Here is a 60948-nt window from a genome sequence, read left to right as displayed (position 1 = left end):
TAAGGCAAAGACATAATATAGGCTTGAGATTGGGTTGGATATAGGTTAAGTGAAGTTTGAAGTTGTAACATAATGCGGTTGCGGTTTGGTTCGGTTTGTAAAATACAAACCGTAAATCGAACCGCGCAATTTGTTAAAAAATGACTCATACACATCCGAACCAAATACAGTTTTTTGCGGTATCAATTAAATTTAATTTTGCGACTTTCTATTGGGCCGATTTGGTTTTGAACACCCCATATCCTAAGTGGTAGGCCCAATCTATTCTCCCCAATCTATTCCACATGCCCAATCTATTCTCCCCTCTAATCATAAAAAGCTCATTCAATAAATCTTATGATGCAGAAACATTCATAATATTCTCAATATCAAAGAGAAAATTAAGCCAAACTAAACTATGTAAAAACTTAAAATAGGTTATGACAAACTATCTAAATAATCTAAACATAAAAAACATGTTGAAAGCTTACCATCTATGTACACCTTAAATCATTTGAGGGAGTTCTAGTGCAAAAGTTCATCTACATTATGAGATAAGAAAAGAACAAGTACCTTTTATTTGAAAACAAATGTGAGAGTAAGAAAAAAAAATAGAACCCATCTTACATTAAAAGAGTCAAAAAAATTATGAAACTTGGAAAAGAAAAAAAAACAAGTAGCAACCTTATTCTATATTGCTTCATAAATTAAAATAAACCTAAAACAAATAGTTTCATCTAACATTGCTCTCAAAACAGTTTCTTTCTCTACTCATTCTTTCTGTAAACCAATTCTCCACAGAAAGAATCATGCATGTTTTCTAACTGTTGCTTTCTTAATTGTTGCGAGGAGTTGAGGCTTCGGATGGACTATTTGACGAGTCACCTGTGAGGGAACCGTTGCCACCATCGTTCTCAGAGACCACTGGTATCTTGACAGCGGCTGCTCTTTCCATCTCTTTCTCGAGCTCTTCCTCTTTACGCAACGCGGTGAACTGTGTATCCAATGACTTGGCTGCTCCCAACCAGGCAAGAACAATCACTAGAAGGACACCTCCGAGGTATGGAGTTGAATTGGCGAGTGATCCGAAAGTTAGGATCATGAATTGTTGGATTAGGGCGCCTCCGGATTTTCCCAATGGGTTGCAAACAACATCAATGGCTGCTTTGCCTTTGACCTGCACCAAAGGAATGCAAAGTATGTTTCAATAAACTCTGAAGGATAGCTTATACATAAGCACTTATATGGTGGTAAGTGTGTTTTGTTTTGCTATGTTCTTACTTCTTCTACCAAACACTATCTAAGCATGTTTTTGTTGAAGTTCCAAAATATAACTTTTGCTAAAATCATATTGGCACATCATGATTAGGACCATTAAAAAGAATTGCCAAACCAAACCGCTGAAGTTAAAATAACCGAACCGTTATGTTTGATTAGTGAACCGAACCGTTATATTTGATTAGTGAACCGAACCGTGTTGCACAAATAGTCTTAGAACCGAACCAAATGAAAAAGAAAAAAAAAACTAATCAAAATTAAAAATGAAAAATGCTAAAAACAAGTTTAAAATGTTTTATTAAGAAAAATTCGAAAAAAAGTATGATGGTTCGGTTTAAAAAAAAACTGTATTCTAATGGTTTGGTACAGTTCAGGATTCTGAAGGAGTATACCAAACAAATAATTTTGGTTCAACTCAGTTCAGGGTAAATTGAAACTGTTCAGTTCTGTTCGGGTGACTATGAGTCGGTTCAGTCGATTTTCTGACTGAAGTGTACCATGAACAGCCCTAATTCTGCTTCTGATAAACTGTGTCAGCTCAAATATGCAATAAGTATGACATGGTAAAAAAATGCAAACCTTGGTATCCTCATCCAAGGGAATGTAAGCCATTTCTTTGCAGGGATCGAACAAGCTGTACTTAGCACTCTTGCTAAAGATGTTTTGCAAGGCACCGACATAAACAGCTGCTAGCAATGGGGTCATTCCAAGCGATGCAAGACCGGGTGCAATTGGACCTCCAAACAATATGAGAGAGAAGAAACCAACTCCGGTCAGAAGCAAGACAGTAGGTGTGATCTTGGCAGCAACTCCCCAACCATATTTGTCAAATATATATTGACTTAGAAGCATCATTATGAATGTGGCAATTCCAGTTGCAGTCGAGAAGTCACCCATGAAAGAAGAGTACTCGTTGGGGCTAGGAAACTGCAGTTTGCGAGGACTCGTGAGAAGAAAAAAAAAAAACGGCGCAGAATGACATAGCGAGTATTAAGACCAAAATTATGACAAGATTAACTTTTTTGGTACATTACCTGAGCTTTGAGCTTAGACTTCCATGTAACCTCAACAAGATTAATACTGATTCCATAAGCAACCACTAAAGTGGCGAGATCTCTGATGTATCGTGAAGACACCAAGAATTTCAAGCTCTCCATAGTTCCCATTTTGGGCTTCTTCTGTAAAAACGAATAGCGATGTAAAATGTTAGTTAATAGGTTTCGGAATGGTTATTTTATATAAGATTGCAGAAAATAGCTGGTACCTTCTTCTTGACGCTACGTTCTGGAAGAGGAACGAAATTATTCGTCCACCAGTACAGGCCACAGATTGCAAATCCCATAATCACGACTATGCTCATCATTCCCTTTAGAGAGATGGCCCACCCATCAACACCGGGACCTAAATTCTTCCTCATGTTAGAAAAGTACTTCACGGTACGACCAGAGAATATAAGAGCTACATTGGCACCAAGTCCAAAAAGTGGGTAGAAACGTTTTGCTTCATCAATAGTAGTTATCTACACAAAATAACAAGGGTTAGAATCATTTTCTTATACTATTGAAAGGAAATTGAAAATTGGAAAATATAAAATGGATGCCACAATCACATAGTAAAACGACCTTGGAGTTGACACCAATGCGTATAACGACTAAAAAGCAATGAAGCACTGGCAAAAACACCGACATTGGAGTTGACACCAATGCGTATAACGACTCAAAAGCAATGAAGCACTGGCAAATACGCCGATACTGAACTTGACACCAACGCGTATAATGACTCAAAGCTATGAAGCACTAGCAAAGACACATACATTGGACTTGACACAAACGTGTATAATGATTCAAAGCTATGAAGCAATGGCACAGACACATACATTAGACTTGACACCTACGTGTCGGCCACAATAATAATTTGAGAAAATGAAGGTGATTGAATATAATCACACATGCAAGTGTCATACGAGTATAGGACACCTAAATACATCTTCAACCTGAAGTGTCAGTGCTACATAGCTACAAAGTTTTATATGTTGTACACAAATCAATCATTCGAGTGAAATCATCAAACATGTAAATTATACTAGTATCATAAACTCCTGAAAAAATTGTGTTCATAATGAAATCATCAGACAAATGCTTCCCATTGCACTAACAAGCCAAACATGCGAGACAGATAAATCATTCTATTTATCAACATATCAAATCTAATAGAATAAATCACTATATATTTCATATGAAACAGCAAACAGTTACATGAATGCAATATACCAAAACCACATAATCAAATAAAAAGTACCTGATTAGCAAAACCCCAGAAGAGCACAGAAACAACCACACTCCCCCACAATTCAGCCATAACATAGAACAAACAGAAACTCCAAATTCTGATAATTGCAAGAGGACCAAGAAACCTAGGACCAAGAACACTAAGAAGCTTGTCTGCAAAAGCCTCAGGATGAATATAATTGCTAAGAGGATACAAAACAAACCCAAAAGCCCCAAAGAAAGCAATAAAAGGGAGAATCACAGTGTAAAAAAGTGCCTGTTTTGACAAAACATTAGACAACTTTGTATACAACAACATAAACCCAATAGCCATAGGAAGATTCACCCATGTTTTCAAAAACGGTATAATCTCAGCACTACTCCCTTTAGCAGTAACAACCAAAACATCCTTAGTATCCCTCAAAATCGTATAATTAAAAAGGATGCAAAAGAACATCAACCCTAAAGGTAGAATTTTTTTCATGGTATCAACCTCAATCCCCAAAATTTTAGGTTTTTTCTCAACCTCAACCTCCCCAAAACCTTGTCCTTGTCCCTGTCCATCAGAAGCAGCAGCAGCCGCCTCTGCTTTACAGATGAACAAATTCCTCTCGTTTTGGCCAAAGCCATTAACTTTTGGTGAAAAGGAATTGAATTTCGAAAACCCATTTGAATTCAAAGAAGACCCAACAAGGGTTTTGGGTTTAAGAGATAAAAATCTATGCTTTAAGCCATTGGGTTGAGCTTGAGCCAAAACCCTTTTAGGGTTTGCAGGGAGAGAGAGAAGCCCTCTGGTTTGAAGAACAGCCACCATGACTCTCCCCTCTTAGAATTCCTTCAAGAAAAATCAAATTTTGAATGGAAAATTTTTCAAGAAGAGAACATGAAAGAGAGGAAGAATTTGAGATAGGAAGATAAGGTGGTGGCTCAAGAATGAAGCTTTGAAATATCTCTTGCTTTTATATTTTTTTTGGAGGAGGAATCAAAATCTTCAAGGGTTTATTGAAGAACACAAAAAATAATTAAAATAATAAAAAAAATTCTTTTTTTGAGAAAATTATATTATTATGTGAACATTAGAAACAATGAATTTGAATGTGCATTCAACTATAAGAAAAGGTTAAAGCAATGTATTTGATGTAAATAAAAGGGAGCAATGTATTTGATGTAAATAAAAGGGAGCAATGTATTTAGCATATGTTTTTATTAGTTATTTATTGGAAAGTCAAATTAGTAACTAAATTAAAAAATTATCATTTATGGAAAAAATTTAAAATATAATAATAAATTGTAATTTTTTAATTAATATTTTGTAATAAAAAATATCACGCAAATTAGCAACAAATTATATCGCTATTTTTTTTTGAATGACAAAATCAATTTTCTTAAAAATTACATGCATAATTCTAAAAAAACACAATATTTACCACTCTTTTCAAGATAAAATTTAGTCTTTTAAAAAGTTATTGTGCATTATTTGAAATTATTAAATGAAATATTAAATATTTTAAAATTTATAAAATAAAGTTTATTTATTATTTTTAGTTTGAATAATAATATTATGAAAGCCATTGTTTATAAAAAAAATTAAAAAATTATCTCAAAATTTCGGATAAACTCGTATAACGTGTATAAGACGTGTTATTTGATAAATTCAAAATATCTTTTTGGTAATTACGTTATTGTCATAAACTAGTATTTTCTAACTTTGTCGACAACCTTTTTTATCCGAGAATTCAACGACAGTTTCTAATAAAGTCTTACCTTTCAACGATAAATTTCTAAAAAATTTAAATTCATTAGTTGAAATTGCTGAAAATTAGTTGTAATGATTTTTTTGATAAATTTTATTATAAAATATTTTTAAATAATTAATTTGATATTATATTTATACTCACTTAAATATATTGAGGAGATAAATTGAAAACTATCTGAAATTTTTCATAAATAAAATCAAATATATGATTTTTATTTAAAGACTATGAGTCCATATCATTTAGGTTACCAACCCATTGTTGGTTGGTGGATTCAAAATATAAGAAAATATTAAATAGCTCTAAAATGGTCATTATTATTATTGTTATTCTAGAATACTATCATTCAATTAATGTTATTATGAAACAACTTTTCAAGTAAAATTAATGAAAATATGAAGAATAAACTTTTTATTATATTAAAAAATTAAATAAATTATTTAATTAAAATATCATATATATATATATATATATATATATATATATATATATATATATATATATATATATATATATATATATATATATATATATATATATATATATATATATATAATATATGATGAAATATGAAAGTGAGGACGGTGAGTGAAATGGGTAGGTATGAATGAAAAAGTGCATAGAAAAAGAACCAATAGTAATAATAATAATTTTTGGAATGATTTGATAAAATAATAAAATATTCTTCTTCTTTTCCAACATAATGACGAATATACCCTTGAGATATTTGTCTTTGTTTCTACGTTCACGCATGACCAAGCAAATTGATAGATACACGAGCGATTCAAAACATTGGAACGTGAACTGCTTTGGTTAAAAATTACAAGTAACCAACCATTTGGCAATTTGCCTCCTCATTGCCACTGCTTTGCAAGTTGGCACTAACAAAAACAACAACTTCACCATTATCACCATGCATCATGCATGCAACCTCTTTTCGTTTTGTTAGTAATTGTAACTTAATTAGTTGTTTTAAATAACTTAATTACTGTTATTATTATTAAGTCATGAATATTGGAGTTGTTTTTTTAATGTCAATGAATGGTCATTTCAAAAGACTTAGAGCTAGGGAGGGTTAAGATTGTATTTAAAGCCAAAACTAATTCTAAATTCTCTTTTATAAGTCTAGATTTTTTGTTGAAAATTTAAGTTCATAACTATATCTTGTTATTGGTTATCCTCAAATTCTACTTGTTTTTATGATAATTTATGGGTAAAGGGTTGAAAAGATTATACCATATTGAAATTTGATTTTGTGCATTATAACATTCTTTTTTTTTCAAAATATTTTTATTCTTTTATGAAGAAATTCTTAGTTGAGCATAACCCCGACAAATAATTATTTAGCTCACACATATGAAATTATATATATTTATAAAATATATATTATTTAGTTATTTTTAATTTTTATGGGTGTGTTTAAATATTGTATTCACATATTGTGTCCATTAGGGGAGTACATGAGTTGGGTTGGACTGTAGTGGCTAATCCGTTATCCAATCCGTTCAAACTTAAATGGATTGGGTTCGTCTTCCAACCCGCAATTTCATTATTAAAATTAATCTGAACCGACCCGTTCATTTATGGGTTGGGTTGAATTCGTGGGTTGTGTTTCAAATTAAAAAATAATAATTTTTTTCAATTTAAAAATATTGTAACAAAATTCAATACATGACATAATACTAGATAATAATATAAAATTCCACAACACATTATTTTTTGTAAATTACGTAAGTTGGAAATGATACAAAAGAAAATAAGAAACAACATTTAATCTTAGAATTACGTAAACTCATTGATCTAGTAGTATTATTGGTGGAGAATAAAGTTTTTTTGGAAAAATTATGGTTAGTAATGAAATGATAATTTTATATTTCTATTTAAAATAATAATAAAATAAGAAATTACAAATGTCACATTAATGGGTTGAGTCAATAGGTTTAGGTCGGTGAACCCTACAATTAAGAGAATGCACATTCATGATATCAATGATTGTTCGATCAAAATCAGAGGGTTCAAAATCAAACTTGATATATTAAATATAATATTAAAAAATATTTTGTTGGACGTTAGATGTCGAATTATTGGTGATATCTCAGATGTGTGATGCCTCCGACTTTAAAGAATTAATTGTGTACTTGCTAAAAGTATAATATTTGATAACCTCTAATGATTGAGAGTTGTCGGAAGCTTTAGGGTTGTTGGGGGGTTGAGAGTTAACTCACGTAAGGGTGTGAGAAGCTTTGTGTATGTAGTTTTTATATGACTATCAAATTGCCCCCTTTCAACCTCGAGGATGAGATATTTATAATCGTGTTGGGCATGGGTCCTACGTCCCTTGGAAATATAAACCATCATCGAGAGAATATGGGAATGGATAGTCAATCCCAAGTTATTCATGAGAGCGTGGTTAACTTCCGTATGACTTATTTCAAATTGTCGTGGATATGGACATGACACCTTCCCCATTTTTCCATGAGTGAATATTTATCCCAAAAATAGGCAATGTATTGAATAAATGGGCGGCATATCCAATAAATAGGCATTCAGTCTAGTAAACAGCAATCAAAAGGGCTTTACGTGCGAGGCGATGTAATACTCGTGTCCCATGTTGCCTCTCAAGGGCCACTGACTATTATACTAATACACAACCATTTAAGCACAGGAGTTTAAAAAGGGTGAAGTGATTTCGCCATAATATTTTCTTATTATTTGGATGAGTCCCTTGAATGAGGCGAGTCCCTCGTGCATAAGGCAATCCCCTCGTGTGTAAGGTGAGTACATCCTACATAAGGCGAGTCTCGATATTTAGGCGACTCTAGGGTACGTCTCTTGGTGTCATTGATGTGATCCATAAGTCAGTTGAGTGAAATCCCCAAACGTCACTTGAAAGAACAAAGTGTGTAATGTATTTAATGCTATCGACGCCGACTTAACTTTGGCATGCCGAATTGGATTTAATCTATCGCACGTGTCAGAAACGTGGAAAGCCCTTCATGTTTGATGGGAAACCTAGGAAACCCTTGATAACCCTAATTCATGCCTCTATTAAAGGGTTTCACCCCTAATTTTTCACCTTTTCGCACCCTTTTTTGCCGAAGCTTTTGAAAGTCTCGTATGTCTTCTCCAATAACTCTTATACATTCTCATGATCAAACCATTCCCTTTTACAGGTACAAGTTAGATATTCCTTTTTTCTCATTTCCCTTTATGGTGATAATTAGGGATTTAGACGAGAATGATAACCTGATAGAGCCCTTTACTTGCGATGAAAGCATAGCCTTATGGCACAATTGTTATAGAAATGATAGGTGTCCCGAAGGGGAGATTGATTGCAAATTAGTGCATCAAGGCATGTTTGGTAGTTGCTAGAGTTCCATTAATTACAATACTGATAGTAGTGATGGTAGTAATATTGATTCCTTTTTCCCTTCTATTTTCTCAAGAAACAAAAAGATAATGGCCACCTCCGACATTAAGCCCAAGAACGTCAGAGAAATGGAATTCACTACACCACTGAGGACCAAATAGCTTCCTTTTGGCTGGAGGTTAACTTTTCCTCTTAAGGTGACAATGAAGCGGTCACCATGGAGGTGTGTTCCTTGGCGGCTAGGGCCAAGATGGTTGCTTTTAATGACTCTCACACTCCATTCTTTTACTTCTACCTCCCAATCGTTTGCGACATTAGGGTTATTTTCCCCATCCCCCTTCAAGATGAAGGTTATAAACATTTTTAATGTTGTCTTATCCATGATCATGCTTAATGGATGGAGTTTAATATGGTTGTTCAGAATCATGTGATAGAGACTGGGGGTTTATCCTACCATAGGTATGTTATTCTCGTTCTACATCGCTAAGGTGGTTGTTCATAGAGGTCGGGTGATCTGAACGCCTTTCTTGTGATATCTTTGTTCAAACTATATTCTAACCAATTCAAGGGTTAGAAAGACAAGTTTGTGAGATTGACAGAGTGAGATGTGTAACACTCCAATTTAGAATTGTTTTGCTTATGTGTTCATTTATGAATATTTTAGTGATTTATTGTGTTGATGAGATTATTGGTGAGGGTGTAATACCTTGGGTTAGAAAATATATTAGAATAATTAAATAATGGTTTATGGTGTTAGTAATAAAAAATAATAAGGAAAATAAAATAAATGAGGAGGTGCAGAGATTTTAAGGGCATTTAGGTAATTGTATGAAAATAGTGAGGGCATATGAGAAAAGTATTGTAAGGGTCTAGTGATACTAGAAAAGGGTAAAATAGGGAAAAAAGATATCATTATGTTGGTACGTGAAAAGTTAAGAGAAAGGAGAAAGAGGCTATGGTGCAGAGGAATCAAGGGAGCATCCATCCATAGTGAAAGGATAAGTAATTCCTAAAGGTAATCTAAGCTAAGAGTGGATAATGGTTCTCAATTATGATTGATATGAGCGAAGAGTATATGTAGGGTTTTAGTTTTTTTTATTGATATTAGTTTATGATGAACATTGAAGAACATATGAAACCCTTGACCTTGATGTTGTGTGCATATGTGGTCATTGTGAAATCTTTGGTGATGTTGTTGTTGTAAATTAATTGTTGATTTATGTGTTTCATGAACCATAATTGAATTTGACATGAATGGATGAATTGGTGAATAAAGATGATGAATTGGTGTTGTAGTTATAAAGTATTGTTAATCTATGATTCTATGACATGATGAATGAAATTAGGATGTTAAAACAGTAGAGTTATTGTGATATGGTTTCGTGGGACAAGTTATTTCTATGTAAATTGGTGTTTAAATGGTTGAAAATTGAGTTTTATGTCAAAAACAGCAGTATGTGTCTGTCATACCCAAAAATTTGCCCATCATATTTCAAAATAATTTGGCTTAATCACTGAGATCTCCAATTGTTCAAAGTAGTGCAAGAAACAAACATGTCTACTCTCTCTCTCTCTCTCTCTCTCTCTCTCTCTTAAATAATAAGGCTTCCATTAGGGGAAATGGATGTATCAAGGCCTCCAGTGGACTTCATGGCATCTCATATGATTTAAAGTATCCTCATACCCAGTTTCAATCCTTGAATCACAAGATTGCTCAATCAATTGCTCAGATGATCAACAGTCAACTAGTTTGACCTAAAAGTCAACTATGATCAACTCACAGTCAAAACTCCTGATTTTTTGTCAACATCAAGCATATGAGGTCACATTTATCATTTGATCAAGGGTTGATCATGATTCATCAAGGAAAGTTCAGAAATCAACAAAACTCAAAGTTTTTAAATTAGGATTTTTGAAATAAAAGTCAACTGAACTTTGACCAGACATAACTTTCATATGGTTCATTAGAAATTTTCCAACCAAAGCTCAATTTGAAGGAAATTTAATTCTCTATAACTTTGTCTCTCATAGAGCAAGGCCAAAAATGCTTCATTTGGAGATATGAGCTAAAACATTATAGGTCTTTTTAGAAGTCCACCGAAAGCTGTTTTTTTCTCAAAGCCAATATCATAGATAAAATCTCCAAATGCAAAAAATGTTCCAAAGTGGCTTGTAGTTTGGGCTTTCCAAAACGTACTAGAACACTTTCATATGATAAATATTGAAGGAGTTATACATTGATGAAGTTGGCCAATTTCTGAAGGAGCGCATGAAGCAAATATGGTCCAAAATTGATTTTCTTGCAAATGGGCCTATTCATTTATGATCCAAACTTGCTTCTAAGGTTATCAATAGTGTACAAGCCCAATCCCACGATTATTTGATTTTTATTCTATTTTTATTGAATTTTTATTCATTTAAAATGCAATTTAAATCAAATAATTGAAGAAAATATAAAAGGTTTGATTTGGCTTTGGTTTCCAATCAGAATTAATCATCAAATGCCATATATTTGATACAAATTTCGTGATAAACAAGATTGGCATGATTGGAAGAAGATTGAAGCAAATTAGAAAGATTGCATATGATTGAAAATCAAATATCAATCTCACCAATTATCAATGTTTGATTTCATATTTCTGACCTAAATTCTTCCACTATATATGCACAACAAACTATGAGCATAAGGGGACGGAAAATTTGAGGAGAGAGCAAGGGTTTCAAGGTGCAAAAGTATCAAGAAATGTGCAAATTCGTATCACAAGGTGCAACCACTTTTAAGGCCTTACATTTATCCCACTCGACTTCTAAGATAATATAGAGTAGGTATGTATGGTCTCTAAGATTCCATATAAAGAACAAATAAGGATGAAAAACCTATAAAGAGAATGAAAATTATCACCCATGTCCATTGTATTACCATAGTAATACCCCAAACAAAATATATGTTTTATTCTTGAGTCAATGCTATTAAACAAAATTAAATTGGCCCCGACGATAAAAAAAAAAAAGGAGTTGTAATTAAAAATAAAATCCTAGCTTGAAATAATTTGCATGTTTAATCTTAACCCGATAGAATCAACGTTTTTTTATCATTTACTATTAATTTGACGTATATACTTCCACACATTATTTTAATCAATACTGGCGGATCCTGAGAAATTGTTTTGGGGTGTAAAAAGTAAATTATATATTGAAAGAATTGTTTTGAAAAATTAACATATATTATTAGATGATGTAATGGTTAGCAATTATATTTTTTGAAAATAAATACGAGTTGAACTCATAATGTATAAAATTGATGGAATTAAGAGTCGAAGCCATAATATTATAAATTATGAATTCGACTCTTGATTCCATAAAATTTGTATTTATTTTCAAAAAATATGATAGATTTAAACTGTCTCTTCTCGTTCAAGCATAAAAGTTTGTATAGATTTAAATTCTTGGTACAGCTATGTTGTCATAGAAATTAGGAAAAAAAATTGTTCAACAAATTTGGTTTTCCAAAACTTGGTTGATTTTTTCTTAAAGGGCTCTTTTCCCTCTTTTATTTCCCTTTTCATGAAGTTTTATTCCGTTTAAAAAAAATATATGGACACTAAAAAAAAAAACTCATAATATTATAATCTCATGAAAAATAAAATTAATTTTACCACTTAAGGGATGCCATAACTCCTCCATCCTACCACGATATAAATCCGCCATTGCTAATCAATAATGTAGTGTGCTTTCTTCCTATTTGAAGAGTGTCTAAATCATAAAGAATCCGGGTCGAAGAAAAAACCAAAGGCCAACAAATACAAATAATACTAATTTGAAATGGATGTAGCAATTTCTTTTAAGTGATACAAATACAAATAATTCTAATTTAAAATGGATGTAGCAATTTCTTTTAACTTAAAAATACTAGTGGCAAATAGGAAACAATAATCAACAAAGCACATTTTTTTATACCCTTTAATATTCGCATTATTATTAACATATCACGTGTTTATCGAGGAAGATGATAGGGTCCTACCGTGACTGTTTATAATGATGATGAACCACGAGGTTTCAAAAACAAACAAAACCATGCATGAAGCATGATCCAATATATATTTTTTCATTATTATTAATCAATTGGTTATAACCCACTCACAAAAGCAAGACATAAATTCTTAGTGAGGTTATGTTATGCAATCTAAGTGTACCACAATTAATAACGTATTTGTAAATAAGTAGTATTATTTTCTATTTTATCATGATTATTATTTTTAAATTATATTTTTACTAATTAATATTATACGCCTTATTTGTCACCTATAATGCACATCTTCATTGAATCATCACTACTTTGACCAAAGCAATTAAAATTACAACTTTCTTTCAAACTTTCATAGAAATATCGGTTTGTAAGCAGCAACAAATGAAATACAATTGCGTCATATAGTAATAAAATGAGACCTTTACATACTATTTCATATAAAGTTATTTTTCATCATTATTAGAATATAAGTAATAAAATTATTTGTCCTCGTAATTACTTTTAAGTAAAAGTAAATCAATTGGGTGCAACAATTGTCATATAAAACCACATTTCAAATTATATTAGACCAATTAGTATTGATTAAACTCAGTACAATAGTTTACAATTTTTCTCTCTCAAATTCTCTATCTTATTAATCACCAAAACACAAATTCCCTAATGAGATTAAACCTTCTCATAAAAAATATTCATTACTTCGAGTTAAGTTCCTCGCAATGAAAGAAATAAAAAAAAAACTTATGAGGATTTAACCCCTCGCTAAAACAAAAAATTAACAGAGCAAGTAATGAAGCTAGAAAAATTATAAAGTCTAAACAAAAATTTAAAAATCACAAATTCATTATATATAATATATAAATAGTCATCAATCAAAATAAAAGAGACTCATTATTTTATCAACAAAAACATAGTTTAAAATAAAATAGATGAAACACAACCTTATAATAGCGTGCTAAATAAAATCATGAGCCAAATGTCCTTTCTGAGACTTTTTTGCGGTGAATGTCTGAATATTATCAATATCCTCAAGTGACTTGAATATCTCCCGCTCAGTGTAACATACCATCAAGTTATTGAACCACACATTGTTGATCTTATTGCGCAATTTAGATTTGATAATCTTCATTGCAAAAAAAAAAAACTCTTTCAACAGAATATCAAAGCTAACTCAATAAGTTTGTAAACCAATGCAAATGCCCAATGTTTCTCAGTTTGAACTATCTTCGTAGCCAAACATTGAACATCTTCATAAGTGGAAAATGAAACATTTATTTTCACTTGAAGAACATAAGTCTCAAGTCGATCCCTTATTGTTCCACGGTCATCATCAGAAAGGTCTGCATGATAAATATCAGCAAGACGAGCAAGCTTATTAATATCAAACTTGGAGAAAGAGTTCTTGAAGTCAAGACATGAGAAGAAATCAAGGATAATGTTACTTCCTTCACTAAAGCAGTGATCCCTTTCCATACATAATTTGTCAATAGCAACATAACAAAGCTCTGAACAGTAATGATGAAGATTAGTGATAGTCCACCCTTCTACCCTTGAACGACCCCGAGCTGGTATTTCGTCATTCATATTTGACACCGGAATACCTTTAGCAACACAAAATTCTTGGACATCGACAAATAAATTATCCCAACCACTCTTTTATCGTGGCCAACCGAACTTTGACAACATTAACTACCATGACATTTACAATATTAAGATCATTTTTTAGCAAGACATTTGAAAGCTCGTTTGTGATACCAAACAACTTTAACATTAACTTCAAAATAAAAGAAAATTCACAGCTCTCCATTTTTCTATCAAACTCGCTGCTTGAGATAGTCCACGTCCATCTTCATCAACCATACTAAGCACATCTAACACGAATGACCATATTCGATCCAAACGAAACAATGTAGTATGACGTGAATCCCGTCTAGTATCCCCGGGTCTAGTGACACTAGATGATTGGTGCAAGCCCATCATCTAACATATCTCACCCCTCTTAAGTTTATTTAAAATATCTTGGTGTTGTGCCTCCGTCAAAGCATCCCTCCTCTAACATGATGCACTTGTTGTGGTCACAATCAAGGAGATGTATTGAAAGAAATCATGAATAGATGAGCAACTGCTAGCAACAGACACAACAACTAATTGCAAATAGAGAGCATAACAATGGACAGAGAAAGCATAAGAGTTTTCATCTAGAATCTTTCTTTGCAAACCATTAAATTCACCTCTCATATTGAAAGCTTCATCATATCCTTGCCCTTGTATCCTTGAAATAGATAACATGTACTTATCAAAAATACCATAAAGAGCATCATTTAATGACTGAGATGTAGTATCTTTGACATGATGTAGAGCAATAAATCGTTCTTCAACACTCCCTGTCGTTCAAAAACCTAAAACAAATTCAACAAGTAATAAAAATTGAAAAATTCAATTAATAACCTCAACATCACCGTCATTTGCTCTTTAACGGATATATCACGTGACTCATCAATAAGCACGGAGAATTTTCTATCACCAAGCTCTTCCATAATCACCTTAGTAAATTCATGTGCACAACACGTTGCAAACTCCTTTTGAATGTTACCGAAAGTCATTGTGCAATTATTTCCACCATAGTCAAAAGCATCGCTCACTTGTTCATTCTTAGCTTTTACCTTATATACCATTTCGCTAAAATTTCCCTTATTTAGATGAATAGGGGATTCATCATGGCCACGGGAAGTCATGCCATGTGCAATGATATATCTTGAACAATCTACAGAACAAGTCAAACAAATCTTATATAATTTTTTTGATTCCTCGATTGCATTGCACCCTTCAATATATATGATATCCTCACTTGGTCTTAAATATCCGGAGCATACTCATTAGTTTGTTTTCTACTACTTGGATCATGCACAATCTCATTTGGGTTAAACTCATTAACCACATTAGGCGGTGAGTGTTGAGCGATGTTATTTCATTTCTTTCTATTTTTCGTTTTTTTAATTTTTTTTATAGATTTTTTTAATACTCAGACCCAAAAAAAGGATCCCCAAAACATGGGCACGTGTCCATCCTGACCGGGCCGAAGAAACGCCGTCGGTAACCCATAGATAATTAATTTAAAGTGAAGTGAGCAACTTTTTTCACAGCACAATTTTAAAAATTCCAACAGTTGTGGAATCATACTTGGACACCATTTTTTTAATAGTCTAATTCTATAAAATACAAAAATTATATCCCTCTCCGTCCTAAAATAAATATCAAATTTGTTCTAAAATAAGTGTCGCTTTTAATTTTCAATGCAATTTTAACTTTTATCCTCCAATTGTACCCTTTAGTTATTACTCATAATTTACATTTTTTTTGGGGAATAGTTAATAAAACTATTTTATGTCTCCTTTTTTCTCTGGTCAAAATCATAGTTCTTACATCTTAAAAAGCTCCTAACTTATTACAAACTAGTAAATTATTTATATCACCAATGCATTACTTGCTTAAAAATGCATAGTTAACCAAAATAATAATTTAAGATCATATGAGTTATTTCTCAATTTGGAGTGTTTTCAACGATAAACAATACATAAACTGGACTTATTCATAAAGACTATATTCATAACCATTGGAAAATAAATTGATTGTTAATTAATTTTGACTTACGACCATTTAACTTCAAATATTTAATTTCATTAATTTCAAAGATGGGGATATTTTTGATTGAATCATAACCAAAACCATCACCTAACGTGGCTAATGAGTTTAACCCAAATGAGATTGTACGTGATCTAGGTAGTAGGAAACAAATTAATGAGTATGCTCTGGATATTCAAGACCAAGTGAGGATGACATATATATTGAAGGGCCCAATGCAACTGAATTTGCCAAGCTTTCTTCGTACTCCATTTGGAAGTGTTAAAAGAGCATTTAGTAAATCATGGTATAAGAATTATACATGGTTAGAATACAACGAGATCAGGGATGCAACCTTTTACTTTTATTGCTTTTTCTTTCAGAAACCCGATAAGGCCGAGCACAAGGCATGGATTTCTGTGGCCGTGATGAATCTTCTATTTCTCTAAATAAGGGAAATTTTAAAGAGATGGTAGATTGGGTAAAACTAAGAATGAACAAGTGAGCTATGCTTTTGACCATGGTGGAAAAAATTACAATGATTTCCAGTGACATTCAAGAGGAGCTTAAAATGTGTTGTGCACATGAAGTTACCAAAGTGATTATAGAAGAGCTTGGTGATAGACAATTCTCCGTGCTTATTGATGAGCCGCATGATATATCTTTCAAAGAGAAAATGACGGTGATGTTGATGTTAGTAGTTGCATTTTCCAATTTCCAATTTTCATTACCTATTATTCTCTATGCCGCCTAGTAAACTTGTTGAATTTGTTTTAGGTTTTTGAACGACAAAAGGGATGTTGTGGAACGATTTATTGCTCTACTTTATATCAAAGATACTACATCTAAGTCATTAAAGGAATATCTTTATGGTATTCTTGATAAGTACATGTTATCTATTTCAAAGATACGAGGGCAAGGATATGATGGAGCTTCAAATATGAGAGGTGAATTTAATGGTTTGCAAAGAAAGATTCTAGATGAAAACCCTTATGCTTTATATGTCTATTGTTATGCTCACTGTTTGCAATTGGTTGCTCTTTTTGTTGCTAGTAGTTGCTCATCTATTCATGATTTCTTTGAGTACATCTACTTGATTATGACCACAACATGTGCATCTTGTAAGAGGAAGGATGCTTTGAAGGAGGCACAACACCAAGATATTTTAAATAAACTTGAGAGGGGTGAGATATCTAGAGGAAGGGGCTTGCACCAATCATCTAATCTCACTAGACACGGGAATACTAGACGGGGTTCACATCATACTACATTGCTTCATTTGGATCAAAATGTGGTCATCCATGTTAAAGGTGCTTAGTATGGTTGATGAAGATGGACGCGGACCATCTCAAGCAGCGGATTTGATAAAAAAAATTGGAGATCTTTAAATTTTCTTTTATTTTGAAGTTAAAGTTGTTTTGTATCTCAAACGAGCTTTCAAATGTCTTACAAAGAAAAGATCTTAATATTATAAATGTCATGAAATTAGTTGATTTTGTCAAAGCTCTATTAGCCACAATAAGAGAGTGGTTGGGATAATTTATTTTCCGATGTCCAAGAATTTTGTGTTGCTAAAGGTATTCTGGTGCCAAATATGAATGATGAAATACCGGTTCGGGGTCGTTCAAGGGTAAAAGGGATGACTATCACTAATCTTCATCATTACCGTGCATAGATTTTTTATGTTGCTATTGACAAAATATGTATGGAGATGGATCACCGCTTTAGTGAAGAAAGTAACATCATCCTTGATTGCTTCTCATGTCTTTACTCCAAGAACTCTTTCTCCAAGTTTGATGTTGACAAGCTTGCCCGTCTTGCTGATATTTATCATGCAGACTTTTTTTGATGATGACCGTGGAACAATAAGGGGATCAACTTGACACTTATGTTTTTCAAGTGAAAATAAATGCTTCATTTTCCACTTGTGAAAATGTTCAAAGTTTGGCTATGAAGATGGTTCAAACTGAGAAACATTTGGTATTTTCACTGGTTTACAAACTTATTGAGTTAACTTTGATATTTTCGGTGTCGACAGTTCGGTTAAAGAGCTTTTTCAGCAATGAAGATTATCAAGTCTAAATTGCGCAATAAGATCAACGATGTGTGGTTCAATTTCTTGATGGTATATTACACTGAGCGGGAGATATTCAAGTCACTTGATCTCTATGAAGCACAAACACCTTTAAGAGTAGGCGTGTCGCGGTGCCCAACACGCATCGGTGTCTGACAAACACGTGTCAGAAAAGTCCTACAAGTGTCACCTAAAAAAACTAGATTTTTCATTGTTTCAACACTCTTTGATTTAGTGTCAGACACTCGTATTAACACTCATACAACACTTGTAGAACAATTTAGACAATTTTTTTTAAAAAAAGATAGTTTTCAACATACCTTACTCATCTTTTGGACATGTATAAAAACAATATTATCAATGAAAAATTAAAAACATTAATTTTCATTAGAATATTTTTAACTTTTTTAATAATAGATAGATAAATGAAGCTTAAATACTATGATATATGTAGCGATGTTGGTGTCCTATGTTTTTGATATTATCGGTGTCAGAGTGTCTGTTTCGTGTCGTGTCGGAGTGTCCGTGTCAGAGTATGTGCTTCATAGCTTGATCATATTGATATTATTTGAACATTCACTGCAAGGAAATCTCATAAAGGTTATTTGCCTCCTGATTTTATTTTGCACGCTATTGTAAGGTTATATTTTATCTCTTTTATTTTAAATTACTTTTGTTGACAAAATGACGAGTCTCTTTTATTTTGATTAATGATTATTTATATATTACATACAATGAATTTACGGTCTTTAAACTTTTACTCAGACTTTATAATTTTTCTGACTTCGCCACCATGAATTATAGTGGATGGATTGCAACTTTTCAATAAGCAATTTATTCCTCCCCGGTAGGGGTGGGAATAGGTTAGGCTGACTAACAGGGGCCTACGGCCTAACCTACATAGGCCCAGGTCAGACCATTTTTTTTTCAAATAGAAAAGGCCTAGGCTTTTTTAAAAGCCTATTTAGCTAAAAAAAGGCTAGGTCACATGCCATACAAAAAGCCTCTTAACCCTAATAGGCTGGCCTATTTAAATATATATATATATATATATATATATATATATATATATATATATATATATATATATATATGAATAATTTAATTATAATTATAATATTGTATTCATACTTTGAATTAAAATATAAAAATCAAGCTTAGTCATTTTGATGAATGAATGAAAATTAACTGTAAAAACTTTATGAACAATGTCATAAGTTGTTTTCTCAAGTTCTCTTAAACAAATATTACCAAAAAAATTATGTTAATATGTAAACTTGAATAAATCAACACAAATAAGCATTTAGTTTTTTTGATCTTTTAATTTGTTAGTTTATTTAAACATTTGTTAAGTTTCTTATTTAGAAATGCTCAAATAAAATAGGCTTTTATGTAGGCTCTTAGGCCAAACAAGCCTTCGAAAAGGCCAAACTTAGGCCTAAAAATAAGCTTTTGATAGGCCACAAGCCAGGCTTAAGCTTTGAAATTTTTGACAGGTCAGACTTAGGCTTGACAAAGTCTATCTCGGTCCAGTCTATTCCCATCCCTACTCCCCGGTTTGTTTATGATTAAAAGTCATTATAATTTATAAGTCTTAAATATAAGGAAAAGTTATTAAATTCAATTCTATTTAAAATTAGTTACAAAAATACTCTATTAATTCTTCTATTTTTCAAAGGTGAGTTTAAGGTTGATGAGATAATTATTAAAATAATTGATTTGTCAGTAAAATATATGTCCGAAACAAGAAACTTTTAAATAAGGTCAAAGAGATCACAGTTTTACCTCCTAATGCTACTTGCTGCAATTAATTCCTCACCTATCAAAAATAAAGGCAAGCATGTAATGACTAATACTCAATAATCAGTTAACTTTTTTCAATAAGGATCATGTATATATGCCTTACCGGTCAAAAAATTGAAGGATGGACCAAAGCATGTCGCCAAAAAAACCTTTAACAGCACTTTTTATAAGCTTTTGACAGCTATTATAAGCGTTATATATTCAAGCTTTGTTGTAGGCACAAAACAAATAAGTTGTAAGCAAAACATACTACTATTTAGTGAAACTCAAGAAAGGTGAAAATTTAACTAACATGTATATCTTCTTTAGTGAAACACAAAAAATGTGTAATTCAAAGGACATTTCTCCAATGTTCCCAGCAACCTTAGTTCTGCTTTAACAACAACTGATTAGCAACATGGAAAAAAATATAATATGGCTAGAACCAGAACATCTTCTAGACGGATCAAAACTTTCCTTTTCATTCAGTCCATCAGAAGTGGCGTTTCGTCTAGGTTAGTTTCGCAATCACTAGCATGCTCCACTTCCAGGATCATTCACTTCTTCTCGCATTAGAAAATACTATAAAAGAAAATCAATAAGTCAATAAGTTTGTTAAAAAAAAACACATAGATTTTGCCAAAACAAATTTGTATTAGAAAATTACCTTTTTCATTTTCCGCCACTATCTTCTTTGCCATCATGTGCTTCCTTAACATCAACAGTGAAATCATACTCTTGATCACAACCCATGTATGAGTCACACATGAAATAAAGTGTGTATGATTTCTTTCCAGCATCAGCAGGAGCAGCAAACTCCAGTTTGGCTTTTAGCTTCCGCTGCAAGGAAACCCGTTTAATTGCAAGCAACAAGTTGGTTTTGGGATCACCAACAACAAGCCACCACCCTTCCTCCTTGGCTTTTGGATACCTAGGAGCATGAACAGGTCCTACTTCTGTCCTACCCTCGAGATCCCTCTCCAAAGTGACATATACTGTTATATCCCCCCCGATCCGGACAGTGTCATTGTGCAAGACTTCATACGACAAATCAATATTAGGAAAGCGATTGCAAAATCGAGCTATATCCAACAATTGTGAATCTGACATACTTAACAACTCACACCTCTTAATATCTTCCATCTCTAATAAATCAAAGACAGTTTCTATACTCTTCCCTGGGTTCTCCTTGCATTTCCTAGCCAATTCCTTGGTGAAATGAGGAAGTTGTAGCAGCATAGAATCACATTCCCACATTCCTTGTGTCAGCATTTGACTAACTTCCATAGCAAGAAGAGCCAAACTCAACCAACCATTGCTCGATATTACATCTACCATTGCCTGAAGCAGTTTATTTGCAGAAAGCAACACCTCTCTCTGGTCCAATGCAATGTCCCCACCTACAAATTGCCTTGAAAAATGAGCCTGAAGCAAGGCATTGGCTTTGACATGTGGATCTTTAAGATTGGGGTTTACAAAGGAAAACCTTTGGTGATTTATTAACTTGCAAACCACCTGTTCTTCCCCTAGTCGTATTGGAAGGTAAGCATATTCTAATGCAGATGATAGAACCTCCAAAAGGCCCTTCATTTTTGTATTTGAAGTAATAGATAATGAAAACCTTTCAATTGTTGTGTAACTAATGTGATAGTATGATGATATCCTTCCAAGATTAAGAGGAGACAAATGTATGTTGTCCTCTATAGCAACGCACTTGCTTGTTTCCAAATCACTCAATGTATTTTCCACCATCTCTGAGAGGTATTCAGAAAGATGTCTGTGACTAACTCCTTGTAAATTATAATAGTTTGGATTCTGGGTGAGGCGCCTGTACATAAATGTCCATGTAAGATAATCTACAGCATCTTGCTTGTTTTCAATAATTCCAGCAACAATTTCAGCATTCAAATTATCATGTAAGAAGTGATGAAGATGACTTTCAACCGGGAATGCTTCATACAAAAACTTTTTGTAGTACTCTTTACGAGGTGCCCAACAGAAGATGACACACTTTCCAGAATTGTCCACCGAATGACGACTTGCATGACCCATCATCTGCAGAATATCAGTAACAGGATAGTCTGTTTGTGCATTCTCCCGCCCATGATAGTATTGTGTGCCCATCACAACCACCAAATGAGCTGACAAGGTCACTCTGTAGCACATTGAACTACTTAAAACACATACTTGAATCCAACCAGCTTCAAATAGTTGTGCCACAATGTCATGATCAAGATTGTTCAAGCCCTCGTGCAAGTAGCCAACCCCTTCACGTAATGTGACTTTTAACATTTTATCACTAATCTGGTTAAGAAAAGGGTCAAGTTCTTTTGTGGACCGCAATAAAAACGACTTCTCTCCAGTGCCTGCACTTGAGTATGTAATCAGATCCATAGCGGTCAATCGGACATGCTTTCTTGTAGGTACAAATACAAGGGCAGGGTTTTCATTCTTGGCATGTTGAACAATTGCAGAGTAAGTTCGTTTTGTCATTGCCTGCATCCTCGCCTCAAAATTGGCAATATCTACACCCTGGATGTATATTTCTAATCCAGGACGTACGCCAAGTGGAAAATTGAATAGGCCATGAGAGGTAGCTCCAATCCAGTCTCCCAAATCTTTTGCATTTGCAAGTGAAGTTGATAAAGCCACAAAACGAATCTTATTTTCAACCTGACTAGCAATATATTTCATCCTAGATACAATAACCTCTAAAATATGGCCTCCTTGACCCCCAATTAAGTGTAACTCATCAATGATGAAAAGACTAACTTGTTGGACATGTTTCCTATGTTTCCAACGGCGAGATAAAGCATCCCATTTGTCTGGAGTACAAATAATAATCTGGCCATTCTCAAGCAGTTTCAAATCCGTTGTTGTTTCTCCGGTTAATTCAACTACCTTCAACTTAAGACCAACCCCAAATTTCTTCTCCCAATCACGATACCGTTCCTTGGCAAGAGCTTCAATGGGAGCTACAAAAACAACGCGCATGACACTATCAGGCCCTTTTTGATGATTTCTCAAAATTGCAAATTCTGCACATATAGTCTTACCACTGCCGGTTGGAGCAGCAACTAAGACACTGTCATCAGAATTATACAGAACTGTGAAGACTTATGTCTGTATAGGATTAAAATGCTTAAAATTCTGATACAACACTTCATATGAAGGACTTTGTAAGGCTGTCACGGGCAGTGACTGCAGATCCAACAGTTTAGTAGGTGGATGATACTTTTCAGGTAAGATTAGGTGTCTGAAAGATACAGGTAAAACAGATTGGGGTCCAAGCCACCTATCAGAAACAACACGAATAAAGTATTGGGGAGGAAGAGGCTCATCTATTGGCACTATGAAATTCAAAGTATGATCCTCATCAATATATTGTTTTTTCAGCATAAAATACTCGTGATGAAGAATACGTTCACCATCGCTATCCTCCACAATCACCCAAAACTGCTCAACATATCCATGTATTCTATCATCCCACGAGAAATCTGGAGTTATTGTGAGCTCAACCCCCAAAACTGAGCGAGAAATTGGATGAACATGTGCTGCAAGGTTCAGTTTTGGAAATTGATGGATAAATTTGTGAAGGGTCTTCCCCATCTTTGGTGCACGAATAAGTTCACCTATCTCTTGTGATGATAGATCATAATACCTTTCCCATGACAAATCTTTCTTCTCCAATTTTGTTACTATACTATTTGGAATTCCATTGAACTGACGAAGTGGAGTTTGTACACTCCATATCCTCTTGGTCACCATCTTGCATAAGTTCAAAGCTTTCTCAGCCAATTGTGCCCAACCACGTTTCAGGACAATCTCAAAAAGAGCCCGCAAAAGACGTTCAGCACTCTGAAAAAAAGAAACAAGATAATTAACATATGAATAGAACTATAAGACATAACATCATTTACAACAACTTCTGATAGTAAAGAAATGAAGTAAAACCTGAGTTATAAAGACCATATCAGATGTTAATGAGAGTCCATCAAGCTTAAGATGTGAAATGAATGATTGCAGTAAAACATTAATCTTGGCACTTGCATCCTCCGAACTTTCCTTGATGGGAATGGGAACACGGTCCAAAAGCCTTGCGAGCTCCATCTTCTCATCTTGCCTTACTGTTACATATTTGAATTCTTCACTAAGAGAGAACAATTGGAAAAGCTCTATGTCTCCCATTGAAGCCTTCAAATGCTCATTATATCTAGATATGGTTCCATGTGTTATATAGTAGTAGCTTGCAATTCGACCCAAGTCAGTGGCTTGAAAATATCCAGTCTTCCTATCATATTTCACCAAATTATTTTTATCTAAGATGGTCGCAGCCGTATGAATCTGCAAGATTTAAATAGATCAATATTAGCCATTATAGAGACAATACACAACACAGTATGAATAAGCAATATACATCCATAAAATTCTGCATTCTTCAACCATTTGAAATCTAAGCACTACAAGAAATACCGATGCTGGACACGCCATTGAAATGTTGACATCGGGACTAATTTTTTTTAAATTAAATAACTGAAGCGTTTTGGTGTTGTGTCAGTGTCGAATACTAAGACGCGCCGGACACCGAACACAACTTCAGTTTAAGAGTCACTGTTACACAGTTTGAAATTCTCCCAATAAAATATCCAAAGGAGAAAAATGGAACATTAAAATAAGTTTAAGAGCCTATGACTCTTAATAGATTGAGTAGTTTTCACAGCCACGAAGATTTGGTTCCATTCTCATGCAATTCCTCATAAATCACAGCAATGGCAAGAACAAACACGACTACAAAAGAACCTATAAATAAGCCAAAATTAGGGTGACTTATCATAGCCATGAAGATCTGTCTCCATGTCATGCAGTTCTATTTCTACATAAATCAAAGCAAAATGACAAGAACAGTGACTACCATAAAGGAACCTAGGAAATAAATCAAATTACAACGCATACATTTATTTAATTCAGACAATAAAAAATAAAAAATTAGAGCATTGAGATGCTTACCAAGTCGGCCCTTCTCTCCTCCAATGTTATATCTCTTGTAAGGACATCAGGTGCTAAGCCATATAGAGACGGATTCCTTAACATACGGACATACAAGTAAGTGTATCCAATCCAATTACAGGCTTCCTTAGCATTTTGAACAGTACCAAGAACAACTTCTGCATTCAGTTGATCGGCAAGCTTGGAAATAAACTGGCTTTCAATAGGAAGTTGTTGGTTCATAAGAGAGAGATAATACTGCAACTCACTGTGGCCAGTAATGATGATTCCCTCACCAAATGAGTCATACTGCGGCCTTCCAGCACGTCCCAACATCTGCATCACATCAAGAGGACTCAATTCAGTCCATGCCCCCTTCTCAGGATTGTAAATCTTTGTTCCTTTAATTATAACTGTATGAGCTGGGAGATTCACACCCCAGGCAAGGGTAGCAGTAGATACCAAAACTTGGACATATCCATCAATAAAAAGATTCTCAACGAGCTGGCGATCTGCTCTCGTCATACCAGCATGGTGAATAGCAAAACCATATGGCAAAAGATCTTTAAGATCACTACTCTTTACAAGATCGGTATGAGTATGAAGAATCTCACGGCTTGCACTATCTTCTTTAAGGAACCTATCAAGCGTTTCGTTTGCAAGTGCAGCATCTCTGATGGCTCTAGCTGTTTTGGAAGTTTCCTTCCTAGAATGTACAAAGATGAGAACCTGATGCTTTCCAGCAGCAGTCATAACTTTCTCATAGCAGATATCATTCATCAACTGGAACCTCTGAAAAGACTTCTTTAGTGTGATTCCAACAAATTGTTGAGAAAGAGGAACAGGTCTATAACTATTGTCAAAGTAAAACAACCCCTTGTTAAGATCAACACGCAAGAACAACGCCACGTCTTCATAATTAGGGAGTGTCGCAGACAATCCCACCAATCGAATATAGTCCTTCGTTGTTTCAATCTGCCGAACTGTTCTAGCAATGATACTTTCAAGAACAGGCCCTCTGTTATCATGGAGAAGGTGAATCTCATCAACAATAAGAAGCTTCACAAGCTGCGTATAAGTCCGATCTCCCGACTTTCGTGTAACAATATCCCACTTCTCAGGAGTTGTCACAATAATTTGGGTCTCTTCCATTTGTTGTTGCGTTAATGACTGATCTCCACTTAGCTCCCTAACCTTAACACCATATTCCTGCAAACGATTGGACAAATTGCCAACAATCTCGTTTACAAGAGCTTTCATAGGCGCGACATAAACTATTTTATAAGCACTATGGTCAATTGAACCATCAACAGGACTTCTATGCCGTGCAATCTCTTGAAGTATGGCAAGAACAGCAACATTGGTTTTTCCAGAACCAGTTGGGGCACAAAGCAAAAGATTATCAGACTTGAAGAGAGCACTCTCATATACCTTACTCTGCACTCTATTCAACTGTGTCATTCCTTTGAAGGCTGGTTGTACCCAATCAGGCATAGAGCCAATATTCACAAGCTTCTCATTAGGATCAATAGGTTTAGCTTTCAAGGCAGGCACGTGAATTTCTTGATAACCTTTTTTGAGACTCCTATCAGACCCATGAGGAAGATCACATTTTTTCTTTGCCATAAACAAACCACCTAGTTCAAAAGCAAGGTTATCCAAATCAAGCATCCGACGCTGACCCCTGCTTCCATCATCCCTATCACCAACACCCCTGGCACTTCTATCCAAGACCACATTCCTGTCCTTCAACCTTCGAGCCTCTTCTCTTATACGCTTCTCCAAATTCTTCTGTCTCTCCAAAGGAGAGACCCTCATAGTATGCACTTGCTCCAAAATATGCTGCAAACCCAATCCTTTCATCTCTTCCTCAATTTTCTCCCTCTCTTCTTGGTCCACTGCCCTTGCCAAGCGAGTACACCATACAATCTTCAACTTATTCCGCAACAGAAACTTAATGAGACTAAACTTGTCAAACTTGAGACAAAACAACAGCTTTTTCTCTACTTCTATATCATGAGGCTCCGCCAAAATATTCAATACCTCTTCAGCAAGCTTTCGACACAGCTCCGGATCAATCTGCTGTCCAAAAGCCAAAAAGATTTTCCTTTGAAGCCAATATGCATCAATATCATGCACATCCAAATTCATCTCCAATTCTTCATCATCAGCTTCCCTCATCTCTTCATCCTCCATTCCACCACCTATCTGCATTGCCCGAGCGCCAATGTCATCTTCATCTAGTTCTTCAGTTTCTTCCTGCACCACATCAACATCACCACTCCCTTCATCCCAATCCTCACTCTCATCAAATTCCACTGCAACACCGACATCATTGTCCAAACAACCATCAACATCTCCGGCCTCATGGAAATCGGTTATGAGCTTCCCAATCGAAACAAGCTGATGGAACACAATGTCAGTAATAGGATTAATCAGCTTCTCAATGTCCTTCTTCTTGTCAACCGATTCGTTCTTTAAAACGGTAAGAATCTCATCAGCAGCACCTCTCACAACGCTGAACGCCTGACCACCCAACTGCTGCTGGATAACACTCAACAAAGCCTCATAAGCAGCTTGAGTTTCCTTAGTCTTCGGCTGGTAAACATCGTCATCAGTATCAGTTAATACACTAATCTTCTCTTCCTGAAGACGACACCGCTTGCTCCGACGGTGATAACCGTCAGAGGAGTCATCAATGAGGTCTCTCTTCTTCTCCATCGGACGGCCGTGGAACGCGCGATCACCGAAATTCTTCATATCGATTTTTCCTGAAAGCGATTCTGGTTCTCCGGTGGATTCTCCGATGGGACGTGAGTCCGAGTTTAAGACGAGGTTGGAATTGGATGCGTAGTTATACTGTTTGGACCGCGCGTGTGCCTCCGCGCCACCGCCAAGGTTTGCCATTGACGAATTCTGAAAACCCTAAACAACACGGAGGGAAATATTCAGTGAAAGTTGAAGAAATTCGAAAACAGTTTTGGAATGTTTCTATCTCTATCAGATCTAATATATATAGTTTTTTCTTGAAACGTATTCCCCAAGAAAACTTATTCCGCAAGATATTGATTATTTTTAGGATAATAAGATTAAAATTAAGGTTAAATTATAATTTTTGTCACTCTATTATTAAAATTAAGGTTAAATTATAGTTTTTGTCACTCTACCCTTCTATTATGTTCTCTCTGTTTTTTTATAAATCATATGAAAATTAATTTACAGATTTTAAAAACATACTGATTGAACTAAAGGCCAATACATTTCTAAGGCCCACAAGCTTTAGCTTTACAATATTTCTTTTTATAGTAAAAATACCTTTATTCGTTTTTTAATTTTGTCTCGGGATACATTATAGTTCCTTAATTTTTAAAAAGTTCAAATTAATCTCTTAAGTCTTAAAAAGGGAACACGTAGATCTTTTCCGTCTATTTACTGCAAACGCAAACAGACATTTGGATCTGCAGACGTGGCTGATGACATAACTTGTCTCATTCTTTTTCCCTTGTCTATTTCACCAACATGGTCTTCTACGTTCATATCCACTATCAAGGGTTAAGTTGATTTTGATTTTCAAAAATTGAAGACTAGAGTTCGTCCTCCATGAAATCAGGTTATGCTTCATCCCCATGAAATAGATAAGCCAAGAAAGTATGAACTCTAGTGTGTTCACGAGCTCGAATCTTCCATAGAAATTGAGTTGTTACTGTAGAACTTATATTGTAAGCCATTTTCAGGTGTATTGAGAATTGTAACGAATAAAAGTTTGGAGATGACATTTGTGTTAAGAATATGGTTCTCGTCACTTTTTATAGTTGGCTGGCTGCCTCTATTAAAGAAGGATAGTATTATTAGTTACAATATTAATACTACCAACCAATTAACAAAGTACATGACAGTGCTGGATTATTCTAATATTCTAATATTGTCTGAACCGTTTAAATTTTTCTAGAACCAAACTGAACAAAAGATTTTGGTTTGGTATAACGGTTCTTAATTCCGAACCATACCAAACCATTAGAAGACAATTTTTTCAAACTAAACCATTTGTTAAAGAACCAGACTATTATATTTGGTTAAAAAAAAGACTATTTTGATTTTCGGAAAAAATATCGATTTTTTTTCGGAATAAAAAATGACTTTTCAAATTTACGAAAAAAACGACTTTTATATATTAGAATAAAATTGAATTTTGTTGTTTTAAAAAAAAATCAAGTTTTTTTCCCTTTGTGAATTACATATTTATTGGTAATTTAATCAATTGTTATTCAAAAAAATCGATTTTACTGTATTTAAAAAAACGTTTTTAATGTATTTTCAAAAAACACGATTTTATCGTATCTTTGGAAAAACTCGACTTACAGTAATTTTTTAAATAACCCAATTTGACTGTAATTTCAAAAAACTCGATTTTACTGTATTTAAAAAATGACTTTATCGTATTTTCAGGAAAAAAACCCAATTTTACTATATTTTAAGAAAACTCGATTCGACTGTATATTTTTAAAAACTCAATTTTACAGTATTTTCAAAAACTTGATTTTACTGTATTTTTGGAAAAACTCGAATTTACCTTATTTTCAAAAATCTGATTTTATTATATTTTCAAAAAAACTCGGTTTTATTGTATTTTAAAAATATAGAATTTACTGTATTTTCAGCAAAACCCAGTTTTTTACAGTATTTTTAAAAACCACAATTTTAATGAATTTTTCAGAAAATGTGATTTTACTATATTTTTAAAAACTCGAATTTACTGTGTTTTTAGAAAAATCGATTTTACAATATTTTGAAAAAAATCTCGATTTTACTATATGTTCAAAAAACTTAATTTCACTGTATTTTCAAAAACTCGATATTAATGTATTTTTTGAAAATACAGTAAAGTCGAGTTTTTCTAAAAAAACAATAAAATAGACCTAAAATACAATAAAATTGAGTTTTTTTTAAATTACAGTAAAATCGAGTTTTTCAAAAAACACAGTAAAATCGAGTTTTTGAAAAGTACTGTAAAAGCGAGTTTTATCCAAAATACAGTAAAAAGACATTTTTACAAAAATACATTAAAATAGAGTTTTTAAAAAATACAGTAATATCGTGTTTTTTGAAAATACAGTAAAATCAGTTTTTTGAAAATACAGTAAAATGAGTTTTTTTTATAATATAGTAAAATCGAGTTTTTTGAAAATATAGTAAAATCGAGTTTTTCAAAATTACAGTAAAATCGTGTTTTTCCAAAATTAACGTAAAATCGAGTTTTTTTCCGAAAATACAGTGAAAATGAGTTTTTCCAAAATTATAGTAAAATCGAGTTTTTCCTAAAATACAATAAAATCAAGTTTTTTGAATATACAGTAAAATTGAGTTTCTCAAAAAATATAGTAAAGTCGAGGTTTGTTAAAATATAGTAAAATTGTGTTTTTTAAAATACAGTTAAATCAAGTTTTTTTTTAAAAAAAATACATTAAAATTGTCTTTTATTAAAATACAGTAAAATGATTTTTTTTGAAAAAAAAAAAGTAAAATTGAGTTTTTTGAAAATATAATAAAATCGAATTTTTCAAAATTAAAGTAAAATCGAGTTTTTCCAAAATTATTGTAAAATCAATTTTTTTAAAATACAATTAAATCGAGTTTCTCCAAAAATACAGTAAAATCGATGGTTGTTAAAATACCGTAAAATCGAATTTTTTGAAAATACAGTAAAATCGAGTTTTATGATAATACAGTAAAATTGAGTTTTTTTGAAAATACTGTAAAATTGAGTTTTTTAATTTTCGAAAAAAACAACCTTTTTATTTTTCGTAAAAAAACGACTTTTTTAATTTTCGTAAAAAACAATTTTTTTATTTAATTTTTTTTTTTTGAAATAAAATCAATTTAAATACTTATATAACTAACGGTATGGTTCAGAGTTAATTAGAGATTGGTTAATTTCTTAACGATTTGGTTCTTGAACCATTAATAAAATATAAGTTTGGTTCACTAACCATTACTAATATAGGTTATTTTAACTTCAACAACCCTACTTTCTTTACGGGATAATTGTGTACTGCCAACTATAACTGCAAGAAATTCATCTACATAAAACTCCCTACCAGTGTACATGATTAATAAGACTCTACATAAGACTCTGTTTTCGACAAATAGTTTAAACAAAACTCAATAGCTTCTTTTGTGGTGTACCTTTCAACGGTCTAAGCTTCTGGTCGGTGATGATTCTTCATATATCCTTTAAAGATCTTCATGTATCGATATATTATATACATCCACCTTAAATAAATTGGACAACAATATCTAATTTTTCTGACTAGATGAACAAGTAAGTGAGCCATAATGTCAAAAAATGATTGAAGAAAATACATCTCCAATTGACACAAGATTATTGCAGTCTCATCTTCTAATTAATCTAATTTTTTGAAATCAAGAAATTTATTACATATACCATTGAAGAATAAGCACAATTTGGTTATAGTTACTCTTACATCTTTTGGAAGGACGCCACTTGTAGAAATTGTTGCATCAAGACATGACAATCATGAGATTTTAACAACATATACATGCGCTTCATGCACAACCAAGGAGATAGATTGTAAATCACGAGAAGAATAGGCCATGAAGAATGGTTAGTACTTAGATTACCAAAGGGGTTCATTTCATCCGTGGTGAACTCAAGCCTAAGGTTTTTTTGACTCAAGGCTAAAATCCAGAAACAACGAATCAGCTTTCTTCCATTGCAAAGAATCAACTACATGACGAATGTTTCCATCATATTTTCTTTCATTTGCATGTCATCTAATATTCTTTATGTCATTCACATTAACAAAAAGTCTCTTGAACCTTGAAATTATTACAAGTACCATAACATTTTAGCAGGAGGATACTTCTTGCTAGCATTGTCATTGTAATCGCCATTTTGGTCCTTCACATTGTAGCGCGACTCACTATATTCCAAACATTGCATAAATGGGAGAGGCTGAGAAATGAACATGACACATCACATACATAGCCTTATAACAACATAAACATCATAAAATCTGAATAAAACCAAAAGACAAAATCATCGATAATTTCCAACAACAAATCCACTATGCATAAAGGGGAGAGGCCAGGAAATGAACAATGAATAATGAACACAGAAAGTTAACACACCGTACTTCGAAGAGGAGGTAAAGATCAAAAAATGATTTTCGTTCTAAGAAATGAATGAAGAGGGTGAAAATTTGACATTCCAAATGATGAAGATGGTGAAGATGACGATTTTGCTATCGGTGTCGTCTGGTTTGCTAGGACATGTGTTATGAAGGAAATAAATAACCTGTAATGTTGCAGGAAAGAATTTCACCATGATTGCAAATACCAACCGTAATGAAATATGACACATATAATAACGGTTAATAAAAACAACCGTAGTTAATTATTTTTCAATATTTATTTAAAAATATAAGTTAAAGGACACACACTTTTTATAGAAAAAAATGGCAAAATGTTGATTCGGGTATTCAAAGTTTGTAACCCTTAATCTATCACCACGATTATTATCATGAATCATGATGAAAAATCTTTTAATAAAAAAAAACATGCACTTAAAAATGAGATATTATTACGGTAGACAAAATTGTCATAATAATATGATCTTACTAAAGATATATTTTGTAATAGTGATTACTTTTAGTTTTGAATTTTTTAATGTAAAAATTAAAATTAATTGCTATAATATAGAATAAACTACATTTTCTCAAACACAAAAAAGGAGATTCAGAATATAAAATTTTAAAAATATAAAAGACTATAAAAAATTAAATAAACTATTAATTATCCTTTCGTTTCTTTACAAATCGTTTTCGAATTTTCACACTTATTAAAAAATATAATAATAATATAAAAAAGAGAAATTGTAAAAAAATTACAAAATTATCTTTTATTAATGGTATTGAAAATATAAATATACATAATTGTAAAAAAAAAAAGAATATAAATATTTGTGGGTATAATAGAAAAAATAAATTAATAATTCATTGATATTGTAAAACAATTTTTATTATAGAACTTTTTTTTCCAAAACAACTTATTATAAAAAAACAGAAAGTATAATTATAGTAAAATTATCAATTATTTTTTATACCATTTTAAAAATATAATTATTTATTTATAATTAGTTTAATTTGAGCTCAGTTCTTATCTAAACTTAAAACCTTAAATATCTAGATATGCCGATTTAATGAACGGTTCAATTTTGATTACTTTAGTGTTGCTACAATTTTTGCAAATTTGAATAGTATCATTAGTCCATTCATATTATTGCACAAATTTACATTTACTGGTCAACAAATTTTAAAAGGAAAATATATATAAATCATTTTGGTCGGTGATATGTTTTAATAATACAGGTGGATTTGTTTGATGGTTTCCAGAATTTTTTGGTTGGCAGATTATTTAAGTTCCTATGAATAAAGGTGGGTGTGTTAAAAATCATTTTGGTTGGCAAGTTATTTAAGTTTTTAGGAATATTTTAAAATTTTATTTTATTTATAATTTAAATTTTTTAAAAATAAATACAAAAATATTAAAATAATATATAAGTTGAACTTTTTATTCTCATATAAGATTTCTCACCATTAATAAGAAAATAAATCTTTAAAATTTTATAAATAAAAATATTTCAAGAAATATTTTTATTGAGTAATAAGATATATTTTTGACTGATTATAAGACAATTCAAAAAATTTCACGAGTATTAAGGAAAAACAACTGTAATAATAAATTTGGTAAAACTTTGAGAATAATTATAAATAGAAAACAAGAGAAAAATGGAAAAAGTGTCTTATAAAGAAATGCATCGGAAATCTGTAGTTATCTTTTAATTCCTTTAATTAATGATACACTAGTTCCTATAAATCAACACTCTTCATTATGTAAATTTCACCATTTCAACCATGGCTAACTCTTTAGTTATTTTAGCCATTTTCACAATTCTCTTAGTAAAGGTGATAGGTCGCATGCCAATTGACTCAAGATGGCATGATGCACATGCAACCTTCTATGGTGACATAAATGGTGGCGAAACCATGCGTAAGTTCTACTACTTAATTAAATTCTCATTTTCTTTTTGTTCAACCTAATCGCATTTGTGATTGTAACCGCAATTTAAATCATAGTATGATTAAGGTAATAGTGATTGAGTAGCTGTTCAGAATTTAGGATGAATAATATATCATATTAATCAAATTTTAAAATGTGTTTTTAAGTCAATTTTACATTTCATATTCATCAAACGGTCAAGATCATTCAATAATTTGACTATTTTTAAATCGATTGATTGCGATATGGACAATGATATTTGGATCTATAATCCTAGGATTTATGTTAGTTTTGGGAGAGATTATTTGTTTGTTTTTGTTGTTTTTCCTTATATTAGGTTAGCACCCCTTATATTTTTTTAATATAATTTGTTTATAAATTAAAAATAAAGCGATTGTGAGTATAAAATAAATATAAATATTTCACTTTTTAAGATATATTTTAAAATGATTTTAAAAAAATAGAATATAAACCATCAAATAATTAAGATTAGTTAACTATGTCTATTACCTGTAAATTGATTCTTAATTCTTTCAATTTGAAATCTTCATTTTTTTACCAAGAATTACATATCAAATTTTAATCTCAAACTCATTTTTTTTTTATAATTTTTTTCTTATTTTCTCTCTCATATATATAACGGTTGAGGCATAATAATTGAGAAAAATTAGGGGTGATCGTATCCGAACCAATCCAAAAGTAAAACCGCAAATCGAACCAATCCAAACCGAAACCGCAAAAAACCGCGTTTTGTTTGGATGATTTTGGATGGTTTTTGAACTGAACCGCACGGTTTGGTTTCGTTTGCGGTTTTTATTTCACGAAACCGAACGGAACCGAACCAAACCGCATATTTAACTTAAGTTTTAAATTTTTATAATTAATTTATTATCTTTCCAAATTCAATTGCACACAACCACATCTAACGTTTTGAATTTTAATAATTAATTTATTAACTTAAGTTTTGCCATAATCCACTTAGTTTTTGTATTTTATATCTATATATATATATATATATATATATATATATATATATATATATATATATATATATATATATAATTCTCTACATGTATTTTTAGTTCTCTACTGTTCTTGTAATACAATTTCTTTTGTATGGTATAATATCATATATTATATTGACATTGAATTACTTTCCTTTTTCCTTTTATTTCAGTACATTTTTATTTTATAGTGTAAACCGCAGTCAACCGAACCGATCCTAACCGCATTGGTTTGGTTTGGTTTGGTTTGGATGACTTTTTAAAAATCAACCGAACCAAACCGAACCGCATGCATTTTTATCTCGCGGTTAGGATGGCTTTTATGCTCAAAACCGAACCAAACCGCACCGCGAACACCCTTAAGAAAAATGAATATGATTTTAATGGAGCGAATCACTTTTGTTATTTATACTTTTTTATATGTACAGAAGACACGCATATTTATTGATTTAAATTGTGTTTGTCGTTGTTATGATGCATATTTGGGCATATGTGACTTGAAATCATTGGCAACATATATGGCAGAAATGATTTAATATGGTTCTTAATAAAGTCGCACGTGTGAATTTAAATCATGTTGTGATTGTTGTATGATACTGTTGCAGAGACCATCAATCCATCATAGAAGTAATATTGCAACCGCAATTACAGTTGTGTACTGCATTTTAAAACCATACACATATTATTAATGTTGATTTTTAAAGAAAAAGTTGTATTCAAACATTTTATTATTCCACTAATATGTATTTGGTTTATAATAATATGCAGAGGGGGCATGTGGTTATGGAAATCTCTTCGAACAAGGGTATGGCCTTGAAACCACTGCACTAAGCACATCACTATTTAACGAAGGCTATACTTGTGGCGCGTGTTTTGAAATCAAGTGTGTCAACAATCCTCAATGGTGCAAAACAGACGTCGGCTCAATCACTGTGACTGCAACAAATTTTTGCCCTCCCAATTACTCCAAACCAGATGGAAATTGGTGTAACCCTCCACAAAAACACTTTGACTTGAGCATGAAAATGTTCACAACTATTGCCATTTACGAAGCAGGGATCACTCCAGTTCAATATCGACGTGTTCCATGTGTCAAAAGTGGCGGTGTTAGGTTTGAGCTTAGAGGAAACCCTTACTTTTTGATGGTTTTGATTTACAATGTTGCCAATGCTGGCGATATTGTACGTGTGGCCATTAAAGGGAGTAACTCTGATTGGGTTCAAATGACACATAATTGGGGACAAGTTTGGCATACTGGACTCAATTTGGTTGGACAAGACCTAACATTTTGGGTTACTACAAGTGATAAAAAAGCTTTGCAATTTATTTCTCTTGCTCCTTCCAATTGGCAATTTGGACAAACCTACGAGGGTTCAATAAACTTTTAAATGTGTTAAATTTTGGTTTTAATTTAGATTATAAGATACATTAGGTATATTGTGTAATTTCAATTCTAGTGCTTTGAACGGTATATGTTCATTACTTCCTTATGAAGGTTTATACCTCTATCAAGAGACTAAGGTTAACCAATACACTAAAGAAGTAAATAAAACATGGATAATGTTGTACTCCAATAGCATGTGTTAATAAACTATATATGAAAAGTTTGTGTTGAAAAAATTTATAAAAAGATATAATTTTAATCAAATCAATGCAAGTGTTTCAAAACAATATTTCTACATTCAGAATAAATTTTCATTTATGATTTTCTTAACATTTCCCCTTAAGACACAAGTTAGCTAGCATTACCCATAAAATTAAAATAAAAAATAAAATTATGAATTTTTATACTTATTTTAAAGAACACAATACACTCTAAATATTTAGTAGAACTTAACGATTCTAAGTAGGGACGGCAAAATAATTTCGTACCTACGGATTAAATTCGTCACGGGTACTAGATGAGTAGCTTAATAGATATTCGCTGATTAAATAAATGGATATTTAAATACATCTTTAGTAATGGATATGGATACAAGTTTTATGATACTCATGTCTGCGGATATTCGTATTGGTTAATAAGTTATAAGAATTAATTAAATATTAATTTATTATACTATGTTTTTTCATCTTCTGAAAAATTAGTTTTCTCATATATATTTTTATTAATTTTTTTTGAAGAAAACCTTTTACATTCCGTATTGATCATATCGACCATTTCATATTTAATCTTTTTCTTTACTCCATACCTTATTTCAACAATTCCACCATCCAATCAACCACTTTCCTTGTTTGGTCAATATATTCATTTCTTCACGATCACAATATCTTTTATTTTCTGTTAAAGATGAAATATATGGATATCATGTTTTGGTGAAAATGAAGGAAATTAATGTGATAAAACTTTGTTGTTAAAATAAGAGAGATTTGTATGGATGTTATGTGACAATAATTTCAAACAATGGGTCACAAGTCTCTTAAGGAAATTCAAACAAACACTTACCATAAAATATAAGGAAATATAACTATTAAGGAATAAAATTGTTATGAAACACAATTTTCTTTTTTTTTTTTTGCAATTTTTCTTCTCACCCTTATACTTTCTCAAACCCTCGGTAAAAATACAAAAATGCCTTCAGTTTTCGAAGATGTATCTTCAGACGCACCTATTTCCCACAAAATTGAACACAAACGAGTGAGTCACCCTATTATATTTAAATCCAGAGATGCATGTCCAGATAATTTAATTTTTTTAACGAAAAATGGTATTTTCAGACATGCATATTCATAAAGTGCCTTGTTGTGTTTTTTTAGTTCAATATTGAAGGTATCCGGGTAGACAAACGTAATATTCATGCATCAGCAATGCAACAAATATGTATATACTAATAATGTTCATGTTAAAAAAACAATTGAAAAATAAAAAAATGATTAAAATAAAATTTTAAAAATTAGAATATACAAGTAAAAATCAAATTAAGAGTCTATAAGTTTTTTTCGGATTTTTTCAAAAATATGAAAACAAAAAATAAATAAAATAAAATAGAAAAACAACAAATTTAGGGTGGTGTCCCCGACAACGACGCCAATTTCAATGAAAAACATTTAGTAAATGGGATAAAGAGTATTTTTGGAGATGCATATTTGAATTCACCCTAGAAATTTTCAGAGAGGCTTCTTTGAAACAATTTTTGACAAAATGGGGTAAGGTGCGCTCGGAGATGCATCTCTGAAATTTTTTGAGAGAAATTTCGGGTTTACAGAAGTGTGAGCCACATCATAAGGGTAAAAATTTCTGTCAATATAGTTGAGCAGCCATTGAATGATGGAAATGATCTTGCTAGCTGACTTGCGGATCAATATGAAGGTACATGGTGTTTACATTTTTTTTTCTTTTTTACAAAGTGCCTCTCTCTTGAAAAATGTTTTACTAGATTTTTTTTTATAAACAAATTGTACACCTTAATTGAAGCTGCATGCAAATGTTGTTGAGTAGCCATTGAATGATCCTCTTATTGAGGGAATTGAGCTTGCTAGCTTGTTTGAGTTATAATCTAAAGGTTGTGTTTAGAAAAGTATTTTATACTATCTTACTTGAAAAGTTTTTTATAATATCTTACTTGTTATTCTTTTGAAAAACAAATATTTCCCCTCAATTAGAGATTCCCGTCAATGTAGTTTAGCAACCATTGAATGATCCTCTCGTTGAGGGGAATGATCTTGCTAGCTGACTTACAAATCAATCTGAAGGTACACGGCGTTTGGAAAGTGTCTTTATAGATGTTGAATGGTCTTTGAAGCAAGCCATTTACTAATCGGTTGAATGTCTTTGTAGAAAATGTTTTTATAGATGTTGAGGGAAATATCAGTTAACAACATATGATGTAGAAATCTAAACAAACAATCTGCGAAATAATCTGCTACAAAATCAGTCAAAATGTCTTAAGGTAAACAAAGATTTTGTCACTTTCCATACAATTATGATGTGAGGACTTAATAGAAAAAGAAGTTACATAAATTAGTAGTGAAAAAAATAGAACATGAACATAAGAAATTATGGTATTTGCAGGGTATGAACTTAGTGATTTTATAGTGGTTTAAACATAAAATTAGATGTAAAATTCAGCAACCAAACAGAAAAACAAAAAATTATAGTTAAGTGTAGATAGAATGTAATAAAGAGTTATCACATATTAATTAGGTATTGTGGTTCTTTTACTTTAGTAACTTTAGTCTCAAGTTGAGTTTTTGCCATGACATTTTCAATGCCAAACTGTCTTTGTTTTTTTGGTTCTTTACATTACAAACTGTTTGTCTCTTGAAAAGTATTTTTTTATATACACAGGCAATCATTCTCAATGAAGTTTCTATGAAAGAAAACTTTTTTGAATTTCAGAAGGCTTTGCACCAGCCGTAAAACATGATCTCCTTGAGATTTCTTTAGATAATATTGTTAAGAGAACAATTTGAAAGTAAGTTGAAAACATTTTGATTTTATGAATTTCGATAATATTATGTCATTTGTTAATAAGTATGTTAATTCTTGTAAACATTATCTCCTAAAGATTTATGGAAAATATTGATAACAAATAGATGTGAACATCCATTTGTTTGCTTCCGTTATCCCCAATTTGCAATTGCTTGAGTTGTTCTAGACTTTTGCAATCGATACTAAGTAGTTGTGATGATGTTACAAAGGAAAAAATTATATGCATGTGGTAAAGAACTACAGTTAGCTTAGAAAGATCAATTTGGCTTATTGTCTTAAATTGCTTCTTAATATTGTCGATGAGATGGTAGTAAGTGCGCCGAGCAATTTTGCACTCTAAAATGTAAGATGTTCTCATTTCTCGTTGTTCCTGATATATACATAAATAGACATAAACACATATATGATATAACTGACATTCAAACATAAAAAGTATTGAGTGTTTGAAAAGTATTGAGTGTGAATTGTGTGCAAGTGTTATATAGATATTGACACCAAAACTTAATGCAATTGCAATTTTTGAAATGTACATATATACTATAGACCAAAACTTCTTTCAAATCCATTTAATAATTCAAATACATCTAAAATGGCCCATACAAAATGACCTCTAATATCCAGTCCATTCCTATCAATGTGACCATAAAAACCTCTCCATTAGAATTCAAGTAAAAATGATCAATAAAGATATTGATTTAATGAGAATTTAACCTACCGTCCCAAAATTATACCTCGCACCCCTCATATTTAATTATTCTAGAAATGTCTTTGGGTTGAGTGAACATAACTTTCAAATGACATTTTTGGGATAGTTAAAATTTCCGGTAGTTAAAATATTTGGTAAAGTAATTGAAATTTCCGATAGTGTTTATGAATTTTTCGGTATTTGTAAAGTACCATAAATTTCAAATTTAGCTTAAAATACTGGAAATTTTAATTATACTAAAATTTCTGGTATTTTTTTCATTTGGATTTTTTCAACGATCAGGATTTTGCCGACATATTTGAAGGGTTCTGATTGCACCGACAAATTTGTGTGGCCTAGAATCAATCTTCATTTGTATAAATAAGGGCATATATTATAAAGAAATACATCTCAAAAAATATCTCTTCCTGAATTTTTTATTAAGGCTGGAGTGTATTTCAACAGAAACAATCCTCCTGTTGAATTCAAGCTTTCAGATAGCGTCGCACCCCTCGCCAACTTGACAAACAAGTTGAATGAGTTAGTGTCTGATATCGATAACAAAACACTGAGTAGAAGACCAACGAAGATGTCAAGGCCATGTGGAAATCATTTCGCCGTAGGATAACTAAAGGTCTGATCAAGTTGGATGCGCAGATAACAAGATTCGTTGACGATATAATGAAGATGTTGAAACGTTCAAAATCATCTAGTAGTACTTAGATTTTCATGTTTAGTGCTTTTAATTTTTGTTTGTTGTACTGTTTTTTGTTGTGTTCATCTTTGAATCATGTAATTCCCAAAAATATTATAAAATATTACCAAACCAGTGATAACAAGTCGGAGTAACAAAATATAATACACCTACATAGGCCCACACGGGCTATGTCGACTATCATGGATAAACCTGTAAAAACCTCATCATCCGGATTTACCAAACCTGTGAGGTTATCTGCAAGAACATCAATCAACTAGAGGCGGCTATCCTGATCCCCGTTAGGGGGTGGAGGTGGTGGTGGTGGTTGCACGTCGTCAACCCGTACCTCAGCATCAGCATCAGAAACCCTAGCACGAGAAGACCCCAGAACATCAGAAGACCTTGCAGTCGGTGGTATGAGGCGAGAGTGTGATATACTACGATACCACTCTAAGTAACCATCCTTGCGTTGACTCTAATCTCACGGGCAGAGCTGATGATGTGACTCTGAAACCATCTGTTAATACCACCAGCTAGAGCTTTAGGTACTAGACGAGGGATGCCTTAAACAAAACCAAACAGTTGCAGACACCTCTCAGGGAGGTGTCTAGCCACGTGGTTCTCCCACATCATATGCCCTGAATACAATGTCGAGTCGTCAAATGGGCGATGGGAACGTTGCACCGTGTATGGTATCAGACGAAATCATCTACTGTCAAACGCATCAAGCCTCCTCCTGTACTCCATAACACCACCACGATCCGCATGTCTGGCCTTCCATCTCCTCGCCAGTGGAGCATTTGCTAGGACACGATGTAGTCTCCTATCAGCACTGAATAGAAAAAAGATTATGACATCAAATAAAAAGGATTAAAATGATTAATATGATAAATATGTTAGTATATTTGTAATAGGCTCAAGTAACCAGCTAGTTGTCTGGTATTAGGCTAGGAAGCAACTGCAAGTGCCGTGTATAACATAGTCAACGCCGCCACTCCCCGAGCCCAGTTTGGAGTGTCTAGGCTACTGAACAACCAACAGTATTAAACATATATATAAACTCGAGACTTGTCTACAAATAGAGTACATGCCATCAGATGTAGCATGTACGCGCTAGCGTCTTCATACCTCTCCTCCACCACAAGACCCTCATACATGTCCCTCATACATGTCCCTCATCCAAGACATCCTAAGGTGCAAGCCTTTATTAAAGGCAAACTCATCGAGCACCACACCCTCATTAACCTCTAGATCCTCTGCAACCCGTGTCAGCGCCATCCCTTGGTTAATATGGGAGCAGTGAAGAATGTATAAGCAATGGGAATATGAAACAAAGATGAGACATCATCCAATGTGATATTCATCTCCCCAAATGGAAGATGAAAGGATGATGTCTCAGGGTGCCACCGCTCAACAAATGCTTACAGGAGGGAGGCGTCAAACATGGTAAGTGAGCACGAAATCTAGCAAGGTGAAATCGGTAACAATACATCTGACCTGCTCAGGCATTTCCCCCTCTAGGAAGTTCTTCAACTTCGAGTCATGGGATGCGACCTTCAGCGTCGGACACTCCTGTAAGAAACAAAATTAAAAAAATAATCAATAATCTTTCAGATAAACAAACAAGCCAAAATAACCAATAATGAATAATTTGTAATAAAAAATATAACATGTATACCTCGTCATGCCATATACGAAATGCGACATGCTCACCATATCCTGTGAGCACAGACTTGTCAGTAGGTCTTCCTAGATAGGCTCCATTAGTGCGAATTAAAATTAAAATAAATGAACCATTACTAATGGTTAGTGAATTAAAGTTATACTTTATTAATGGTTTTAGAACTGAGCCGTTAAGCAATTACCCAATCTCAAACTAATCCCGAACTGGACCGTTGTTACTTTAGTTTCTAAATTAATTCTTTTAAAAATAAAAAGATTGATTTTTTTAAAATAAAAAATTGTCTTTATGAAAATAAAAACAAGTCGATTTTTTCGAAAATAAAAACGTCGATTTTTGCCAGAATAAAAATTCAGTTTTATGAAAAAATAGAAAAATTGATTATTTAAAAAAATAATTTTTACGAAAAAAATAAAAAAAGTTGATTTTTTCTGAAAATTAGAAAAATCAATTTTTTTTCAAAAAAAATTTAAAATATTTTTTTATAAAAAAAAAGATTTTTTTTCCAAAGTCGGGTTTTTTCAAAAATAAAATTGTCGATTGTTTTTTAAATTAAAAAATTAATTGATTTTTTCGAATATTTTGCTTTTTTTCAAAAATAAAAAATTCGAAAAATTTAATTTAAAAATTTGATATTTTTTTAATAAATGATTTTGTATTGAATGATAAAAGAGTGTTTATCATTATATTTTTAATTTTCAGAATGCTATAACATAAAAGATATTTGCAAAATATATGTAAGTCCTCCAAAACCTTCGTTAAATACAAATTTTGAGTTCCTCCAAATTAGAAGATTTTTTATGTTATGAATAAAATCAAACCCTCAAAAACTCTCTCAACTAAAATCCTTCAATTTTTTCCACTCGATTTTTTTTTAAGTCTTCTCCTCCAACTCCCAAACACACCCTTATGAAATCTTTAAAATGTATTGAAGTCAGAAAAAGGACATAAAGTATTGATGTAGGCTTGTGTGTCTTTCTATTAAATCGAAATGGAAACCATAATAAATTTGAAATATTTGTGCAACACATGAAACATGTCGCATTCTACACTCTCCGGCCACATTTATAAACAACAAAAATATTTTAATTCTTAGTCACTATTATAAGCAAAAGTTAATTATTAATAAATTATTCAATATTGTAATTTCTAATATATCCATTTATTATTTTATTTTTCAACATTTCATTAAATTTAATAAAGAGGATATTATAGTAAATTTAATCAATGTTTTTTCGAAAGTTAAAAAAGTTAATTACACTTGATTAAATTTCTCAATAATCGTAAAAGTATTTTTTGTTGCTTATAAATATAATAGAAAGGTGATATATTTTTTTTAATCAGGTATGGGAGAATCATGGGAAATACTGAAATGAGTGTCTTCATGAATCAACTGTGTTGCCGTGATGATTACTCGATCTGGTGTAATAGTGTGTCAGTACCATAATTGATCATTTTGTATCATACTCCTATATGATAATGCATGGTGGATGTGGTTTGTTTCATTTTGCAGATCAACCGGAGCAAAATTCAAAAGCACTAAATGATAACATATGCAACACTTAACAATTTAGCAAAGGATGAGAGAAAGCAAGATGATTTTTTTTGTCAGTTTGGCCATAATGAATATTATGCCAGAAATTACATGATATATGTAGATTATACGAGAGGATGTACAAGAAGGTTTTTAGCCTTTTGCTTATTTAGCTTCATTGGGTTGGTATATGATTTGAATGGGATATGTTAAGTTAGACTTATGTTTGTTTGTATTAAGATGGAACTGTAATCTGTTTTGGTATAATTTTTTATTGTGTTACTTTTGATTATAAGATTGTGAGAGCCTAATCTGCAGGAGTTGGGTGGAAGTTTGGGTCTAGAGAGAATGGTTCTCTCAAGGTTCAAGTTTTAATTATGTTAAGTTCAAACGCTTTTTGCATTAGGTCAGATTTATTTGGAGTCTTCTTCTATCTTTTAGAACTCATATTTATTTCTCAACACCACTTACGCTTGTTTTTCAATAATTCTCCTCCCTCAATTGTTGTGAGTATATCCACTATGTTCCCCCTCAAGCGAAAGCTCTTTCATCCACATGTGTGTACCGCCATTGACATACACATTTATCTCATCACAGACAATTCAACGGAACACGTTATCTGACCACCATGTCAGTAAGACTTTCGACACAAGAAGCATGTCCCTTTCTCGAACTAGGCTCTGATACCACTGATGGGTCATCATTGAGGGGGAGTATAATGGATGGACTCACACTTTAGGGGGTGATTGTTGAGAAACAAGTGTGAGTGGTGTTGAGAGACAAGTGTGAGTTCTAAGTCTCACATTGCTTATAAAAGTGGAGATTGAGCACTTCATAAGTGAGAGGAACAATACACCTATCACTTTAAGGTTTTGGACAAATGTGTGATGTCTCTCTCTCACTTGTTTGAGTGTTTGGCCCAATGTGATTTGCTTCTCTCTCATGATAATCCATAAGTGATATGTCTTTAAAAGGACTTCCGCAAGTGGACAGTGAGGTTTGTCTTCTTGAATTGATTTGTGATATTTAAGTGAGTCTTTGACCCAATGTAAATGTTTCTCCCTCTTGATAACTCATCAATAATATATCTATAACTCATCGATAATATATCTTTAAACGGCTGTCGCATGACAAGATATCAAGAGTTATATATATATATATATATATATATATATATATATATATATATATATATATATATAGGGGACGACTCAAGTGAGAACACTTGGTTATCGACCATTAAATTTTGATTTTGTTGATTTTAATGGACTGGATTGGTTTCTCTTTCTAGAATCCTTAATATTTATTTTAAATCAACATAGAAAGAGAAACCAATCCAGTTTATTTAAATCAACAAAATCAAAATTTAATGGTCGTGATTCATTGTTCTCATTTCTCATAATAATCAAGTGTTCTCACTTGAGTCGTCCATATATATATATATATATATATATATATATATATATATATATATATATATATATATATATATATATATATATATATATATATATAATCAAAGCAAGTTGCAGATTCAAGGAGCTATTCATATACACATAGAGTGCATTACCTTTGAAAGTGATTCTCAAACGGTGGTACAAACTATTAACAATAATTTTTTTGGTCATCATGAGTTTTGTGTTATTATTTTTAGTATTAAACATCTTTTAGATTTACATCTCGATTTTGTGGTAAAATTTACTAAACGCTTAATGAATTCGATTGTTAGTAAGGACGGCCAATTTTTGGTCTAGACGTATGTTTCTTCGTTCGACTCCTCTTTATATTAAAGGACTCCTCTTTATATTAAAGAACAGTTACGTTATGAAATAATATGAGTTTATTCCGGTAAAAATAATTAGACCCAAGTACCCAACACCTAATTTAACATAAACTTTAAATTACATCCATGGCCATTCATGACCATTCAATTTTTATCTTGATAATGAAAAGATCCAATATGGTCTACAAAACAATCAATTCATGAAGATAATAATCAACTATACTAGTACACTTATCATCATTAACCTACAATAATGGAAGAAGGAAAAAAAACATAATATGCAATAATAATTACAATAAAGAAAGATAACACTCCACTAAAAATAATTAGGGGCCTCCTTTAATAAATCTGCAACTTGCTTTGAAATGCAATAGTTTCCACACAAATTTCTATATATCTTTTTTTGTAAGAAAATTTCTATATCATTGCTCCACTTAGTATCACTCCATAATTCAACAAGCTTATAATGACAATTTATCACAAGTTTTGTTTCGATTATGGTTTTTATGTTGACATACTCCCTCCGTCCCAAATTATAAGAGAAATTTACTTTTTAGATTCATTGAAAAATTAATGTATCTGGTTAATATATAGACCAGATACATTAATTATTCAATGAATCAAAAAAGTGATTTTCTCTTATAATTTGGGACAGATATTATATTATATTATGGTTATTTATCACAAGTGTAATTATATAAAAATAAAATAATTTTGAAAAATTAGTTATAAAATTGATTTGATGTTTATACATGAGTGAAAGATGAAACCAATTATACATAACAGAAAAAGTGTGATTTGAGATTCTCTAAACATGGCACTCTTGTGATCTGTTAATGCAGAGGATAAAAGAGAAATAAGATTCTTCAGTTGTTGCTTGTTCCAACTGAAAAACTGTATCATATCAGTATTCTTTAGATAAAAATCTTGACATACATATATAAACAAAGAATCTTGTCATCAAATAGTGTAAAGAAAAAGACATAGAGGGACCATTGTTACATCAGAATCTACTATCTATCTATTACTAAGAAATTGACCAAACTGTTAAAATTACCCTTCTCACTAAAAAAACATTACACTACAAATTGGACAAAATAGTACTCCCTCCGTCTCATAATAAGTGTCCTATTTGAGTTTTGCGCGGTTCTTAAGAAAATTATTGGATGTGTTGATTTTAATGATAAAGTTAATATCATTTACTAAAGTACCCTTATTTCTTATAGGTAGTAGAGTAGTTGAAAAACGTGAAAGTTAATAAATAGGGGTATAGTAGTGGAAAAAATTAATAAATGTTACATTGGTTTTCTAAAGAGACATTTATTTTGAGACATGAAAAAAGTGCAAATGGGACACTTATTATGAGACGGAGGGAGTAACTAACAAAATCACCCAACCACTTTTCTATTGTCCAATGAAAATCAACTTTTTTGCCAAGTGTCAATCTACTTCTATCTATTACTAAAAAATTGACCAAACTGTCAAAATTACCCTTCCCACTAAAAAACATTACACTACAAATTGGACAAAATAGTAACTAACAAAATTACCCAACCACTTTTCTATTGTCCAATGAAAATCAACTTTTTTGCCAAGTGTCAATTGCATGTTTATGATTCAACTTTTTCTCCCAAACACACATCTTCTCTCTCTTACTTAAAATTTCAAATTTCTTTTACATTTTCTTTCACTTTCTAACTTTCATTTTAATTTTTCTTAATTTATTTATTATCACAAAAAATATTAATAATCTATTTTTAAATTTTAATCTTACTAAAAATTTCAAATTTCTTTCACATTTCATTTTTTCATACTTTCTTACTTTCATTTTAATTTTTCTACATTTATCTATTATCACAAAAAATATTAATAATTGATCATTTAATTATTGTCCCAAAAATATTTAACTATTTCACGGGTCACTATCAACTCAATATTTAATTTTTTAAATCGATCATTACACGTTTTCTCTATCTTAATTAAAATTTCAAATTTCTCTCACATTTTTTTCGCACTTTCTTACTTTCATTTTAATTTTTTCTCTATTTATTTATTATCTTCTACTATCTATCTATTACTAAGAAATTGACCAAACTGTCAAAATTACCCTTCTCACTAAAAAACATTACACTACAAATTGGGCAAAATAGTAACTAACAAAATCACCCAACCACTTTTCTATTGTCCAATGAAAATCAACTTTTTTGCCAAGTGTCAATCTACTATCTATCTATTACTAAGAAATTGACCAAACTGTCAAAATTACCCTTCCCACTAAAAAACATTACACTACAAATTGGACAAAATAGTAACTAACAAAATCACCCAACCACTTTTCTATTGTCAAATGAAAATCAACTTTTTTGCCAAATGTCAATTGCATGTTTATGATTCAACTTTTTCTCCCAAACACACATCTTCTCTCTCTTACTTAAAATTTCAAATTTCTTTTACATTTTCTTTCACTTTCTAACTTTCATTTTAATTTTTCTTAATTTATTTATTATCACAAAAAATATTAATAATCTATTTTTAAATTTTAATCTTACTAAAAATTTCAAATTTCTTTCACATTTCGTTTTTTCATACTTTCTTACTTTCATTTTAATTTTTCTACATTTATCTATTATCACAAAAAATATTAATAATTGATCATTTAATTATTGTCCCAAAAATATTTAACTATTTCACGGGTCACTATCAACTCAATATTTAATTTTTTAAATCGATCATTACACGTTTTCTCTATCTTAATTAAAATTTCAAATTTCTCTCACATTTTTTTTCGCACTTTCTTACTTTCATTTTAATTTTTTCTCTATTTATTTATTATCTCACGGGTCACTATCAACATAATGTCTATTTTATTTTAATCAATCATTGTCTTTATTTGAGAGATAATATCTTTATTTTTATTTTTTTCTCCATCTCACGATTTTTTATTATTATTTAATACAATTAAATATCCATGATTATTGTTTATTTTACATTTGTTTTTAAATATATTTTATATCGCATCAAATAATGTTTTATTTCACGGGTCATTATCAACATAGTAGCTATTTTATTTTAATCAACAATTACTATTAATTGAGAAATAATTTTTATTTTTAAATGTTAATATTTCATTTTTATTATCTCCATCTTATAGTATTTTTTTATATGATTATTTAATATAATTGAATTTATATGATTATTTTTTATTTATAATTAAATCATCCATTTTTAATTTATACGTATCTAATTAAATTTTATACAATATTAAATAAATTTACCCGTGCGGAAGCACGGGTATCTTACTAGTTCAGAATGAAAGAAAGAGCATCGTTAGATATAGATTCACAAAAGGTCACAATTTTTTTAATTTAAATGTGTCATTGTTGTAAGATTCTTACTACGTATTTATTGGAGGTTAGGAGTAACTTCAGATTTTTTTATTCAAATGCACACTAGTGAATTTATTTTTTGCCACACTTTCAGAATAAGTTTGCTATCTATTGGAGGAGCCAATGAAGAAAATCATTTTTTTTTTTATGTGCAGACTAGATTATCCATTCACCAAGTCACTTATTAAGTTGGTTATTTTTTCACTTTTTAAGTCGGATCTGGTATTAACCGACTTAATAAGTCATATTGCTATTTAAAATATGAAAAATTATTTGAATTATATATTTGTTAAGTCAGATTAACCGACTTAATAAGTCTTATTGCTATTTAAAATTTTAAAAATTAAAATTATACGTTTGTTATGTCAAGTATACTGTGAATTGACTTAATGAGCGCTTTGACTCGTCCAGTGAATGGCCGAGCTGATTTTAAAAGTGTGGCATTCTAAAAAAAATTCTTCAACTGTGGCATATTGTTATTCTTTTTCAAAATAGTGACATTTTAATAAAAAATCCGTAACCTCATCATAAAATTACAAGATAAAAAGAACAACGCAAGTATATCAAGTAAACAATGGAATGTTATTTTAACATCAATTTTGATATTTTTATTGTATTATACTGTTTACAAATAAGGTGAAAATATTTTTATTTTTAACTTTTTAATATCTTTCTCTCTAAAAACTACTTTGATTAATGTAAAAATTTAGTTAATACGATTGATAATTCGGTTAATATATGTCCTGACATCAAAAAATAATCTTAAGTTAGTTAATTGAGTGTTAATATAATTTATAATCCAATTAATAAGTGTTCTAATTAATTTTAATATTAAAAATAAAGTTTGTTAATTAATCTTAAAATGTTAGGGTTAATAGATTTTGTAATTTAATATTCAAAAGTGATTAGTATTCTGTATTTTATTTATTAATGAAATAATAAAAGTGATTAATAAATGATAAATAAAATAAGTGATTAACTCATTTTACACCCCTTTAATATTAGCGAATTTTGTTTTTCCCCCCTCCGTTGTCAAAGGCAGGTTTTGGCAACGATTTTTTTGAAAAAACCGTTGCCAAAACATGCCTTTGGCAACAGAGGGGGGAAAAACAAAATTCGCTAACATTACAGGGGTGCAAATGCCTATTAACCCTTATATTTTTTATTTCATGAAATGATATAATTAATTAATAATATATATTTAATATATTTTTATCAAAAGTCCAAAATGAGTCTTAATTGTCATTTTAGTTTTATTTATACCTAATGAAAAAACTAATAATTTTTTTCCTCTAATAATACCATTAATTATTTAATATATAATTTTATTTTTTCCCTTTTCCGCCAATACTTGAAATTATTATTACAATAATAATAATTTGTATTATATTAATTTTAAAAATATCCATAAATAAAAACAGATTTGCTCTAAAAATCACAAACAAAGTATAGTCCTTTTTTAGCATGTTTGGATTGGCTTTGGGAAGATTCAAAATCAATTTTTGAGGTGTAGAATTGATTCTGAGTAATTTTGAGGTGTTTGTTTTATCAAAAGTAGAATTGATTCTGCCTCCAGAATTGATTCTATTTGAAGCTCGAATTTGTAGCTTATATCTCCAGAATTGATTTAGGGTAATTTTTACACTGAAATTTATTGTTCAACTCACTTTTCCATAAATATATCCAAAACATAAATCAATTATGCTAAACTCAATTATGTTAAAATCAATTTTACCAAACTCAATTATAATAGAATCAATTCTGTTCATCGCCAATCTAAAGACACCATTTATTTATTTAAAATAATACAAGGTTGTATTTTTTGTTATTTGAAAAAAGCATATAAGAATCTCACATGCATGTCATAATCACGTAGTACCTTCAAGTTACCCTTGTGTCTTTTTTTCCCATATTGATTCTAGTTAGAGTATCCCTTCTGTCCCAAAGAGTGTTTGGAGAAAAAAGTGTCAGTATTTTGGACTTTGGTGGTCTTTAATAAAGAGCACATGGGTTAGAATCACCCGTGACATTGAATTGAGGAACCAAATGAGAAAAACAACAACCCTATATTTCTTCCATTTTAGTGAATGAACCTAAAAATCATTATGGCCAAAGGAAAGTAAAAGAATTGTTTGGCTATACAAAGGTGTACTGGATACCTTGGTACTTGCATATTAATGCTGTCTTTGTGATATGCATTTGTCAATGCATGCAATAATGCTATTGCCCTAGTTTTGTTGGACATTGATGGTGTCTAGTGTTGGAGTAGGATCTGTAACTTTTCTTTAACTTTATGGTGCATGCACTGTTCAAGAACAAAAATAAAAGAGTTAAAGTTGAATGGTGAACTAAGTAATTCTTTTCCAAGATAAATTGTTAGTAACATTATGAAAGCTAAGAAGTATTTTGGACTTTGATTGAAACGCGCACCATTATGAATGAAAGTTAAGAAGTTACAAAGTAGTAACATTGTTGATTGTTGAATGATTGAAACGCGCATCATTTCTAAGTTAGAATCTATATTTAAACAGTCTTTATGGGGCGGAAGTGAGAACACTAAAAAAATCAATAGGGTAAATTGGAAGAAAATGTGTACTCCATTTGAGGAGGGGGGTTGGGTATTAGAAAATTGAATCTGCTCAACGTGGCTCCATTAGAAAAGTGGAAATGGAAAATCAAATCGGAAAGGCACGGGCAGTGGTTAAAAACGTTGAAGAATAGTTATGGGGAGGAATAGGTCATGACAGGCATGGCTAGTAATAAAGATTCAAATTGGTGGAAAAAGTTGTGCAAGGTAGATATAGGACAATGGGGAAACTCGAACTTTTTTTTTTCTTCTGTTAAAGAGGTGTATAAAGATTTATCTAACTCTGATTATGATCACCATCTTGATGCTTGGCATAAGGTTTGGCACAAAGCGATACCTTCGAAAATTTCATGTTTTGGTTGGAGATTATTTCATAATAGTTTAGCTATTAAGAATAATCTTTATAGAAGGAATGTCATTGGTCAAGGATCCAGTAGGTGTATCGGGGACTGTGTCGCTGTTGAATCTAGACCTCACTTGCTTTTCGAGTTCCCTTATTTTTCAGGTATATGGCAATCAGTTTGCAAGTGGTTACACATTTCCACTGCTTTGCATAGAGAAAGTATGGAGCATTTTGTTCAATTTGAAGGTCTGTTTGGAGATGATAAGGAAAACTTGTAACACCCCTTACTAACCCCACGGCAATTTTAAAACAATTATTCAGAGTACATGAAATAAGGGTGCCACAATTCATAATAAACAAACATCATTCAGTCATGTCATGCATACACTGAGGTAATCATCATAAATTAAAACGTTTCATGTTCACACAGCGGAAATTTATCAAAAACGGACTAAGTTTAACATCTTCAAAACTTATCCTTCAAAACATCAAAACATAACTAGAGTCATAATCATAAACTCTAAACAAATCGCGCCCCCAGTGTTACAACTATCAGAGCATGACACCTGACGCTACTAAGACCCTGACTCATGAGCTAATCCTCACCGAGTCGAACAGCCGCTATCCTCAATCTGAAAATGACAACATGTAAGGGTGAGTCTCATCATAATTAACAAATGTTATAAGGTTATAAAGTAATAACACATCACAGTTGTATCATTCACCCAATTGTTCCATAACAGACATTCCAAACAATCAAACAACAAGCAACACATCATCAACATTTACAACACTGGAATACATCCAATCATGTTATAAATTATGCATATGTATGAACTGACACTATGCATGTGTTACCAATCATCATCAAATGGGGTAACCCATGACCGATCCAACATCGTCCAAGATACGGCCCTGCCAGCACAGATTCCACACGATGGGAATCATGCCCTTCACTGATCCAACACACCCTTATGGATACAGTATCATCAATGAATATGAATGAATGCAACATATATAACATACTTATACCATCATCATCATCAATCATCAGCATCATCATCATCATTCCAGTATGTTCATATATATTAACAACATTCAATCACAATTCCATCATCATCATATACACAACATACACGTATTTGCACCAATCATCATATTCAACAAGAATAGCATACATGTATTTTCATCACTCTAAAAACAACTCAATCATCATCATATAGATTATCCTACAAGGTTCGTTTAGCTCAAAACGGCGCATCAAACGGACCAACGGTTAAAAAGTTATACATCTTTGAACTTTTAAAAAACATCTCAAACACAAACAGCACGCGGCGCCATCACTAGTTCGCGGCGCGCACTGAGCGTCCCAAAATTCATTGACTCTCTGCCAAGCTGTTCGCGGCGCAAACATCCACACGCGGCGCGAAACGAGAATTAGTTACGCCTTCGCGGCGCGAACGCAGGTACGCGGCGCGACCTGAGCGTATCACAACTTCCTGGCATTCTGCCCACCTGTTCGCGGCGCCACCCTGTGCACGCGGCGCGAACCGGCAATTTCAGAAACCCCAACCTGCAGAAAACAGCATTCTATGCATTCCAAACACACCCAACCATACCAGTACGAACCTAGGGAAATAGTATGCACAAACAACACAAAATACGTCTTATAATACACCAATTACACATCAATTGAGACCATAACAACGCAGACATCATAGATTCAAACATAGAGATCAAACATCATACAATTGACTCAATCCCTAAACCTATCATATGACTCAATCGACCCGAATTCCACATCTATTCAGTATTATCAACCCCTAACCCGATAATAGATGATAATCAGATAAGTCCCCCCTTACCTTAGTCAAATTCTTGATTCTTGGTCTCTCCCTCTACTGTTCTCCTTCACGTTCCTCGTTCCTCAGACTTCTGTTCTTTCACGTTCTTTCTTTCTTCCCCATTCCAATTATTTTATGAAAATAATAATAATATTAGTAAAGGGCCTTCCTATATCACACCCCCTCTTTTACTATTTCTCACATGGCCCAAATGCCACAACCCATTATTTATTTATTATTTTCACGAAATCCTTAATAATTCTAATTATTAATTCAATATTCTTGATTAAATTAATATTAAAATTATACGGGCGTTACAACTCTCCCCCACTAAAAGAGTTTTCGTCCTCGAAAACATACCTCAGGTAAAGAGCTCTGGATACGAATCCTTCATCTGGCTCTCTAGCTCCCAGGTAACATTTCCTTCAGCTGGTCCTCCCCAAGCTACTCTGACTAAAGCTATTTCCTTACCCCGCAATTGCTTCAGTCTTCTATCTTCAATCCTCACAGGTAACGTTTCAACCGTTAAGTTGTCTTTCACCTGTACATCATCCACTTGGATCACGTGGGACGGATCCGAAATGTATTTCCTCAATTGAGACACATGAAATACATCATGCAAGTTGGCAAGCATTGGTGGTAACGAAATACGATATGTAACACCCTTCTAAACCCCCGCGGAAAATAGAATAATATTCAGAGTAAACATGAAATACAAGGATGTCACAACTTCTTTAACAGAAAAATACCATGGTCATTTGTCATGCTACACGAGGAACCACGTAACATAATTACAATTCATGTTCAACACAGCGGACAATAATCCATAACATTGCATATTCATTATCCATGCAAGTTATTCTAAAACAATCATAAAACAACAAGACCGACATAATAATTCGTCTCTAAACTATCGTTCCCCAGTGTTACAATCAGAGCATGACTCGACACGAACTACGGGCTAGCTTACAAGTTATCTTCACCCAATCAAGACGCCGTTACATCCTTAATCTGAAATCATCAAAGTAAGGGTGAGTTTCATTCGAATTAATAAGCATTATGCAATCATAAGCAATAAAATCTCATAGTAATTATCATCCACTCAATCATACATATAATCGGAATTATTACAACAAGCAAGCATCTTCCAACAATATTGGCCATCGGCCCACAACTCATCAATTTCATCAAGGATCAAGTCATATTAACAACATCTTCTCAACACATCAATCAAGTAAACACACCAAGGCATAACACTGGATCTCATCCAATCATGTTATCACCAATGCATATGATGCAACTGACACTATGCATGTGGTACCAAAATTCGTGAATCATATCACAGGACTTCTCTCTTTGATACTGCCCTCTAGTCGCTCACACCCCACATGGGCACACGACTACTGCCTCATCGCTCACACCCCACATGGGCACACGATGACTTCCCGCTAATCTCCACACAATGGGAATTAGCCTTCCAATGCAAATGATTTATGAATAATGCACACATGACACATACTTACATCTTCATACATCATCATCATTCCGATGCTTAACATCGCTTAACACCTCTTACCAATAAGGTCACAACAAGTATGTACATGTATAAGCATCATTCAATCATTCACATTCATACATCACATCATCACAATTAACATACACATCATATTAATGTTAATTGCCACCATAGCCAACATATTAATATTAACAACATATTAATATTCACAATCATCAATCATCATCATCATACATATACAATCATTCACATATGTACACTACATCCTCACAATTAACATACACATCATATTAATGTTAATTGCTACCATAACCAACATATTAATATTAACAATATATTAATATTCACAATCACCAATCATCACCACGATCAAACATCGTTATATCCATCATCATTGCACACAATGTAACAAATTGTCAAAGCAACCCAACAACATAATCACAAAACATATATCATCTATGAAATGTTATATACTAACATCACTCAATGGATATCACAATCTCATCACCAACGCAAATACATGCATCAATAGTCATATATATAAGCACATATACATATACTATCTTTCAATTCATTAATAATTAAATCGAGTTTAAAAGTAAAGTTGGCTATTGCCCATTTTATCAATTCATCAGATAAAGTATCTCATTAGCTTCGCAACGCCCAAAACGGCACATAAATCGGATACTCGGATCAAAAGTTATGAGTTTTCAAAGATAAAACATTTTTAGAAAAGTGCTGCAGGAACGGGGTTGTCCCTACGTGGGAACCGGTTCCTGGCAGCTTCAAAGTCTCGTCTCTGGTTTTTACTATGGGGAACCGGGTTGTCCCTACATGGGAACCGGTTCCCAGCTACCCAGAATCCATATTTCTCTGTTTTTACAAGGGGGAACCGGTTCGTCCCACATGGGAACCAGTTCCTACGTACCTGCACAGCCAAATTCACCATTTTGACAGCATTTACCTTATCCCATTCCCCCAATTTCAGGTACATACGAACATAGCACACAAATACCATCAATTTGCACATCATCACATAATTCAGACAAGTTTTATACAAGTATTAACAACATATAACATGAGCATTAACAGAACCATGTAATTCACACAATTTCATCAAAACCTAACAAAATCCCAAACCCGACACGTACGATTGAACTAGATAACAATCCTAATCAATCATACTACCTACAATCACATAAGGAATACTAACCCGAAGAATCCCCCCTTACCTCAGAGTCGAATCTTCGAAGATCTTCTTCCCCTTTGGCTCTTCTCACTTCACGTGTTCTCCCTTTCTCAGAGTCTGTCTCCTTTCCTCTCCTCTTTTCCCAATTCCTTTATTTTATGAAAAATAAAATAAAATATTATAATGGGCTTGCTTAGTCAACACCCCCTCTTCTGCTAATCACCACTCTAGGCCCAATGCCAATAACTCATCATTTTCCATATAATTCAACCAAATACTAAATTATCTCTAATTAATAATTTAATTTCCAATTAAATTAAAATTAGAAAATATGGGGTGTTACAACTCTCCCCCACTAAAATAGTTTTCGTCCTCGAAAACATACTTCTAGTGAATAGTTCCAAATAGGAGTCCTCCATCTGACCTTCCTGTTCTCAGTTAACACTTTCTTAGTCGAACCTCCAAGTTCATCTGACATAACCAACATAAGCATACCTCATGCATTCAATCTCAGCTCTTACGTTGCTTTTGACCATCCCTAGATGTACCACTCGCTATAATTCCAACGGCTAACAACAATGAAACTTCGAGGTGTGATCCATACAATACACTCAATAACTGAATAATACAATTACACAATCCATGGTATGATCACAACTGATCAACACTGTAGTAATGGATTCCGTTTACCCATGTACTAACCTTAGGCACACTCTTCCAATTGAGTGATAAAGTAATACTTACACTCTTTACCAACTGCTTCCTTCAAGAACTCAATACTCATATTCCTATACCATTGAATTCCAATTGTCTGGCTCCTCTTAGGTCACACCAGAATTACCCAACACGCTACATTCTGCTTTTGCTGCACTATCCTGATTACTCATTGCAACCATCATTATCAATTAGACTTCTAGGTTATACCCAACTCTGGCCCTCTTTACTCATTCGTTCAAGAATCATTCTTTACCATCCATGGTTCTAACTCACCACTCGTCAATACTTACTCGCACTCAAAAACAAATTCCTGATTTACTTCATCTATTAAACATTCCAACTATGGAAATGAGTGCACATCAGTAGTTATAATTACATAGCTCATCATCCTCAATATACCATTGCTTACAAGATAGCTCAACAGAGTCCCACTCTTCACTAAGAATGAAATCCACTTCGTCCTTCGTAGAGTATAATCCTTCATTTCAATTAGAAATCCACACAATACCTTACAACATCACAGGATTATTATAGCATCATGTAATATCAATTCTTCTTCTTAACTTCTCCGAATACCTACTCGTTAACTACGTACAACCGTAAAAGGATATCCATCATCTCGGCAATTATTCAAAAGGTCATAATCCTTTGGCACGACATCCTTACGTCCACGAGATTCTAAACCCAACATATAGATAAACACATATTCTCTATGTAGAACCCCGACATATTAATTCTCACTGCTCAGGAGTAGCACTCATAACACCAGTTTACATCATACCTTCGCTGTACGACTACGACTACTCGTCTTAAGTCACCGTCCAATACTTTGCACTCCTTCATAATCACTTCCTCATAAGTCCCCACAATATGGTGAGTGGTCATTCTCACATCTCAGCATTCATCACATCTTATACCATTAAGGTAGCAAGCAACCTTATACCATCTATATGATTCCGCCTATTATCAACAAGAGATTAAGGGTGATCAAGTCCTCAATTTGTCAATAGATAGCCGACAATCATATTTAAGCATAGACCGTTGTTACTACATAATAGCGTCTTTTCCGAGTTTGCACCCAAACTCAACAACATTGTCATAGTCTAATAATTCTCTATGGTGTCCTTCTTCTAGAATATTCTTTTTCAGCTCGGTAACATCTGGAACACAACTGCGACTTCTAGACCTCATTACACCATCCTCGTCAATTCTGAATTCACCGTCTTTACCTTGGCAATTCAAGGTCGACTTATCGATCAACTCAACATCAGCTTTCTGATTTCCTCTAATCTCGTCAGGAATACCATTAGTCAGTTTCAGTATACCCAATCTAACATTATCAGGAGCACTTTCACATACCAAACTTAATTCTCTGAATTGTTCAATTAAATCCAACTCTTTCACCATCAGCATCGATATTTTTAGAGGCAACCTCGAACCATACAAATAATGTCACTGCAACATCAAAACAAAACCATGGCTGCCAATTCTAAATCATGAGTCAGATAATTCCTTTCCTGCGCTTTCAATCGTCCGACGCATAAGTTACTATTTACTGATTTTACATCAATACACCATCCAAACCCATCAACGATGCATCACAATATACCACAAATGGTTCCAAAGTCTATTTTACTTTTTCTACTGATTCCCTCATCACTCAATTCCATTAATACTTAAATCATCTTTATCATCTTATTCATCAACGACATATTCTACTCGACTTCGTTCCGAACAATCGCGGTAATAAGCATTCCTATTTCAACACTGGTCAAGGCCTCTTTATCCAACATCATAATATCTCCTCATAGGACCACTCTATGGTATTTATAACTCTTCCATAAGGTATAACATAATCTCTCCTCTTCATGGGTTCAAACGGTACATTAATCCGACACTCAGAGCTCAAGACATGAATGTTTCTAATTGATATCCAAAATACAATACCGACACCATGCAGCGACACCTTAAATGATATTTCCAAAACTCCGCAAATGGTACACTTAATTCCTAAAATTGCTTCTCAACAAGCCTCCTCATTATTCCTTTATTCTGTTCAACTCTGACACTGACATCCCATGCCGCACCAACGAACAATCTAGTTCTAAGGACAAGTGTAACCGTAACTTCACCTCTTTCCAACAACACCCTGTCACAATTAAATATGTTACAGCTGCTGCAACCATTTTTATAACAAACTCCATCTCTTTAGTTTTCCGACGCTTCAAACGGAACTCAAATCGGATGTCCAGAACTCCAGTTATGAATTTTCGAAGTTTCATAACGATTCAGCAATCTTCCTGCGATTTGCTTACGAAAAATTCTGTTCCAAAACTCATCCTCTTCGAATTAATCTCATTATTAACATCATCTTATCACATCTCTTCGCTTCCAAACTTCTTATAACTTAAACAACACATTTCATCGCTGAAGTTCGATTTCTGCAACATCCTGAAACCAAATTCATGTACGCCATCATCAACCTTCTTATCCTTGAGATCACACTCGTCTCTTTGCATTACTCGCACTTCGAAACTTTCTCAACAATATCGATAACCTCTACTATCATCTCAATTACTTACTAGTAATCCTACGACAAGGTCTACGACAATACTTCCTTTAATCACTGCTTCAACAGCGACCTTTCACATAAGGCTACTCACACAACAACATCACAGTCCATCAGTAGCACTTGAAGCATCACAACTTCCAAATTCCATTTCTCAGAAATAACCATCATCTACTCCGAGACACCCCGACTGAACAACAACCACGGTCTTCAGTCCATGTCACCTTCGCTTCAGAAAACAATAACTCCACACTCTTGTACTGCTGCCATACGCATCACTCTAACATCTTGCATCTGAGACATATCCGAGAAGCATGACTTCTCCCCCACTAGTTTCAATCCTACTTCTGCAAGCAAACCGTCAGAACACACTGAGTACCGACAGTGTTTCTCACACATGTCGCATACCGACAGGAATGAACAACAAGACTCTAGTCACAACGACCGACTATGCTCTGATACCACTATTGTAACACCCTTCTAAACCCCCGCGGAAAATAGAATAATATTCAGAGTAAACATGAAATACAAGGATGTCACAACTTCTTTAACAGAAAAATACCATGGTCATTTGTCATGCTACACGAGGAACCACGTAACATAATTACAATTCATGTTCAACACAGCGGACAATAATCCATAACATTGCATATTCATTATCCATGCAAGTTATTCTAAAACAATCATAAAACAACAAGACCGACATAATAATTCGTCTCTAAACTATCGTTCCCCAGTGTTACAATCAGAGCATGACTCGACACGAACTAC

At 32.5% G+C, this 60948-nt stretch overlaps 4 protein-coding genes, 1 long non-coding RNA gene and 1 pseudogene across 5 annotated transcripts; 3 read left to right on the top strand and 3 right to left on the bottom strand.

Annotated features, from left to right (window-relative positions):
* Positions 1–534: 534 nt before the first annotated feature.
* Positions 535–4484, bottom strand: LOC131601186 (ADP,ATP carrier protein 1, chloroplastic-like). Its single transcript, XM_058872956.1, has 5 exons — positions 3556–4484; positions 2522–2776; positions 2292–2435; positions 1837–2184; positions 535–1156 (listed from the first exon to the last, which is right to left on the bottom strand). The coding sequence occupies exons 1-5, from the start codon at positions 4336–4338 to the stop codon at positions 815–817; spliced, it is 1872 nt and encodes a 623-aa protein (XP_058728939.1). The 5' UTR covers positions 4339–4484; the 3' UTR covers positions 535–814.
* Positions 4485–11991: 7507 nt separating this feature from the next.
* Positions 11992–28131, bottom strand: LOC131601185 (DExH-box ATP-dependent RNA helicase DExH12-like; annotated as a pseudogene).
* Positions 13822–15347, bottom strand: LOC131603471 (uncharacterized). The gene is made up of 3 exons (XM_058875783.1): positions 15161–15347; positions 14730–15056; positions 13822–14273 (listed from the first exon to the last, which is right to left on the bottom strand). The coding sequence occupies exons 1-3, from the start codon at positions 15345–15347 to the stop codon at positions 13822–13824; spliced, it is 966 nt and encodes a 321-aa protein (XP_058731766.1).
* A 5932-nt stretch (positions 28132–34063) lies between the features above and the next one.
* On the top strand, positions 34064–36615 carry LOC131606158 (expansin-A23-like). Its single transcript, XM_058878435.1, has 2 exons — positions 34064–34204; positions 35986–36615. The coding sequence occupies exons 1-2, from the start codon at positions 34069–34071 to the stop codon at positions 36603–36605; spliced, it is 756 nt and encodes a 251-aa protein (XP_058734418.1). The 5' UTR covers positions 34064–34068; the 3' UTR covers positions 36606–36615.
* Positions 36616–38305: 1690 nt separating this feature from the next.
* Positions 38306–41164, top strand: LOC131606157 (uncharacterized). The gene is made up of 3 exons (XR_009284741.1): positions 38306–38524; positions 39503–39629; positions 40635–41164. It is a non-coding gene; the product is annotated as an uncharacterized LOC131606157 (long non-coding RNA).
* A 10997-nt stretch (positions 41165–52161) lies between these two features.
* LOC131603382 (uncharacterized) lies at positions 52162–52620 on the top strand. Its single transcript, XM_058875687.1, has one exon. The coding sequence runs from the start codon at positions 52162–52164 to the stop codon at positions 52618–52620; it is 459 nt and encodes a 152-aa protein (XP_058731670.1).
* Positions 52621–60948: the final 8328 nt, after the last annotated feature.

The sequence above is a fragment of the Vicia villosa genome, linkage group LG5 (genome assembly GCF_029867415.1).
Source record: "Vicia villosa cultivar HV-30 ecotype Madison, WI linkage group LG5, Vvil1.0, whole genome shotgun sequence".
NCBI lineage: Eukaryota > Viridiplantae > Streptophyta > Magnoliopsida > Fabales > Fabaceae > Vicia > Vicia villosa.
The sequence above is the reverse complement of the archived record's forward strand: the minus strand, read 5'-3'. Positions and strand labels throughout refer to the sequence as shown.

Excerpts from the sequence above, each read along its gene's own strand:
- LOC131606158 (XM_058878435.1), top strand. The coding sequence starts at position 34,069 with ATGGCTAACTCTTTAGTTATTTTAGCCATTTTCACAATTCTCTTAGTA. Across the intron at positions 34,205-35,985 it reads AAATGGTGGCGAAACCATGC|AGGGGGCATGTGGTTATGGA; the intron begins GTAAGTTCTACT and ends AATAATATGCAG.
- LOC131603382 (XM_058875687.1), top strand. The coding sequence starts at position 52,162 with ATGGCTAGTAATAAAGATTCAAATTGGTGGAAAAAGTTGTGCAAGGTA.
- LOC131603471 (XM_058875783.1), bottom strand. The coding sequence starts at position 15,347 with ATGGTATATAAGGTAAAAGCTAAGAATGAACAAGTGAGCGATGCTTTT. Across the intron at positions 15,057-15,160 it reads CGTGCTTATTGATGAGTCAC|GGAGTGTTGAAGAACGATTT; the intron begins GTGATATATCCG and ends TTTGAACGACAG. Across the intron at positions 14,274-14,729 it reads GACCACAACAAGTGCATCAT|GTATTCCGGTGTCAAATATG; the intron begins GTTAGAGGAGGG and ends GTGTTGCTAAAG.
- LOC131601186 (XM_058872956.1), bottom strand. The coding sequence starts at position 4,338 with ATGGTGGCTGTTCTTCAAACCAGAGGGCTTCTCTCTCTCCCTGCAAAC. Across the intron at positions 2,777-3,555 it reads TCTGGGGTTTTGCTAATCAG|ATAACTACTATTGATGAAGC; the intron begins GTACTTTTTATT and ends TATTTTGTGTAG. Across the intron at positions 2,436-2,521 it reads AACGTAGCGTCAAGAAGAAG|AAGAAGCCCAAAATGGGAAC; the intron begins GTACCAGCTATT and ends TCGTTTTTACAG.